Source organism: Lycium ferocissimum, chromosome 2 (assembly GCF_029784015.1).
Source record: "Lycium ferocissimum isolate CSIRO_LF1 chromosome 2, AGI_CSIRO_Lferr_CH_V1, whole genome shotgun sequence".
NCBI classification, from domain to species: domain Eukaryota; kingdom Viridiplantae; phylum Streptophyta; class Magnoliopsida; order Solanales; family Solanaceae; genus Lycium; species Lycium ferocissimum.
In genome coordinates, this window is record NC_081343.1 from 50,577,080 (window position 1) to 50,637,200 (window position 60,121).

General features: G+C 37.0%; 2 protein-coding genes and 1 pseudogene across 2 annotated transcripts; all 3 read right to left on the reverse strand.

Annotated features, from left to right (window-relative positions):
* LOC132047702 (oxoglutarate-dependent flavonoid 7-O-demethylase 1-like) overlaps nucleotides 1–9,295 on the reverse strand; it is a 13,943-nt pseudogene extending 4,648 nt beyond the window's left edge.
* A 2,869-nt stretch (nucleotides 9,296–12,164) lies between these two features.
* Nucleotides 12,165–45,159, reverse strand: LOC132043233 (protein SRG1-like). The gene is made up of 5 exons (XM_059433716.1): nucleotides 44,379–45,159; nucleotides 44,047–44,294; nucleotides 43,187–43,250; nucleotides 12,872–13,132; nucleotides 12,165–12,550 (listed from the first exon to the last, which is right to left on the reverse strand). The coding sequence occupies exons 1-5, from the start codon at nucleotides 44,616–44,618 to the stop codon at nucleotides 12,353–12,355; spliced, it is 1,011 nt and encodes a 336-aa protein (XP_059289699.1). The 5' UTR covers nucleotides 44,619–45,159; the 3' UTR covers nucleotides 12,165–12,352.
* On the reverse strand, nucleotides 27,946–30,242 carry LOC132043209 (protein SRG1-like). Its single transcript, XM_059433694.1, has 4 exons — nucleotides 29,922–30,242; nucleotides 29,514–29,758; nucleotides 28,673–28,997; nucleotides 27,946–28,496 (listed from the first exon to the last, which is right to left on the reverse strand). The coding sequence occupies exons 1-4, from the start codon at nucleotides 30,165–30,167 to the stop codon at nucleotides 28,236–28,238; spliced, it is 1,077 nt and encodes a 358-aa protein (XP_059289677.1). The 5' UTR covers nucleotides 30,168–30,242; the 3' UTR covers nucleotides 27,946–28,235.
* Nucleotides 45,160–60,121: the final 14,962 nt, after the last annotated feature.

Consider the following 60,121-nt stretch of genomic DNA (forward strand, 5'->3'; position numbering starts at 1 on the left):
AGCACAGCGGCAGAATGTGGGGCCAAGTGATCGTTCAGCTAGCACTAGAGCCCGCGATTTTATGAGCCTAAATCCTCCGGAATTCTTCGGGTCAAAGCCGGATGAAGACCCGCAAGGCTTTGTTGATGAAATGTTCAGAACGTTGCGGATTATTCATGCTTTCGAGGCTGAATCAGTGGAGTTGGCATCATATAGACTCCGAGATGTGGCGGTTCTATGGTACAATAATTGGATAGCGTCGAGGTAAGAAAATGCACCTCCTCCCGTGTGGCAGGAATTTGTTGATGCTTTTATTCGTCATTATTTGCCACCCGAGGTCCGCCGAGCTAGAGCGGATAGATTTCTGAATCTAAAACAAGGTAACATGAGCGCCTGGGAGTATAGCCTTCAATTTAATTCCTTGACTAGGTATGCACCGACAATGGTAGCCGATATGGGCGACAGGGTGCATAGATTTGTGAGTGTCTTAGGGCCACATTTGTTTAAAGATTGTTTGATCGCTTCATTGCAAGATGGGATGGATATTTCCCGCATTCAGGCCCACGCCCAAAATTTAGAGGGGCAACAACCTCCGCAAAGAGGTGACCGCGATGTTGATAGAGGGCAAAGCAAAAGGGCCAGATCTATGGGCACAGGTAGTGATTACAGAGGGGGATCAAGGCAGACATATCCTAGGCACTCAGTCCAGTCAGTGACAAGTGCACCTCCCCGGTTTACAGGCAGAAGATCTGATCGCTCTTTCCGTTCAGGACAGGGCCCCAGGTTCTCAGTTTGGGGGATATTACAGTCAGGGGAGACCACCCGTTCCCCGATGCAGTCAATGCAGAAAATTCCACTCAGGGCCATGTGTGGCAAAGATGCTTGTTATATTTGTGGACAGGCTGGACATTTGATGCGAGATTGTCCGGTGAGATATGGCAGAGGTGGGGTTCAGCCCACAGGATCGGCAGCAGGATCCTCTTCAACACGTCCTACAAAGGCGGACTCCCGGACCAAAGTGGCCGAGGTAGAGGCCGAGGGGGAGCATCTACTTCAGGTGCCACACAACACCGCTTATATGCTTTAGCCGGACGACAGGACCTTGAGTCGTCTCCAGATATGGTTACATGTACATTGACTGTGTTTTCTCATGATGTGTATGCATTGATAGATCCGGGTTTCACGTTATCATATATTACCCCCTATGTTGCTAATCGTATTGGGGTGAAACACGAGCCAATTAAACCCTTTGAGGTGTCTACTCCGGTTGGTGATCCCGTGATAGCTAAACAAGTGTATAAAGATTGTATTATTGTGATATGTGATCGCCAAACCAAAGCTGATCTAGTCGAGCTAGAAATGCTAGACTTTGATGTTATAATGGGTATGGATTGGTTGGCCTCATGTTATGCTAATGTTGATTGCCGAGTGAAATTAGTTCGATTTCAATTTCCGGGAGAGCCCCGTGCTTGAATGGAAAGGTAATACGGCAACTCCAAGGGGTAGGTTTATTTCCTACCTTAAGGCAAGAAAGATGATCACCAAGGGCTATATTTATCATTTAGTCCGAGTTCATGACACCGAGGCAACATCGCCAACTTTTCAATCCGTTCCGGTAGTGAATGAGTTTCCGGATGAACTTCCAGGCCTTCCTCCAGAAAGGGAGATTGACTTCGCCATTGATGTGTTGCCGGATACCGAGCCTATTTCTATCCCTCCTTATCGAATGGCTCCGGCAGAATTGAAAGAGTTAAAGGCACAATTGAAAGATTTGCTCGAAAAGGGATTCATTAGACCCAGTTCATCACCGTGGGGAGCGCCCGGCCTTATTTGTGCAAAAGAAAGATGGCTCCCTACGAATGTGTATTGACTATAGACAGCTGAATAAGGTGACGATAAAGAACAAGTATCCTCTTCCAAGAATTGATGATTTATTTGATCAACTACAAGGTGCCAAATGGTTTTTCAAAATGGATCTGAGGTCGGGTTATCATCAAGTGAGAGTCAGAGAAGAAGACATTCCTAAGACAGCTTTCAGGACAAGATATGGCCATTATGAATTCCGAGTGATGTCGTTTGGGCTGACTAATGCTCGACGTTGTTCATGAACTTAATGAATAATGTATTCGGCCTCTCTCTTGGACTTGTTCGTGATAGTATTCATTGATGATATTTTGGTGTATTCTCGCACAGAATCAGAACATGCAGACCATCTACGTATTGTTCTTGGAATTCTCCGTTCTCGGGAGTTGTATGCAAAATTTTCAAAGTGCAAGTTTTGGCTAAATTCTGTGACATTCTTGGGCCATGTGATTTCAGATGATGGCATTAAAGTTGATACTCAGAAGATAGAGGCGGTGAAGACTTGGCCAAGGCCTACGACGCCTACGTGTTCGTAGTTTTTCGGGTTTGGCGAGGTTATTATAGAAGATTCGTAGAGGGCTTTTCATCTCTTTCAGCCCCATTGTCGAAGTTAACCCGTAAATCAGCAAAATTTCGGTGGAATGACGCTTGTGAGCGTAGCTTTCAAGAGTTGAAGGACGATTAACCTCCGCTCCGGTTTAACATTTCCAGAAGGGCCGGATGGCTATGTTGTGTATTGTGATGCTTCCGGTGTTGGGCTAGGATGTGTATTAATGCAGCATGGAAAAGTCATTGCTTATGCTTCAAGGCAGTTGCGAAAACATGAAAAGAATTACCCAACTCACGATCTTGAATTGGCTGCAGTTATTCATGCGTTAAAAATGTGGAGACATTATTTGTATGGCGTACATGTTGATATCTATACAGATCACAAGAGTCTTCAATATATTTTCAAACAGAAGGAGTTAAACCTGCGGCAGCGGCGGTGGTTAGAACTACTGAAGGATTATGATGTGAATATCTTATACCACCCCGGAAAGGCAAATGTAGTAGCGGATGCGCTTAGTCGCCGATCGATGAGTAGCCTATGTGAAGTGCCTTGGGAAAAGAAAGAAATGATCCATGAACTCCATCAACTAGCTAACCTCTGAGTGCGCATAATTGATTCTGGCGATGCAGGAGTTAGTATTAACAATCCCACAGTTTCGTCCTTGGATGCAGAAATAAAAGAGCGCCAATACGAGGATCCCAAATTGAAGTATTATAAAGGTGTGAAGTTTTCAAAAGAAAAGTCACCATTCGAAGTCTGGGCAGATGGGGTTCTCAAGTATCAGAATAGGTTATGTGTTCCGGATGTGGCGGAACTACGCCGCCAAATCCTGGAAGAAGCTCATTACTCCCGGTATTCTATTCATCCAGGAGCGACAAAGATGTATCATGATCTCAAAATGATGTATTGGTGGGATGGTATGAAAAGAGACATAGCAGAATTTGTATCACAATGTCCAAATTGCCAACAGGTGAAGGTAGAACATCAGAAGCCAGGGGGATTATTGCAAGCAATAGAAATTCCTACGTGGAAATAAGAAGTGATCAACATGGATTTCATTGTAGGATTGCCCCGTTCCCGGGGAAAGTATGATTCTATATGGGTAATTGTGGATAGATTGACAAAAACAGCTCATTTTCTCCCAGTCAGAACCACCTATTCAGTAGAAGATTATGCAAGGTTATATCTTAGGGAAATTGTGAGACTTCATGGTATTCCAATATCTATCATTACAGACAGAGGAGCACAGTTTACAGCTAAGTTCTGGAAATCCTTTCAAGAAGGTCTAGGTACTCAAGTAAGGCTTAGTACGGCGTTTCATCCGCAAACTGACGGACAAGCCGAGCGTACTATACAAACCTTGGAGGATATGCTACGAGCATGTGTACTAGATTTCGGTGGTAGTTGGGATGACCACTTACCCCTAATCGAATTTGCCTACAACAACAGCTATCATTCCAGTATTCAAATGGCTCCATATGAAGCTTTGTATGGAAGAAAATGTAGATCTCCAATTGGATGGTTTGATGTCGGAGAAGTACAGCTAATAGGCCCCGAGTTGATCCAACAAGCGGTAGAAAAAGTCAAGGTGATCCGAGATCGATTATTGACAGCCCAAAGTCGCCAAAAATCTTATGCGGACAACGGCCGGCGAGATTTAGAATTTCAAGTTAATGATTGGGTGTTCTTAAAGGTATCACCAATGAAAGGGATGATGAGATTCGGTAAGAAAGGAAAGTTAAGTCCTCGATACATTGGACCTTATAAAATCATCCGCAAAGTGGGTCAAGTGGCGTATGAATTAGAATTGCCTTTAGAGCTTGAATTAGTTCATCCAGTATTCCATGTTTCAATGCTCCATAAATGTGTTGGAGACCCCACAAATATTGTGCCAATAGATGATGTTCAGATCACAGAAAAGCTAGCTTATGAAGAAGTGCCTATTGCTATACTAGACAGGCAAGTACGAAGACTTCGGAACAAGGAAATAGCTTCAGTGAAAGTCTTATGGCGAAATAACAATCGGGAAGAGATGACTTGGGAAGCAGAAGAGAAGATGAAATCCACATACCCGCATTTATTTCAGCCCTCAGAAGAAATCTATGATGAAACTTCGAAATGATAAGGTATGTATGCTTTATTTTTATGTATATGGGTCGTGTGTGTCCAATCTATATTGCTATTGTGTTGTGGCCCTATGAGGCAATGATATTATGGGTAGTTGTGACAGGATGGTAGTGCCATATTACAGGGGAAACTATGGCGAAATTTTTCTAGAATCCCCGATGACTTAACATTCGAGGACGAATGTTCCAAAAGGGGGGAAGAGTGTTACACCTCGAAAAAATTTTCCCCTTATCGTACAGTGAATAGAATATCGAGGGGAATGACGTTCACGAGGTTTGGACAAGTAGGAGATAGTAATTGATGATGCTAATTAAGATTTCCAAAGACATACGAGTTAAGGAAAGAAAGTTGTTAAGGAAAGCGAGTTATAAGTTGAATGTATCGGATGGGAATCACGAGTATTGAGTTAATGATGTCTTAATGACACCTTGAAGAAGAGTTATAACGTCCCTTAGAATGGTAATGAAGTGTTAAACAAGTGTTAAGAAGGTTTCATAAGGATCGGAGATCAAACGAGTCGACGAAACGATTCTCGGAAAAACTGGACAACCTACGGCCAGACATACTGGCCGTATAAAATATATGGACCGTATGTCCAACCGTAGATTCAGTCCAGTAGAGCATACTTCACTGGACCAGATCTACGACCAGACATACGGACCGTATAAAACATACGGACCGTATGTTGGTCCGTATAAGCTGGTCGGGACTGAACTCAAATTTTATATAAGGGACCCTTTTTCATTTCATTTCATTTCATTCCTCACCTCCACCATTCAAGAAACCTCTAGAGAGTTCCAAACATTTTATCCATGAGAAAACAATAGAAATCAAAGATCAATATCAAGAATTAGGGTGAATCAAGTGAAAGAAACTTCATCAAAGTCATGCAAATCAAGAAAATCCCAAGAGAGATAAAATAGGGTTTTGGTGCTAAGGGTGAATCACCATTCCAAGCTTATTCCTCAATCATCTAAGGTAAGTTTCATGACCTTTTCATGGTAATGGAAGTATTTATGAGTTGAAACACATGGATTGTAGAAGTGTATAGCAAATGGGTCATCAAATGTGTGAATAGTATTGTTAGTGAGTAGTAGTTGAATTGAATCATGGAAATGGATATGTTGATGTTATGAATGCGTTATAAATGACGTTTAGAACATAAGATAAGTATTGGATATGAAAGAATATGATGATGGATTTTAGTCATGAATATGGAGAATTGAAGTAGAATTGTGAAATGCGAATTATGTAAATGAATGACGATTGTTGTTAGTGATATTGTGATGATTGTTATGAATGTTGGAAGTTGAGATGGAATATGGCGGAAAGTAGTATAAACAAAGGAAATGCTGCCCAAATTTCTCTAGCTTTAGTAAGTACGTTTTCATGATTGTTTAGCTAATGGCGACACGAATTCCATTGAAGGTATAAACAAGAGCACTCGAGGAGAACGAGCAAACGATGGAATAGTAAACGACAAAGGTATGTGAGGCTAATCCCTTCCTTCTAAGGCATGAGTCCCATGGCATGAATTTCCTCTTTCACTGCGAATGTCCTATCTTCAAGAAGGCTATGAGCCATTGTTCATGAATAGCCATACGAGATAAGAGATATGCTACGATTATGATAATGATAATGATAAGCTTAAAGTCTAGAGATGCTATAGCCTATGATATGATGTTCCGACTAAGCTAATGAAGCTATACTAAGCCGTTGATGTTGATCATTGTATACACTCACCTTATGCTTAATTCTTCAAGATGAGGCAGAACGCTTACGAATGCTCCATAATGAAGTCGGAGGTCCACGACCTTACGTCACTCCGACATGACTATACTTGCTTCCAAGTTCTAATGTATGAATTGATGATATATGTATAATGATATTAATTTATGATGACACCATGGTATGAATATGAAATGAATGATAGTGATGACCTTATGATGATGTATAATGTACGGTGATAAATACATGCTATGTATGATGATATGATTCCACCGCGCCTAATTGGCCGGGCATGTCACCGCTAAGGCGGGCTGCGTACGATGCTACCGTGCCTAGATGGCCAGGCATGTCACCGCTAAGACGGGCTGCTATGATTTCACAGAGCCTAGAGGGCCGGGCATGACACCACTAGTGGGCGGCATATAATGGTTACCCGAATGCGGGTTAACGACATGATGATGTATGGTTGATGTGACGATGCATGTATGGCATGATGATGTATGCGTGATATGATAAGACATACGCTATGGTAATGCACATGATATACTTATGTATGATGTATGTCTATGAAATGTATCTACGCTTAAAAGAACACACAGGTTGTATCCTCACCTCATGACTTATGATATGCTTATTATGCTTATTTCATTCCTGCCTTACATACTCAGTACAATGTTCGTACTGACGTCCGTTTTCTTTGGACGCTGTGTTCATGCCCGGGTAGGCAAGGAGACGGTGCCGATCTATAGGAGCCGATGGCGACTTGTGAGCACTCCATTGTCCGGAGGTGCCACTGATTATTCTTTTGGTACATATATGTATTCTCATGATTGGGCACGACGGGGTCCTGTCCCGTCCATACGTCTAGTATTCCAGTAGAGGCTCGTAGATACGCATGTGTAGGTAGTATGGTCCCATGGTTTACATGTATATGTATGTGTATGTATGTATATTATTTTGATAGCCGAAGGGCTTGTGTATATAAAAGTAATTACGTTTCCTATGATGACATATTTTCATGAAATTGAGCAAGTACTATGAATGAGAGCATATAGGTAACGGAATGAGTGGTGTTCGGCGGTTAGCCCCGGATACCCGTCGCGGCCCGTGGTTCGGGGCGTGACAAAAAACCCCTTAAAGTAATCAGCAACTCCAATCCTCCTAAACTGTGCAGGGCTTTGAGAAGTGAGGAGGCTAGGCATTGGACCAAAATCTCCATCCAATTTGGGCCAAAAAATGTAGCAATCGAGATCCCCTCCTTGTCCTTATTGACTATTGCTCGATGTTCAGTGCTTCTATATATTCCATTTGTCACAATCTGCAAAACAACATTGAGAGAAAGAAAAAAGACCATAAGTATTTTTGTGTGTTACGTATAACGGAAGCAACTTTAATTTAGTGGCAAGTGTTTGGATATTAGCAAATCGGGAAGTATTTTGATGAACTTTTTTAATGAAATTCTTAAATACTGAAGATTAATAATAATGTCAAAGACTTGTTAGTTGGAGCACGTAATATGAAGTGAAAGTTAGATATAAATATTTCTCATGAAAATGACTTTCTCATGAAAAATATTTCCCACAAATTGACTTCCACCATACCAACAATACTTATTTCTTACCTCTAAACTCTCTCCAATGTTAACAACGAAGGCATCAGGAAGATATGGAACAGGAACCCAAGCTCCATTTTTTTTAATTTGAAGACCTTCAGTTTCATTAACTTGAAGGAGTATGGTTAGACCAACAGAATCAGAATGAGGGCATAAGCCCATAACAAGCTCTGGTTGAGGACAAGGAGGATAGCAATTTATTCTCATCATTTGCACCCATTCTTCAAATAGTACTTGCATATCCTCAGTTTGCATCCCTAATGCTTTAGCCATTTTGTAAATAGTTTTCATGGCAAGTTCCTTGAGTTGTGCAGAGTATTGTTCCAGCGCATCCCTGGATGGTCCAAGAATTTAAATAAGAACGATCATAGATTAGCTAGGAAACATTAAATTTTATGCACAATGAAAAAATTATACTAACAGGTTGTTATAGAGTTAATCAGTAAGTAACACTTTATATTATATGTGGATTAGTAACCCGAAAAAGAAAGTCCATGACGTATAAGTATATAACTTCAGAATAACAGTAATACGAAAGAATTAACAAAACCAAAAAAAAACAAAAATCTTAATAAACTTTCACACACACATGTGAGTTGAGTGAAAGAGATAGATAGGTACCTAAGTGAGAGAGGGACCATTGGAAATAAGTGAGGTTTTCTCAAAGTGACAGGGAGAGTGATCATGTAAAAAATGTCTGCCCAATCTAACTTTTGTTCTTCAGATACAACAAAGTACTTTATTTTAAAAGTACTTTTCAAAAAAACATTTTTGGCGAAAAGTAGTTTGTGTTTGGCCAATTAATTAAAAAAATACTTTTGAGTAGCAATTAGTGTTTGGCCAAGCTTTTAAAAAGTGCTTCTATTTATATTTTTCTCAAAAAAGTGCTTTTGGGCAAAAGCTATTTTTTTTTAACACGAAAAATTGTTTCGCTACTGCTAAAAGACTTATTTTCTCCCAAAAGGTAAAGGCTTGCCCACACCCTTCAACATCCCCTTCTTGTTGCTCAAACTTGTTCTTCTCTTCCATTGGCAGATCAAAAAATGCTCGGATTTCTGACTTCACTTTCTCCACCAAAGATGAACTCACCCCATGATTCACCAACTGCACATGAGGATTGGTAAATCAGTACTCACTCCATCCCAATACCTAAAATGAACAAGTATTTGATCATTGAAATATAACTTACCTGGAAAAATCCCCATTCTTTGCAAGCAAGATGAAGTCTCTCAAGCTCTGAATCATTATCTCTAATTGCTAGCAGCCTTTTCATGTCAATTACTGGAACTTGAGGCAATATGGATGTCAACACAGGCTTTTCGATATCATCACCAATATATCGCGGTGGAACGGCTGCTAGTTGTTGCTTTGCCAGCTCTTGGACGTTAGGAACTTTCAAAGAGCCACCTAGCTTTCTCGACCTTGCTTCTTCCAACAAAAGAATTTTTTTCAGCTTAATTCCTCTAAGAGAACTTGTTTTAGAGAAAAAACTTAGTGAAATGTGAAATGATAACTCGTTTTATACATAGAGTGACTAGGTTAAAACACTACTAACTTATTACTCCCTCCGTTTTAATTTATTTTAAAAAAGAATGTCACTTTCTATATTTAGTAACTCTTTGCACTCAATATCCTAAATACAGTGTTACGATCAAAGTTTCTGATTCAGCCGAACCCGTATCCGAAGCGCTAGCTGCGCACCTGAATTTATCCAATTAGTGAATTTGTGAGTGCTTCACAGATTTCATTTACGAAATAATCTGTTTTAATATTTAAATATTAGTGTGTGGTGTGACCACTATACTGGGATTAGTTCCCTTGGTCATCTGATCACCTAGATTCACCTTTTGTCAGTAAAAGCATTAAGGAGGCGAGGGTGACTAGAGATTTGACTGAAGAATATCAATAATTTCCTAAATATCTGATTGAGCTTATTGCAAGCATGTTATTTTTATCAGGAAAAGCATTAAGGAGGTGAGGGTGACTAGAGAGTTGACTGAAGAATATCAATAATTACCTAAATATCTGATTGAGCTTATCGCAAGCATGTTATTTGCACGACCTGTTATCTATCCTAATTTATATCAGTTTTTCGCTTACAGGATAGATCACGCTACTCTATTTGTTTCAAGCTAGCGTTTGCGGAATAGTAATAACAGGAAAGTAACAACACAACAATTTTTACGTGGAAACCACCCGGCTCACAGAGGGTGAAAAATACCACGACCTACACCTCTGTAGGATTTTACCCGAACTCCACTACAACGGTGAGCCTTTGCAAATTCAAATTACAAACTCTGTAGCCTAGGAACTAAACTCTAATTCATATATCACTAATCTCCCTAGACTAATGAGCCCACTTCAAGTTATCCCAACTTGAAGTTGAATTTGACTAATGTTTATACCTATGAATATTGCTTCTATGAAAGCTAATAAAGGTACAACTCAATAAACAATCCTAATACACGAATCTAGACTTAAGAACAGTAATACATAAACTCTATTAAACAGGTTCTTCAATCTTCTTCTTAGTATTAGGCTGCACTTCAATAATGAGAACTCTCAATTGCTTGCATTGACGGTGTTCGCTCAAGCTCTGATTTTCTCTCTATGTGAGTGCGTAAAACTTCTTCATGGCAGGACTTGGATATTTATAGCTTTAGGTTTGCATCAAGTCGGCTGAACTCAATCCCTACTTGGTTGGGCCCAGGGTTCTTGCATTCACGCGGCTTTAGTGTTCTCGTAGGAGTGTGGAGTATCTTGATAATTATGGCAAGAAATCCTACAACTTGTCCGCCAAGTTTTTACTATAAATCACAAATCCTACTCGCAATAGGACTCTGAGCTAGAACATGTTCTTGGACCTAGTTCAAGCACCTGGTTCATTTATCTTTGAATCGTCTCAGTGTCTGAGATGGAACATGTCTGTAGACCTGGTTTACTGACTTGTTCATTTTCTTTGTCAATCATTAAAACACACGCATGCTTATGCCAACACATCATAACATTACTAAAAACAGAGGATTATCCCACTAACATTGATCAGTGGAAAATTTGTGTACCTCATTCCTACTGAACCAGCTCACTGGGAAAACACATGGTGGGAAATAGATTCCCATTAAAACGCTGGGAAACTTCCTGATTTTTTCGTGTGAAAACACAAATTTTTAGGTTTTCCCACCGACATTCAGTGGGAATAGCCACTAAACATTTTTCAGTGGAAAATTTCAGTGAGAAAATAGTAATTTTTTAGTAGTGGAATTGGTGCTAGTTTGATACCATCTAATACAAGAATAGTTTTTTCAACCTCTTCTACTTGGAACCTAATCAGCAAGTGAGATGCAGGTCTGTTGTGATGAAGAGAATCTGGCACAAGTTTATTCCTTTCAAAACTCATTTTTGACTTGGAAAATTCTGAAGAACAAGTTGCCTTTTGATGATATATTGATTAGATTTGGACAACATTTGATGAAAGGGGACTTTTGTTGTGACTGGTAAACTGGTTGTGAATATATCTGGAAATATTATGGAACCCCCTTGGGCATCAGATGAGAGGATGTTCCAACACTTATTCAACAACAAAGTCAAGATCTCCTTATACTAGGAAGTTGCATTTTGTCTAGTTGAAATAGTCCCTTGATCTCTTTCGGAAGATGTGATTTCTTATTGATAGTCAATATGCTAAATGGGAGAACAAGGATACGGTAACAACTTCTTTATGTAATTGAAGAGGAAAATCAGATTGTGTATCAACTGGCCATAATTATACAACATTATTTTAGAGAATGGAATCAAACTGCAAATGCACCGAAAAAATGGAGCTACAAAGGAAACTAGAGGGTATTCCTTGATCATAGAGAACTACTCATGGAAGCTTTGTGTCCGTACAGACTCGATAAAGTACAAATGTCATGTGTCAGACACTAGACTTCAGAGAATTCCTTTATTTGACTTGAGGTTGTTTGTGTATGATATATATACTGCATGTGTAGATTTTTTTCATCCCTCCAGTCCTTCTATCTAGATGGTGTAATCTAGTATTGGATGGAGGGATTTAAATTAGTCTTTCAAGAAAATTTTAGGAGGTCAGGTATACGTCCTCCTCCTGAATACTTTTTTTTGGTATTACATATACGTTGGTAGGGGTCGGTGCCAAACCCCTTTACTCCACAGATTAATATAGCATAGGTGATGATTTAAAAAAAATTAACTTTTCGACCACCTTTTAGATTAAATATTTTTTTATTGCACCAATATAATACAACAGTATCAAATCAAACACCAAAACAAAGAGTGTATTTTTCTTCTTTATTACAGTCATCCAAAATTGAAACTTGAAATTACAATAGCAAGGGTAACCTGCATACTTATTTAATTTCACGGGATATATATAAGGTAATAACCAAGCAAAGTAGAGTATCAAATGCTACCTACAATTCGTCATCCTTCGTCTCTATCTTCATGTGATCAATGAACGATCTTCCATCAAGTTCTCACGCAAAAAAATCCTGCACATATTTTTCTATGCGAATTCTTCGGAAAATTGGAGGATTATTTGGTCCAATGAGGCTGTGTGCAGGTCCCAATTCAGAGTCGAGGTTAAAGACATAAAATGTTGCAATAGATAGACTCTCTGTGTTTGAGTTTATTGCTCTGTGCTCAATGCTTCTATAAACACCATTGCTCAATATCTGCGCGTCAAGTCAAATAACATATGCAAACAGTATTATAGATTTTAGAAAATGAGCTCTTTCTTACAAAAAGAAAAATAGCATATAACGTCTAGCTAACATGCAAGTAAAGGGATTAATAATAGTCAATCATCTATTTGATCCACTTGTCTTGAGTTAATTCTAATTTCAATAACCTCCAAATTGTTCTAAACGAGCAAGTTTAACCTAATTAGCCATATAATGTAACAAATCAAATTAATGAAAGTATTATGACTACCCTAGCTTCCACCTCCCTCAAAGCATTTCAGTTACTCAACGAGGAAATTCTTATATATTTACCTCCATCATATCGCCAATGTTCACAATAAAAGCATTTGGGAGGGGTTTTACAGGTACCCAGATACCGTCTTTTCGGACTTGGAGGCCTTCAGTTTCATTCAGTTGGAGAAGGATGGTGAGAGCAACAGCATCAGAATGAGGACTTATGCCAATTGTCCTGTCTGGCTCAGGGCAATGAGGATAATAATTCATCTTTATTGACTGCATAGCATCACTGAATAGATCTCTCATTTCCTTTTCATCTATCCTTAAAGCCTTTGCCAATTGACATAGGATGCTTATTGGTAGGCTCTTGAATTCTTTGCTGTGTTCTTCCATGGTGTCCCTGAATTTCAAAAGTATCATTCATATTATACTAAAAGTAGAAAGCTCCTAAATTTGATTACGATTTTGCCCCTGCAATAAATCAAAATGTAATAAAACATCTAATTAAATATTAAATAGTAATATTTTAATTACTCTAAAGTTAAAAACTAAATTACCTCTTATCTAAAAGTAATCCACTAAAAGTTACATTTAATATTTGCTTTAAATTGCGGTTATTGTAAGATTACAGCTCCCCATTAAAAGTGAATACCGTATGTAACATTCTTTAACAAATAACATCTGAGATTTGCTTTTAACACTTCATCTCCTACGTTGCAAAGCTTTTGGTTTCTTCGGTTATCAAAATTAAATAGTTGATAAATTCTCTTATTTGTCATGTTACATTCTGCTCAATAATTATCTCATTTTAATAAACTTATAAATCCAGAATATGCATTACCCTCACCATTATGGCTCTTCACCTCCTAGACTATAAAGCTTTACAAGTTTCAGATGAATTATAAACAATTAGCACATTAGTAGGGTGAATGGAATTTAATGAAATCCTATTATTAGGGAATGGGATTTAATGAAATCCTATTAAACTCTACATGGAGTAATTGCTATTAATTACTTTCTCCGTTGCTAAACCTTTTGGATTCCTACAGCTAACAAATTAAAACTAATGATGAATTATCTTACCTGATATGTTTAAATTCTGCTCATTAATTAATCATCCTATATAAATGGACATTAAGAATACGTCTAATCCTCACCATTTGAAAAAACAATAGAGCATAACTGCAAGTATGTAAAGTTTTCCTTCGGCCTTCTTCCATGGCGGCCTCTCCTTCGTAAGTCGTTTTTTTATCTCTTCATGTTATGTTCCCCTTCACGTATATCTCTAATCTCTCTTCCTGTTAGTAATTTAATTATTCACAATTTTTATCCTAATTTTCTTTTGTTTTTTCATTTTTCCCATTTTTAACTTGAATTTTCAGACGAAGTAATGCAGTAGGACATGTGAATTGAAGTTTATGTAAGCAGGTACAAACTTTTCCATGTTCACAACTCTTTACTTTTGGCCATTAATTGTACAAAATATTTATATTATATACGAAGAATAAACATGAACTTAATATATATTACTTGTTACTAATCAAATAAGAAAATCAATTATATTAAAAGATGTTGGAATCATATTTGTATCTGGAGCGCAAACATGGGCAAGATGTGTTCCTGAAAAAAGCAACCATCTTTTCCTTACAACCATAATGCAAAAAATTACAATAGACGTTTGGTTCCTATATTTCTTTGGTTTTGGAAATTTCAATGTCATGCCGCAAGGTTTTAGAACACAAAACGCTCTGGTTACTGCCTTTTGCTTTTAATAAAGTATGCTTTCCATTTTCTTTTGAATTAATATTGTACAAGTAGTGTTCCAACTTCTCATCACTATAAAAGTTGTTTAACATGGGACTTCAAGTTTTGATCATCATGTTATAACTTTAGTCATTCTTTTGACCACCGAGAGATGATAGTTGAATGGTTGAGATCCCTCCGCTCTTACTTAATCAAAGATTTTGGGTTCAATCTCGGAAATGGAGAACATTTTGGTTGAAACTACTTTACCCCTTTAGCGGGCTAAGAAATTTGAATATGCTCACGGGGCGGAAGGTTGAGCTTAGGAATAATGGTCATTTTGTGAACTAATTTTTTGTCATTGTGAGATCAAGAACTTCCCATGTTGTGAGCTAATTTGCTATTATTATTTTTTTGCCTTTTGAGTTTTGTAAAGCTCTCGAGTATTATTTCAGCTTTGTTGTTATTGTATTGTGAGTTGTAGACATCCAATTCAAGTGAGGATGGTTCAATTGTTACATAAGAATCTTCTTGATAAACTTAAATCATGATCGGAAGTTTATGTATGACAAAAAAAAATTACTATTGCTTCTTTTTACATTTAGATTTTTTTTATTTTTTTTTATTTTTTTTTAATCAATCCACTAGGCAGTGCCTAGGGGTAATTTTATTAATCACTAAAAGCAAACCTCAAAAACAAAAGTACAAGCAAGGGGGGCTAGGCCTTACCTTACTAATCCTAATGAGGTAATGAAACTCTGCTAATTAACAAGCATGAAGAAAATAAGAGCTAGAGACAACTAGATATTCTCTGATCATCACAGAGTTTATAATGCACTCTATGATGATATTGCGAATGAGGATGCTTAAGAAATGCAAAAACAAAAAAATTAAGAATAAAGTTGAGTTACCAACCTCAAACTTTATGTTATATATGTATGACCTAAAAAAGATAGCTCGCCCGTCTAAAGTAACTTGAAGTATTTTCTTTTTGTTTTCTTCTTCCAATCTTTCCAACAACACTTGACAGTTCATCACTTCTTCTGAGATTTATTGGGTCTTGTTAAAGTTGTTGACACTGTCATATGATTCTGCTTTGCCAGTCGCATTGGTAGGTGCCTTGGAACAAATTCCTCGTTCACCTTACCATCCCAACTATGTTGTCTTCCATGTGGCTTCTTTTTGCTTTTGTTGCTTTCACTTCTTTGTTGCCTAGGTGAGAGATCCCCATCCTTAGCCACCTTATTAAAACATATATCCAGCATATCCTCCTCATCATCCCCATCGAACATGTCATAGCCCAAGTCAATATCATAAGTTGTAGTTGAATTAACTCCTGAAACTACAGCTCTTAGCTCAGGGCTCTTTGCCAATACTCCCATATCCTTGGTATTAATGGACAAGCTCTTGGTAGAGTTATCAATTACCTTTAATGTATCTCTAGTTGTCATAGATGGATTTGCCTTACTTGAAGGCACAAATACGGGTGCTTGAGGACTTAACTTACTCCTAGGAGGAGAAGTAATATGCTCCTCTTCCTCAACTGAATCTGCCCACCTATGAGGGCTCGTTTCCCCTGGTTTTTCCTCCGAAACAATCAAGTTGTTTGTAGCTTGCATAAAAGTATTATTTTTCTCCACACACTGCTCCAGCTGAAATTTTTCAGTACTGTACAATGGTTCAAAAACATTTTGAGTTGGTAGAATTAAATTAGGATCGATGCACGACTGAACATTTCCTGTCGCACCCTTTCCCCGACTTGGAGAACTAGCTGAGGAACCAATACGACTTCCGCCTGAATTTTTGTGTGCAACCAATGTCCAATTTTCAGTTCCATTCTCGTTTTCAACTTGCAAAACATGCTTTAATTTTCAGCAATTTTAACATCCGTATCAATCGCTTTTGCCCCGAATCAACTCGCGACGCATTGACCACAACTCTTGGTGTTGCCCCTGCTTTTTCGATTGCATTGTTATTTAATTGCTGACCAGATTCTTCCATATCAGTAGCACCAATATTAAGAGCCATTAATGGCGATTTATCTACTGTAACACCAACTGGTTTTGACACTAAATCAGTATCCAAGTCCGCCTCCATTGTGGCTGCACGATTTTGCAATGGACTCTCTGATACACCTCCTTTTCCAGAAGCTATTTCATGGACAATATTACTTGTATCAACCTCCATTGTGACTGCACGATTTTGCTCAGAGTTGGCAGCACCCACTACCTCAGTTCGATCGACGTTTGCGACTTCAGATTGCGCTTTCGCTGCTTCCCTAACTGTCGTCAACTGCAGCCCAGAATTTTGCGAAAGCTCCGAGACACCTCTATTTCCATAATTTTCACCTGATGCACGATTTTGCTCATAAGTGGGAGCAACCAGTGCACTAGTTCCTCCGTTTCCAAGTTGTTGTTGCCCTGATTTGCTAATCGACACACCATTCAAATTCGCATCATTATTTTGAATTTCAAATAATGCATTACTAACAGTGGGACTCGAAAGATCTACTCCTTTTACTACCTGATTAGTCCCTTTTTTAAATTTTTTCACATCTAAAATTGTACGCAAATCGCCTTGAAATTTTTCAACACTTCCATCATCTTCCCCATTAGTTTGATTGTTATTCTTATGTGTTTTCAATAACAGACGACAACTACCTTCATCATGACCTTGGTGCTTACAATAGTTGCAATACAAAGGCAAATTATCATAGACAATCTCCTGGAAAATCTCGACAACTTTACCAGATTTTCCATCCACGAACTGCACGACTTATACGATTTGGAAGCTTATCTAATAGATCGAGTATGACCTTTACCCTAGGCGTGCTAGGTATTGATTTGATTTGAGTTGCTTTATCTATAGCTATTGGTTTCCCAACGACGGACGCTATAGACATTAAAGACTTCTTTGCAAACAAATCAGGAGATAAATCAGGTAAAGAAATCCATACCACAGCCTTAGTCGTTTCCTCCTTAGGATTAAATCCAATGGACCATGGAAATACCCTATATTGATGTTCTTGTCCATTGTAGAGCAGATAGTTAACTGAGCGAGATAGAGCTAGTACAAAATCTTCATATTGGTCAAACCTCAACAAGATTTGCCTTGGAGCAAGTAAACCAATTAAGCAATTGGCCTTGGTACCAAGATGTTTTGGCAGAAGTGACCTTAAATCCTTTAGATCCGGCGCTCCATGAGATAATTTAACCACCACTGCTTGATGCAATCCTTCTTCGATGGCAAATTCTTGTCTTTCCTCTATTGAAAACGTGATGGTAGGTTCTCCATGAACTGTTTTGATGGGTTTTAGTATGGTTTTTGTGGTAACTTGGGCAAATTGTTTAGGATTTAGGAGATTTGCATAAGAAGTGGGTGTATTAGAGGTTGGATTTGTCTCTCCCACAGCCAAAGGCTGGGGAGAGGGCGTTGCAGCCATGGCTGCTCTAGGGTTTTTCAAAAGTCATGGAGAAGAGAGGAGAGAGGAGACCATCCGGCATTTTTACATTTAGAATTACTTCTCTTTATACCAGTGTTACATTCTGTGAGAGTTTTGAAGTACCAAAATTTTGCATGCACCAAATATCCTTCGGGGTCAAATAAATTGTTATTTTCAAATCACTTCGACGATGATCTTTTTCTTTTTTAATTCTTCCCTTCTTTTTTTTTTTTTTTTTTTTTTTGGTTCTAAATTTGATGCATTTCTTAAAATAATTAACAAGCTCAGTTTCACTTGCACTGTACAGTGGACATATAAAAGAAGGCATCCACGTTTCTCAGGATTTAGACCCTACATATAATGGCACAAGAATGATATGTAAAGGCTTTCACAACGTCTTATATGCCGAAATAATGATCGGATATTGTGCAACCAAGACTATGTTTATTCTAAATACAATTATCATACCTTGAAAATGAAGGATATCCTTTCAAATACATTCGGAAGTAATTTATTGTACATCTTTGCTCTGCAATGATAATAGATAAAGCAGTGCGCCAAACAATTCCTAACATTGGCTTGTATTTTCCGCAACACGCCTTCTCCCATAAACAATTGTACGTTGCACTTTCAAGAGGGATATCTATATCCACAATCACATCGTTCAACAAAGGAGTCATTTGAATAGTTTGATTGTTCATCCTTTTCAACTAATTGTATTTTTTTCGCTAAAAAGACTGTGATACTCATTACAATGTAGTTTTAATATGACTTATACAATATATACAAGTTGCGTGGGACACACGTGCACACACGTGTCCAAAACTAGTTAACATTAAAAGAGGAAGAGATCTAGCGAAGATTGAGGCACAAGTTAGAATATAAGTTCTAACAAAAAGTATATAAAGCACATCTGGTTAATCTCAACTACGCAACTTTAAACTTCTCACTATTTTCTTTCGAAAAGGCACCTAGGCCTCATTTATGTTAAAATATGGTAAATATTGTAGAGATATTTAAATATGGTAGAATATGATTAGCCTTAATTGTAGAATATTCTAGAGGTCCTACATTAATTGTAGGTACTTTATTTCCTTTTGCTTCTTACTTTCTTGTTTATAATAGGCATGTAATCTCTTGTATGTATGCAATGAATAGAAACATTCATTCTCCAAAACTCCATCTTTTATCTCGTTCTATGTTTCTAACATGGTATCTGAGCCTGTCGTTTGAATTCATATTCAATCTTCTTTTCTACTCGTGTCGATAGCACTTAGCTCCATCACTTTGGGGTCTTTTTTTTTTTCTTCCTCTTTGTCGACGTCAATATATTGAGCGAATATCATGGACAAGAATGATATTTCTCAACCTCTTTCTGTTGTTCTCAACGGATCTAACTATCGTCATTGGTTTGAGGCAATGCGTAGTTTTCTGAAAGGGAGAAAGTTGTGGCGATATATCCTTTGGTGATTTAACATGTCCAAAGAAAGGTGATGGATATAAATTATTCATGATATTTTGTATATAAAAATAAGTTTTAAAATAAAACATGATTAAATATATCCTAATCTCGCATATTTTCTAACAAATTCTACAGGAAGAAGAGTACTGCAGAAGAATATAGAAGAAACAAATTGTCAAAGAAGTAAGCAAAGAATTCAATAGGTGCAACCACGAATTCATAAGTCATAACCATGGAGTTTTGAAATCCACGGGTGCCACCGCTTCATACTCACACCCGTCAACTGTGGGCATCAAGAAAAGAGTTGCAAAATCCACGGGTGTCACCGCTTCGTACTCACACCCGTCAAGTGTTGAAATTCACAGGTGTCGCCGCTTCATGCTCACACCCGTCAACTGTGGGCATCAAGAAAAGAGTTGCAAAATTCACGGGTGCGACTACAATTGTCATACCCACACCCGTCAAGAGTTGAAATCCATGGGTGTCACCGCCACTTTCATGCTCACACCCGTCAACTATGGGCATCAAGAAAGAAGTTGCAAGTCTTTCACCCGTCAACTATTGTTATACTCTCACCCGTCAAGTAAGATCATGGATGTGAGCACTACTTCAAGGAATGCACTCGTGGGGGGGAGACACTACATTTTCCTATAAATAGAAGCATCACTTTGCTTACAAATCATCCAATAAATTACAAGACAGTGTTAATCTTGTTCTATTCTCTTTTCTTTCCCTTGTAGTAAAAATATTTCTCCAAGTCTTTCAATATTTCTAGTTTCTTAAATTCATATTTTCTTTTTTCTAACTCCATAATCTTTTTGTTGGGATAGTTGAAGAAACTTGGTGTAATGTTATATTATCTTATTTTAGTTATTCCTCGTCTTGATATTATTTAAGTGTCATACTTTGAGTTGGAATGATATGTTCTACTAATCATTATCGTTACTTAGTATATTTTGTGTTATGATTATAGTTATATTAATTTGTACTTCTAACAAGGAGGGAAATTAATATACTATAATAATCACATAAAATATATATGTAATAATAATTTTTAGTCATCTATTATTCCAAATCTTTGAACTTGCTTCTTTTAATCCTAATTCTCACGGAGGGGTTTTTCAAGTTAAGTCTTAGGTTTAAATCTTTATCTTATTTATTTCCGTCCTAATTCTCACGGAGGGATAGTCTCAAATAAGATTATTGATTTGACGGATCTCTATCTTATTTCTTTCAATTCTAATTCTCACGGAGGGATTGTTTCAAATAAGTTTATTGATTTAAGGACTAATCGCAAGAGGCCTTTATTCCTCAGAACACAAATCAAGTCTAGGAACTATTTCTACTGTTTTGTGGAATTTACTAAAAAAAGGTTTTATTGTCATATATACACTAAGTGGATTCAACGACTCCCAACTCTCTCTTTTAAAATAATCTTTTGAAAGTTGTTTCTTTTGTTATACTAATTTACAAATTTAAGTCACTACTCTCCTTTCATCAATCTGATTCTCTCAAATAGCAGTAAAAATACTACAAGTCTATAGCATAGATTTTTCAATCTCTGTGGGACGCTATCTTAAACTATATTAGAATTTGACAGAGTACGAGTGAAATTTCCTATGCACTTTGGCCTCGTCACAAGGTGAAACTGAAACTAATGAAAAGTTTGTGGATCGTTTGGAGGATTGAGATAGCCAAATGGCTTCGGAACACTTCCGTTCCAAGTATTCATCTCCAATTTGGACAGTTTGATACTGCAAAAGAGGTATGGGATCATCTCTCTCAACGATATACTATTTTCGATCATTCTCATCGTTTTCAATTGATGAAGGAAATAGCCAATCTGAAACAAGAAAAAGGGGAACCTGTTTATGAACTCCTCTCTAAGATGGAATCCATCTGGAACTAATTGACCTTGTCCGAACCGACGTTGAAAAATTATGATGATCTTTGCCAAATTTTTAGCTTACCGCAATAATGATAGATTGATTCAATTCTTGATGGCTCATACTGATGATTATGAACCAACCCGGGCTGCATTTCTTAACCAGCAAACTTTGCCACTCTTGAAGATGCTTTTCCTCACCTTAAATCTGAAGAAACTCGTTTGGGCCTTTCGCGACCAATGGATGATTCAGTTTTTGCAGTCACTAAAAAGATTGGTGGCAAATTTTGTCGCAATTGCTGTCAAACTTGTCACTTTTTACACATTTACCCAACTTGTCACTTTTTACACATTTACCCAACTATTAAATGCAATAAATGTAAGAAAAAGGGTAATATCTCTAGGAATTGTCCTCCAATATCTTTGGTATTATAAAAAGAAAGATCACTTGATTGAGAATTGTCTTACTCGTCCCCAGAACAAAAATCAATCTCGTTTGAACCACCTTTCAAATCCTATACTTGCAGTAGCCAACAATCCTGGGACTTCACCAGTCGCCACATCAGTTGACCTTCAATCTCTCCTCAATCAACTTCTCCCTTCAACTGGTAATACCCCTGCAGCCCTAGTTACTCCCTCAGGTAATTCATCTTGGTACTATGATTCAACATGTTGTAATCACATGACATACTCTTCCAAGATTTTCTCTTGTTTGTTGCTCTTTCCGGACCCATCTTATATTAATACTGTTGATGGATCCAATATGAATGTTAGTCATAAAGGATCTATTTCTTCATCAGATCTTTCCTTGCCTGATACTTTTGTTATTCCTAAATTAAATTTTAATCTTATCGCTATTGGACAATTGTGTGATTCTGGATATGATGTAAATTTTTCTTCTTGTGGTTGTCAAGTGCAGGACCCCCAGACGGGACACATCATTAGGAGAGGCCGTAAAGTTGGGCATATGTTTGAACTCATCAGTTTGTACATTCCTAAATCATATCTTGTGTCTCAATTATGTGTTGCTGCTTCTAATTTTCCTCTGTCTTTGTGGCATCAACGTCTTTGTCATTGTTCTTTGAGTAAACTTCGCCCTTTAATTTCTAGTGGGTTGTTAGGTCATGTTGATGAGAAAAGTTTGGATTGTGTTGCATGTAAACAGGCCAAACAACCTGCTTTAGATTTTAATAATAATACTTTTATTTCAGAGTCTCTTTTTGATCTAATTCATTCTGATGCTTGGGGGCCTTGTCCAATACCGAGCATGATTGGATCACGATACTTTGTCATTTTTATTGATGATTTTTCCCGGTTCACATGGATATATCTTATGAAAAACCGTTCAGAATTATGCCAAATCTATACTAATTTTGCCACTATGATTAAAACACAATTTGTAAAATTATCAAAGTTTTTCGTCGTGACAATGCTATGGAATATCGTGATTCTAAGCTTTTGAATTTCTTGTCTGAACATGGTACACTTTCTGAATTTCCTTGCCCCGGTACCTCCCAACAAAATGGTCGAGCAAAACGTAAGCATCGTCATATCCTTGATTCTGTTCAGGCCATGATTATTTCTTCATCTTGTCCTGAGCGTTTTTGAGATGAAGCAGCTCTTACGGCAGTATTTACTATCAACAAACTCCCATCGTCTGTTCTTAAAAACGTCTCTCCTTATGATCGATTTTATAAGGTAGCTCCTGACTACACATTACTTAAAGTATTTGGTTGTGCTTGTTTTGTCCATCTTCAACCACATGAATACACAAAATTAGAACCTCATGCTCGAGTTTGTTTCTTTCTGGGATATGGGATAAAACATAAAGGTTATCGTTGTTGGGATCCTGTGTCAAATAGTATTCGTATTTCTCGTCATGTTGTCTTTTGGGAACATATTAAATTTTCTTCACTGTCAAAGTTTGAGTCAATTCCATCAAGCCGAGTGTCATTCTTTTCTAATCCTTCTGTTGAGCTTTTTCCCACCGATTTTGATGCAGGTTTATCTAGTGAGTTAAACATTGCACCCTAAGGTTCAACCATTTCCTTTGATGAAGTCCCATCTGATGGTCCAGTTCATGAAAATGGTACAACATCCACTTCTCATGTTGAGTCTCCAATTGATGGCCCCACACTTGATGCTAATACTAATCCCGAGGTACCGGCCTCATCTTCTCTTCTTCCTGATAACACCTGATCTTCTTCTAAACGTCCAGAAAGAGAGAAAGATTGTCCTAGTTATCTTCGTGATTATCAATATTATTGTACCATGCTTAATTTACATGAGCCTTGTACATACAAAGAGGCATCTACTGATTCTTGTTGGCAGCAAGCTATGAAAGAAGAATTGCAGGCCTTTGAAAAGACTCATACTTGAGACTTAGTTGACCTTCCTCCTGATATGACTCTTGTTGATTGCAAGTGGATCTACAAGATTAAGACACGATCTGATGGCTTGGTTGAAACATACAAGGATCGATTGGTTGCTAGAGGATTCACTCAAGAGTATGGAATTGATTATGAGGAGACCTTCGCGCCGGTAGCTCGCGTTACCTCTGTTCGGATCCTTCTTACTATTGTAGCAAATAAACAGTGGGGGCTTTCTCAAATAGATGTTAAAGATGCTTTTCTTAATGGTGATTTGGAAGGGGAGGTTTATATGAAACCACCGCCGGGATACAGCTGTCCTCCCAATAAAGTATGTTGTCTTCGCCGTGCATTGTATGGTTTGAAACAAGCTCCACGAGCCTGGTATGCCGGTTTAGTTCTGCATTGAGCAAACTCGGATTCTCTTCTAGCCAGCGTGATACTGTTCTTTTTGTCCGCTAGACAACACAAGGTATTGTTCTTTTGCTTCTATATATGGATGGTATGATCATCATCAACAACAATAACAACAACAACAACAACATACCCAGTGAAATCCCACAATGTGGGGTCTGGGGAGGGTAAAGTGTACACAGACCTTACCCCTATCTCCGAAGATAGGAAGGCTGTTTCCGGAAGACCCTCGGCTCAAGAGAAGACACGACTTCAGAGAAGGTCGGATAAGCCTGGCAGTTCAAAGCAAAATGAAAATGAAACTAAAGAAAGCGAACAAGTCATGATAGAGCAGTCTGAGAAAAGGAAAGTGGATGATATGATAATCACTGGTGATGATATTGCTGGCATTTCAAAGATTGAAGAATTTTTAAGTACCAATTTTGAGATGAAGGATTTAGGTTCTCTCAATTATTTCTTGGGCCTTGAAGTTCTCACTTCTGATGATGGAATTTCTCTATCTCAAGTTAAGTATGCTTCTGATTTGTTATCAAAAGCGGGTATTAGCGATAATAAAATAGAGAGCACACCTCTTGAGCCTGATGTGCGATTTTCGCCTACTGATGGTACTTCATTGTCTAATGCCACTCTTTATCGGACACTTGTTGATATTCTTATCTATCTGACTGTTACTCGTCCAGATATTGCCTATGTTGTTCACATAGTTAGTCAATTCATGGCCGCACCTCGTTCTACTCATTATGTTGTTGTTCTTCACATTGTTCGTTATGTCAAAGGCACTCTTTTCTATGGACTTCATTTTTCAGCTAATTCTTCTCTTGAATTACGAGCATATGCTGATGCTGATAGGGGGCATGATCCCATTGATAGACGTTCTACGACTGGTTATTGTATTTTTCTAGGAGATTCTCTTATATCATGGAGAAGTAAGAAACAAAGTCTAGCATCCCGATCAAGCACTGAATCAGAATATCAAGCACTTGCTGACACTACTGCTGAGATACTATGGCTTCGTTGGTTATTAGCCGACATGGGTATTCCTTAATCGTCTGCCACTATTCTTTATTGTGATAATCGCAGTACCATTCAGATTGCTCATAATGATGTATTTCATGAGCATGCAAAGCATATTGAGATTGATTGTCATTTTACTCGTCAACATATTGATCTTGGTGTCATTCGATTAGCTTCTATTGGATCTTCCGATCAACCAGCTGACATTTTCACCAAGCCTCATCTTCCTAGATGTTTCCATGTTCTGGTAGCCAAACTCAATCTGGTTTCTTCTAAACCATCTTGAGTTTGAGAGGGGATGTTAAAATATGGTAAATATTGTAGAGAGATTTAAATATGGTAGAATATGATTAGCCTTAATTGTAGAATATTCTAGAGGATCTATATTAATTGTAGGTATTTTATTTCCTTTTGCTTCTTATTTTCTTGTGTCTAATAGGGATGTAATCGCTTGTATGTATGCAATGAATAGAAACATTCATTCTCCAAAACTCTGTCTTCTCTCTCGTTCTCTGTTTCTAACAATTTGTACTTACTAAAGGTCAGAATCTCAATTATTCATATCCATCTCAATCATTAAGTGTGTTTTTTAGGCCTGAATCTTCATCATTAAGTATGTTTTTTAGACCTGAATCTTCATCATTAAGCACATTTTTTTTTCCTTACAACCACTTAAACAACCACTTAATGGGTCTAAATAGATCTGAATGATTAAAATTTATAACAAAGTTTAAAATCATTAAGATGTCTATTGAAAATATCTGCAAAGAAGGTATTACACCATTACTCCTCCACTTTTACCGAAGTGAGAGAGGGAGCTTTGGAACTAAGTGAGGTTTTCTCAAATTGGTAGGGAGAGTGTTCATGTAAAACATGCCACCCCAGTCTAACTTTTGTTCTTCAGATACAACAAAGGCCTGCCCGAATCCTTCAACGTCCCCTTCTTGTTGCTCAAACTTCTTCTTCTCTTCCATTGGTAGATCAAATAACGCTCAGATTTCTGACTTCACTTTCTCCACCAATGATGAACTCACCCCATGATTCACCACCTGCAAGAAACGCGAGCTCATCATGTCTGGAAGCATGGGAGAGCGTTCATCAGCTGATATTAATTACTAGTACTATTTGATACTGGGTCGTTCATAGCATTACTACACCAATTTAGACCATTTCTCCACAACTTAAAACCTAATATAATTTACCTGGAAAAATCCCCATTCTTTGCACGCAAGATGAAGCCTCTTAAGCTCTGAATTATCATCTCCAATTTCCAGCAGTTTTTCCATGTCAATGACTGGAACTTGAGGCAATAATATGGAAGAGGATGTCATTTCTATATCATCACGAATATATCGCGGCGGAACGGCTGCTAATTCTTGCTTTGCCAGCTCTCGAACGCTAGGAACTTTCAAAGTGCTACCTAGCTTTCTCGAGCTTGCTTCTTCCATCGATAAATGAGGTTTTTTCTGGCTATCTCTAAGAGGAATTGTCTTAGATAGCAAACGTATATACGTATAAAGATGTGTGAAATGATAACATGTAAATTATAGTACTTTTATTTGTTTATTCATTTTCCTAGTAGGCGTTTGGCCATGCGTTTTCAAACCATGGTTTGAAACCATGACCCCAAACCAGCGTTTGGACATACGTTTTCACTCACGGTTTCAAATCCCAAATCATCCAAAAAGACATGATTTGGGGTTTGAAACCATGGTTTCAACTTTTTTAAATATAAAATTTAACTCATAAGTTTATATTTCGTAAAAAAAGACCTATAAGTTGATAGATATTTTTAACAATTACCCCCATCAATCATTTACCAATCTCATTAACTTCCACCAACCTTTATTTATGTCTACCAACCTTTAATTTATGTGGGAGGATTATATTAAAGAGTAGTTACATTACTATTCATGTTAAATTTTTGTTTTTATTGAACTAAAATTTGATTAATTGATGTTGTATTTTTTAGAAAGGTTTTCTAGTAGTGTACTAATTTTGTTATGAATTATGACTTGCTCATTTTAATGAGGTTTTTTATGTACAAAATACTTAAACAAAGCATGGTTTTCAAACCATGTGTCCAAAGCAGAGACCTTAGTGTATCTCATCGTCAGCTTCCAGCTTTACATTGCGGCCGTCGCACCGCAACTCTAAAACAATGACAAATTGAGGTCATATACGTGATCCAAAGTAACAAAACAATTTTTGTAATTTTCAGAAATTCCAGGAATTATCCACTGCTAGCTCGTCACCGTCTTCACAACAAAGGAATTTGCCAAACACCCCCCCCCCCCCCCCAAGCACCACTAGAGGTGAAAGTCCGGGTGGATAGTTTAATTTAAAAAAAACAAAATAGGGCCTTTGAATATTTTACATGTACGGATGTACCTGCCAAACTTCAAAGTCTATTTGCAGCATGATACCACTGCAAACAATGAAGCGACACTAAAGCCTCTACCTCCATTTTCTAATCCGGCAATAAATCTACAGAGCAAGACTGGCATGTATTGTTTAAAACAAGGAAGCAATGAAGCAATGTCAGACATTTAACTAACTTGTCTAAAACAAACAAAAGATTATTCCAAATCTAAGTACTCTCCTCTGTTTTAATTTATATGACATTATTTCCATTTTGGGACACTGCAGTATATTTGACATTATACCGCTAATAGTATTGTATACAATTCTTACAATTTACAAGTATTCAGATTTATATAATATGCTTATCAATAAAACAAATTTAATAATAATCAAAATTTAATTTTTCTTTCGCTGGACATATATAATTCAACAATTGAAGTAACATTTTAAATCATATATATCAAGTCAAACACCATCATATATAATAAAACAGAGAACGTCCTATTTTTGTTACAGCGGAACTCCAAATTACAATAGCAAGAGTAACTCGTGAAATATTTCACTGGATGAAAATAAGATAATAACCATCATAATATAGTAGAACATAGAACAATACCCTGTTTTTCTTCTTTATTACAGTCATCAAATATTGAAACTAGAAATTACAATAGCAAGAGTAACTTATACAAAATTTAATTTCACGGGATATAAATCAGGTAATACCCAAGTGGAGTATCAAATGCTACCTAGGATTCGTCATCTTCTGTCTCTACCTTCATGCGATCAATGAACGATTTTCCATCAAGTTTTCGTGCAAGAAAATCCTGCAAATATTTTTGTACGGGAACTCTTCGGAAAATGGGAGGATTATTTGGTCCAATGAGGCTGCATGCAGGTCCCAATTCAGAGTCGAGGTTAAAGACATAGAATGTTGCAAGAGACAGCCTCTTTGTGTTTGAGTTTACTGCTCTGTGCTCAATGCTTCTATAAACACCATTACTCAATATCTGCCCGGTCAAATAACATATGCAAACATTATAAATATTAGAAAATGAGCTTTTTCTTTCAAAAATAAGATTATATAACGTTTAGCTATGGATTAGTATTCTATTTATTTATCTATTTGCTGCATTTTCGCTAAGTTACCACACTTTGAAACTCTTATATATATATATATATATACCTCCATCATATCACCAACGTTCACAATGAAAGCATTTGGGAGGGGTTTTACAGGCAACCAGATACCGTCTTTTCGAACTTGAAGACCTTCAGTTTCATTCAATTGGAGAAGGATGGTGAGGGCATCAGCATCAGAATGAGGACTTATGCCAATGGTTTTGTGTGGCTCAGGGCAAGGTGGATAATAATTCATCCTTATTATCTGCATACCATCACTGGATAAATCTCTCATTTCCTTTTCGTCCATCCTTAAAGCCTTTGCCAATTGACACAGGATGCTTATTGCTAGGTTCTTGGATTCTTCGCAGTGTGCTTCCATTATGTCCCTGCATTATATTTCCTAAGTATCCAATCATATCATACAATTGAGCATTAAAAGAGGAAGAGATCTAGTGAAGATCAAGGCACGAGTTAGATATACAACTTCTAACATAAAGTATACATAACAATTCTGGTTAATCTCAACTCCGCAACTTTAAATTAACTTCTAAATATTTTCTGACACGCTCATTTATTTGTATTTAATGAAGGTCTGAATCTTAATCATTCAAGAAGGCTAACCCGTTTTGGTTGCTATGACTGGCAAGATCTGGAATCGGTAGGTTCTTTGAGTGTGCTTTGGTCCTTCAAATCTCAGCCAATAAGTGTGTTTGTTTTTTAGATCTGAATTTTAATCATTCAAATCTCAAATGTTAAGTATGGCTTTTTTCCGTTACAACCACTTACTAGGTATTCATGGGTTTGAATAAATTTGAATGATATAACAAAGTCTTAATTATTATGATGTCCATTGAAGAATATCTGCAAAGAAGGCATTTCAGCAATACTGCATCCACTTTTACCTAAGTGAGACAGGGAGCTTAGGAAATAAGTGAGGTTTTCTCAAATTGGTAGGGAGAGTGATCATGTAAAACAAGTCACCCCAGTCTAACTTTTGCTCTTCAGAGAAAACAAAGGCTTGCCCGAATCCTTCAATATCTCCTTGTTGCTCAAACTTCTTCTTCTCTTCCATTGGTAGATCGAAAAATGCTCGGATTTCGGACTTCACTTTCTCCACCAATGATGAACTCACCCCATGATTCACCACCTGCAAGAAACACGAACTCAACATGTCTGGAAGCACAGGGGAAAGTTTTTTTGCTCATACTATTACCAGCAGTCGATACTGGGTCATTCATAGCACTACTATACCTATTTAGACCGGTTTAAATGGTACCATTTCTCCACAACTTAAACCTAACATAATTTACCTGGAAAAATCCCCATTCTTTGCAAGCAAGATGAAGCCTCTCAAGCTCTGAATCATCATCTCCAATTTCCAGCAGTTTTCCCATGTCAATAACTGGAACTTGAGGCAATAATATGGAAGAGGATGTCTTTTCGATATCATCACGAATATATCGCGGCGGAACGGCTGCTCGTTCTTGTTTTGCCAGCTCTCGGACGCTAGGAACTTTCAAAGAGCTACCTCGCTTTATCGAGCTTGCTTCTTCCATCTATAAGTGAGGTTTTTTTTCTGGCTTCCTCTAAGAGAACTTGTTTTAGATAGCAAATGTCTGTACAGAGATGTGTGAAATGATAAAATATACTCCCTTCGGATAAAAAAAAAAGTACACTTAGCTTTTTTCTTCTTGGATTAAAAAAAAGTTTACTTAGCAAATTAATAAAAAATTAATTTTATTTTTTCATATTTACCTCTATTAAGTGTTATATGATCAAATTTCAATACCTATTTAATTAGAAATAGTTTAATCAAATTATCTATTTTTCTCTAAAAGTTAATATTTTCTTAGAGAATCACTAAAATGATTAAGTGAACACTTTTTTTTTTTTCCGGACGGAGTAATACTTTTATTTGATTTGTCTGTGTAAGGTAAGTCTATCCGGTGCCAATCTCCTCCATTTCGTCCTGTTGTACCTTAATTTTTTGACACGTGTCTACTTAATAGTTCAATGAATCTGACTTATCTTACTAACTAGTATACTTTTAACCATAGTTTAAGGTAGTCTCTGCAATGTTCCCCCAAAGTGTGTTAGCCGAGTAGTACCATTTCCAGTTGCCGAACCTCAAAGTCTGTTGGAATACCGTCAATAAGCTCTCTTTTTGTTTATTAAGAATTGATTAGACCCAAAAACTTCTAAACGGAATTGTGCACAGAAAAAACCCAACACTAAAGAGGGGACAGATCAGAGTTCAGTATAAAGATTTTAAGACTAGTAGAATAGGATGCTGAATTTGACTGTAGCCAGCCGATTGGGAAGAAGAAGTTAAGGATCGCCAATGGAAACTAAAGCTTCACTTGAATTTTCTTCCAAATCCGAAGACTTAGAAATTGTCCTTCAACACGTTTTCTTTACTTCCAGATAATAATAGGATGAATCTTTTCCCTTTAAATGAGCCAGATGCATAGAGTTTTAACAAGTTGAACAACCCCTCTCTGGTTTCGAACATTTTTACCCATTGCAATTGGAGGGACTAACTTTTATTCACGGTATCAGTGAAGAAATCCAACACATTAGGACAGACCCTAAACACAATTTTGGTTGAGTTACATCAGTTCTCTATCACAGATTTGGAAGAAACGGGTGTAAATTTTCTGTCGTCTAAACAGTGAAACAGAGAGAGGAGTATGTGAGGAATGTTGACCATGGTTAAGATATCCTATCCATTGAATTGCGAGCTGGACACGTGTCAATGTTTTAAGATAGAATTGGACGAAATGGAGGAGATTGACACCGGAGGGGAGCCCAGTCCGTTATTACTTTACTACTCTTAGGTGCCGTGTGTCCATAGATATAAAAAAAAAAAAATTACTTTTTTTTTAAATTTTAGAGTTGGAGTTGTGTTTGGCCATAATTTTTTAAATTATAGTTTTGGTGAAATGTAGCTGTAAAAAAGTGGAAAAAAAATTAAAAACAAATTTTTTAAGTTTTTGTTATTTCGGAATACAACTTCAAGTTGTATTCGAAATTTTCATGGCCAAACGGCACCTTAATAAGAGGAATCGAGGAGCTTCCCATTAATGTGAATTGACGGAAAAGTCCTCTGATTTCCTACTTGAAAAATAATTCACGCGTCCTTCGGAAACATGCTGACACAATGTTATTTCTCTTCACCAAATGTGGGTCTCACTTGAATATCTTATACAAGCTGCTGATCATAGCCTTGGTAAGTTATTTTGGGACTGTCAGTTTTCTGAACAAGGGCCCCACTGAGTATTCCTTTCACCTTTATTTATTTTCAGCTTATAACTCATCAGCATAGTACGATGTTTTTTCTTGGAGATCAATTTGGGCCATTTAACTATAGGTGACTCTTAAGTCTTTTTATTGAGTGGAGGTAACTCAAGTTTTAATTATTAAGTGGACGTGATGTTTTTTTATTAGTGATTAAGAGGTTTTGACCTTGCCCAAAAGTTTTTATTTTGATACTTTGACCCTCAACTTTATTTTTAATACTTTACCCTCAAGTTTTATTTTTTAACACTTTGACCTTAATAATATAAGCCCTAAAATACCAAAATGGGTCCAAAAAAAAAAAAAGGGCGCCAATAGCCGCACTTTGCTTTTGCTCTTTCCCTCCGTTGTTCTTCTTCTTCTTCCTCGGTTCGTTCTTCCTCCTTCTTATATCTTCTTTTCAATCACTTGTTCATTCTTTTTTCTCTCTCCATTCTTCTTCCTCATCTTCCATTCTTCGCTTCCCGGCTTTCTTCATCCATTCTTTTGTGCCATTTTGAAGAATTTGCTCAACAAAAGAAAAACTCAGATTTGCAATTTTTTTGTTTGGATTTCGTTAGTGTCTACATGGGCATTACTTCATAAGTTCGCTTCCCCCGCTTCTTCTTCTTCGTTGGTGCGGCATTTTGAAGAATTTGTCAACAAAGAAAAAGAAACGAAGAGATTTTTTGCAATTTTTTTGGCCGGGCATTACTTGAAGTAATTTCCGCTCATTTGGTAAGTAAAATATTGTTGTTTTGTTTCAATTATTTATACGGGTTTTCTTCGATTTTCCAACAATTTACGAGTAGCAATTGTACTTGTTGCAACAAGTGCTAAAGCGCCGTATAAGAGCTTCTAAATTTTTCCAACAACCGTTGTAGTTTTAAGCTCGCCGTAGTTTATGCAACAACTATTGTAGTGGCCGCCACAATTACAACATTAAGTAGTTATTGCAAGCTTCTAGACTAATTGTTGTTAAATACGTAGTATGAATAAGTTGCTGTATTTGTGAGTTGTTCAAGTAGTGTACTACCGTTGCAACAAGTATCTTACTTGTTGCAACAACTCACCGATCCGTTGGATTCGCCTCACCAATGTAACCCAAAAACTCGGACCCAAAAAAGCGTAGCCGACTCCAATGATTATTTAGTTGTCGGAACAAGTGTATTACTCGTTGCAACAAGTAATATAATTGTTCGCAACGACAACTCGCTGTGGACATCTTCAACTGTCTTTGGATTAAAACAACTCAAAAAGCGAAAGCCGACTCCAACAGATTAGTTGGTCAAAAGTACAACAAGGATAGTACTTGTTGTGTAATCCACTTGTTGCAACACGATTCATCCGTTCCAAAAGTCATTACGTTATTGTATTTTGTTACTATCCGTCATGACCTTTTTTAAAAAACAAAATATATTCGAGTAGCATTAATGGGGGGACTCAATAACAATAGGTGTTGATTGCCATGGTGAAAGGATCGAGAAGAACAATCGATATATTTGGCGATGGAAGGTAGTCACATGTTAGAGACGATAGCCGAGTGTCCAAAGAGATGTCGTGTTTGATGATTTTGTGAACTTAATCATCACCTATTGTGAATTAACTTGTGAACCGAAAGATCCCCGCCATCACTTACATGCATAGCTCTTTTGAAAACCGAGAGGGTCTTGCTCTTTTAAGATAACCGATCGGATCGTTTGCGTACTTATTTGAATGATGTAGCTAGGCCCATTTTAAGGGTATACGTGGTTGGAAGCCCGTAGAGAACCATAATTTAGGTCAAGACCAACAAGATGTGTTAAATAATAAATTGGATGGGGTGGATATGGATATGGATATGGATATGGATATTCAGATAATGGAAGTGGGGTGAGCCGATTCCTACACCCGAAGTTGCGAGCAATACCGTGTTCTACACAATCTTCGGTGCGACCATGTTCAAGATGATGAAACAGCTTTTATAAAGGAATGTCATTCAAGAACAAGGAACAACTAGCAACTATGTTGAAACTTGCTTGCGTGAAGAAAGATTTCACACTCAAGAAGGTGATTAATTAGCGCTGTATGTGTATTGCTTTAGATGTGTACATCCTGAGTGCAAGTGGTGGTGAGGCTATGAAGCTTTTAAGTTCGACAGATTTTATATTACAACCACGTAAAGTATCACACATGTGGTTCTGAGCATATTACGAGCCATAATCCACACGCCACAAATAAAGTCATTGGTGAATTCAAAGATAGGTTTCCCGATGGTAAAGGCCCATCTACAAAAGATATGAGCCAATCATTCTTTAATTGGGTTGTAAGGTAAGTTATTGGAAGGTACGGAAGGGCATGGAGATTGCAAAATCTTTGACAAGGGGACACATGAGCACGGGTATGCGGTGCTTGATGCGTACGGTTATATGCTTCGTTCCGCAATCCGGGGAAGTAAGACGGCATTGAAGGTTGATGCTAATGGGAAGTTCAAGTACTTTTTTGTAGCCTACAAGGCTTGGATACTTGGTTTTGCGCAAATGAGAAAAGTCATAGCTGTCGATGGGACATTCTTGAAGAGCAAGTACGAAGGAGTGTTTGTTGTTTGCCGTGGCGCAAGATGCGGAGAATCATGTTTTTCTGTGGCATTTTGTGTAGTGGACAAGGAGTGTGATGCCTCGTACAAATAATTTTTGAACAAATGAGAAGCTTTGTAGATGATACCAAAGAGTTGTGCATAATTTCTAATAGGCATCCAAGTATCAAAAAGGCAGTTTCAATTGTCTTTCCTTTATCTCATTATGGTTGTTGCATGAAGCACTTTGGGGAAAATCTCCGAACCACCTTTCACAATACGAAGGTCGTATCTCGCCTTTATAAAGCAGCAAAATCGTACAATATAGATGAGTTCAATGACCATTTCAATCAAATAAGAGATACCGTGCACGGGGCGCCGAACATCTTGAAAGTGTTGGATTCCACAGATGGAGGCAGGTATTCTTCCCGGAAATAGGTATTCATACATTACTTTTTCCAACAAGTAACACATATGTTGGAACAACTACCTCACTTGTTGCGACGGTAATTTAGTTGTTCCAACAACTCACTTAGTTGTTGCATTTTGGTGTGACACGGAGACAATAGCAAGCTCTCTCCGGCCAAGTAACACATCTATTGGAACAACTAACTCACTTGTTGCAACGGAGTAAGTTAAGTTGTTCCAACAACTCACTTAGTTGTTGCATTTTGGTGTGACACGAGAGACAATTTGCGAAGCTCTCTCCAACAAGTAACACATCTCAGTTGAACAACTAACTCACTTGTTGTGTAATTTAGTTGTTCCAACAACTCACTTAGTTGTTGCATTTTGGTGTGACACAGAGACAATAACTGAAGCTCTCTCCAGCAAGTAACACATCTGTTGGAACAACTAACTCACTTGTTGCAACAGGTAATTTAGTTGTTCCAACAACTCACTTAGTTGTTGCATTTTGGTGTGACACAGAGACAATAGCGAAGCTCTCTCCAAGCCAAGTAACACATCTTGGAACAACTAACGCACTTGTCGCGTAAGTTAGTTGTTCCAACAACTCACTTAGTTGTTGCATTTTGGTGTAGACAATAGCAGAGCTCTCTCCAAACACTCCGTTGGAACAACTAACTCACTTGTTCTGACAGTGTAATTTAGTTGTTCCAACAACTCACTTAGTTGTTGCATTTTGGTATGACGAGAGACAATAAGCGAAGCTCTCTCCAAAGCAAGTAACACATCCGTTGAACAACTAACGCACTTGTTGCAAAGGTAAGTTAGTTGTTCCAACAACTCACTTAGTTGTTGCATTTTGGTGTGACACGAGACAATAATCAAGCTCTCTCCAACAAGTAACACATCTGTTGAACAACTAACTCACTTGTTGCCAGTAAGTTAGTTGTTCCAACAACTCACTTAGTTGTTGCATTTTGGTGTGACACAGAGACAATAACGAATGTAACACATCCGTTAGAACAACTAACGCACTTGTTAACGGTGTAAGTTAGTTATTAAACTCACTTAGTTGTTGCATTTTGGTCTATGTTTCAGTGAGAGACAATCGAAGCTCTCTCTCTCCAACAAGTAACACATTTTTGATAGTACTGCTTTGATATTTTTCAACTCATAATCGTTTGTACGTTAAGGATTACGTTGTTGTTTAATGTATAATCCTATGACGTCAAACATTTTCTTTAGTCGGTGAACTCAATGTTCAACGTTGAAAGAGAATTTCCCATTACCGCTTTATTTGATGCCATAAACGGGAGATTTCGGAAAAAAATTTCATGAGAGAGCGTATGGAGTTCATCGACTCACCAAACATCTTTGTGTGATTTTTTTTTTTTCAAAATTTGTCAACTCGGGGAACAAGTTATTAGCCCATCAAATAGCCAACAAGTTCCGTCATCGGCAGTAAATAATACAATCGATCTCTGCAAAGTAGATCTTGTACTTGTAGAAGTTTTTGACCTCGGACAAAATACCTTGTCCCACGCAGTACGCGGCGCCCTTCGTGTCCAATATGGTGACGACTTTGAAGGCGGATTTATGACTACTCATCTCCATATTATAAGGTGGAGAATTACATAATTGCATATTGTGAGGAAATTTATCCCGTGCCTTCAAGAATTGGGAAGTTCCTTTGGAGATTTTAGAGAGAAATACCTCCTCCATATGTTGATCCAAGCAAACCCTAAGAAAGGCGGACAAAGAGGAGGCGTGGAATCGGGGAATCATTTCTAACGAGGAAAAACAAATGCTCCTATGCAAAAATGCCACAAAAATAACATGTCCAAGCCTAAATGCTCCATAGTTGTAAATAGCATTATGCTTTAATAATAGTTATGTTGGAACTTTATGACATTTTAATGTTATTGTTTCTTAGCATGGTAATTTATGTTTAACTTGTTCAAATCACAAATGTGTGTATTTGTTAATAAATTATTGAATAGTTTCCAAAGAAGTAATAAACCTCACAGCAACAACTAAGTTACATGTTGGGGTTTTTTCAACTAAGTTATGTGTTACAACTTGTGTTTTATCCAACAAGAGTAAGGATTTGTTCAACAACTTAATCACTTGCGTATGATACTACAATTGTTGCAATGATTCTACATCTTTGCAACGAGATAGTGTACTTTTTGCAATGGATACTACAAATTACGTAACGTATACTACGGTTGTTGCAACGTATTCTTCATGTCTTGCAACGAATACTACACTTTCACGTAACAGATACTATAGCCGCTGCAACAGATACTACAGTTGTTGCAACAGATACTACTTGGTTCATCCATATTTAATGATCAACTACTCGATTCACCCATATTTAGTGATAAACAAAGGAAATCAACCATATTTAGTGATAAACAATGGAATACTTAATCAATTTGATGTATTTTGAGTCAAGAAAGAGATCTCCTAAGTCAAGATGCACTAAATCGAGTGATCATTAGAGTGAATTGATGTCAACTACTCGATTCACCCATATTTAGTGATAAACAAAGAAAATCAACCATATTTAGTGATAAACAATGGAATACTTAATCAATTTGATGTATGTTGAGTCAAGAAAGAGATCTCCTAAGTAAGTATACGCACTAAATCGAGTGATCATTAGAGTGAATTGATGCCAACTACTCGATTCACCCATATTTAGTGATAAACAAAGGAAATCAACCATATTTAGTGATAAACAATGGAATACTTAATCAATTTGATGTGTTTTGAGTCAAGCAAAGAGGATCTCCTAAGTCAGATGCCTAAATCGAGTGATCATTAGAGGTAATTGATGTCAACTACTCGATTCACCCATATTTAGTGATAAACAAAGGAAATCAACCATATTTAGTGATAAACAATGGAATACTTAATCAATTTGATGTGTTTTGAGTCAAGAAAGAGGATCTCTAAGTCGGTATGCACTAAATCGAGTGATCATTAAGTGAATTGATGTCAACTACTCGATTCACCCATATTTAGTGATAAATAAAGGAAATCAACCATATTTAGTGATAAACAATGGAATACTTAATCAATTTGATGTGTTTTGAGTCGAAAGAGGATCTCCTAAGTCAGTATGAACTAAATCGAGTGATCATTAGAGTGAATTGATGTCAACTACTCGATTCACCCATATTTAGTGATAAACAAAGGAAATCAACCATATTTAGTGATAAACAATGGAATACTTAATCAATTTGATGTGTTTTGAGTCGGCCAAGAAAGAGGATCTCCTAAGTCAGTATGCATTAAATCGAGTGATCATTAGAGTGAATTGATGTCAACTACTCGATTCACCCATATTTAGTGATAAACAATGGAATACTTAATCAATTTGATGTGTTTTGAGTCAGCAAAAAGGATCTCCTAAGTCAGTATGCACTAAATCGAGTGATCATTAGAGTGAATTGATGTCAACTACTCGATTCACAATGCAAGTACATTATTTGCAACAACTAAGTAAATTGTTGCAAATGTAAGATCCATATGTTCCAACAGATTCCTTACTTGTTGCAACATCTTCAGCAGCTGCTGGATTATTTGCAACAGAAGATCCATATGTTCTAACAGATTCCTTACTTGTTGCGAACAAAGTAAGTTGTTGCAAATGTACATCCATATGCTCCAACAGATTCCTTACTTGTTGCAACAACTAAGTAAATTGTTGCAACGAAGATCCATCCGTTCCACAGATTCCTTACTTGTTGCAACATCTTCAGCTATTCTTTGGATTATTTGCAAATGTACAGATCCATATGTTCCCAGATTCCTTAATTGTTAAAGAACTAAGTAAGTTGTTAAATGTAGATCCATATGCTCCAACCGATTCTTACTTGTTGCAAAATCTTCACATCCGTTGCGATATTTGCACTAGTTGTTTTATTTTTACCAACAATTTAGGTATTTGTTCCAACATATTCACTTGCGTAAAACTACCGAAATAACTTAAACAATATATATAAAGTGCGAGCATAGAATATATATTTAACAAATTTACATAATGTGTTCATCCACCATAATTCAAATGCAATCAAAATATGAGAGAAATTGTTTAATGCAAACATAGTTTAAGAGAAATTGTTTGTCCCCACATTAGGGCTCCAACACCTTATCAATAATTCCACAAGCCCACCTCCATTGCATCCTCTCCACAAGTATTGTCACTCAATAAGGTATCGGGCTTGGTCATATTCGTCGCGGTAAGCAAAGCTTCAACAAAAGCAAGTGACCAGGAAGCACATGCCTTATTGGTCTCATTTTGGGATATCCTTCTTCCGATCATACTTCCATGATTCATCACAACTTTTCGGTGTAAGTGTGAGAACATGCCACTCGCTTTAGCAACTCGGGGGAAAAGATCCAATAACGGTACGTGCATGTGGCGTAAGAAATCATCGTCGCATTACATGGGATGTTGCAATCATAAACATTTATGATACCCTCCTCAATGATGATCTCAATAGTGACAAAAATGGTTGTCATTAATATTCATGATGACTATGATCCTTTTGGCACCAATCCACTCGCGGCACTTTGGGTAGGCACAACACCTCGGGAAAAGCGAGACCATCATCGTCCCACCTAAAGAGAGCAAGTCTTTGATCATAGGGCACGACACCCACATTTGTAGACTCATTGGACAACCCTAAGTGCCCGTTGCGACAAGAGTGATGGTAGAAGTTGAGGTCATGATTCTATCGGATGAATCATAGTGCTCGAGGAAATTAAGTCGCCTCATACGCATCAGCATAAGATTTCATCTACATACCGGTAAAAATATCAAAACGATTAACCAATTGCCAAGCAACAGCAGTAGTTAGAGTTGTTGGAACAACTAGTGAGCTTCGCAACAAATGTTATTCACTTGTTGGAACAACTAGTTAACAAGTTGCAACAAGTTAGTATCTTGTTGTAACAACTAGTTAACTTGTTGCAACAAGTTCATCGAATTACATGACTTGTTCAAACAAGATATCTTGAATCATATACATATATATATAAGTGTTGAAACTTACCCAATCCTCCCACCATTCGTGCATGTTTGTCATAACCTTGAAGTCTTCTGCCCAAATTCATGCATTGAGTATAGTGCTCTCCCACCCTTTTTGAATTTGATCAAGAAGGTTTCAACCTTCTTTCTTTTTGGGGTTTACACGCTTGAAAATATCAACTTTTTTTTTTTCAGCACTTGTGGCACAACTTCAAGCAGAGGAGTAGCAATAGACTCAAAGGAGTACTTGTTTTCCTTGCTCTACAATGCAAGTGCCTTGGAAATTGTTTTTGCCCTCTTGCGAATCCCAATAGGAGTGTAAAGTAGCTTAGCTTTTTGGATGGGCTGGACACCCTTCTGGACATCAAACTCTTTATAGCCGAATTCGTATCTTTTTGTGCAAGCAACTCTTCAACCTTGTTTATCAAACCCTCCATTTTCAGCACGCAAGTACTGCATTCACAAGCACAAGAATACACATTGGAGGAACCGGCACCAACTGAAGAATATCTACCCAACCTATAAGGGATATCTGTGGTCTGCCCACCACCACCACTTTGGGGAGTATATCCACCAACTCCACCACCAACTCCATCACCACCACCATCATCATCTCTTTTTTATCAGCACCTTCCACCGCTTGTCTTGCAACATCAACAACAATATTCATATCAACAAGATCACCAAAGACAAAGACCATCACCAACAAAAGATTAACATCACCATCACCATCACCATCACCACCACCACCACCATCAACAACACCAAATTTATGATGGTTGTGGCTCCGCCCAATTCTTCTTTATCTCTGATCAATCAATTCATCATGCACAGATTCCCTATGCCCTAAACTAACAAGACATGACATCTGCACCTCTCGTATTGTCGAGATAAGCCTTGGGTGCACAACCTACAACAAACAAACAGATATATTCAACCAATAAGTGTGAATAACGTTGAACAACCCCAACATATGTTTCAACAACCTCTAGGTTGTTGAAGATATTCTTTAGTTGTTGGAAAAACTAAAAGCAATTTCTTTGCAGCCTTCCTCGCAACTATTGTGATATTTTCAATGATTGTGAACTCGTTGCAACAATCGGTAAGTTGTTCCAACATCTTAGAGTTGTTGCAACATATTCACTATCCGAAAATTCGGAAAATATCTTTGCCGCAACTTCTCAAAGAACGTTTTGATTTTTCCAATATATTTTAAGGTTGTCGCAAAGGATAAATGTATCCGTTGCAACAAGTAGTTACTTGTTATAAAACTATTCAGGGATATTTTCCAACGAGACTCGACTTACGCTTCCTTGGGGGGGTTAAAAGGATCAAGATTCATTTTTTTGTTAAGCCGTTTTTGGTAGTCAACTTATCCGAGGATCCTTGGAAAATAAACTTCTTTCGAATAGTCCCTGACTTGACTTCGTAGGTGAGGAATGGCTTCAAATGCCCAAGCCTAGAAAAAATTATGCCACCAAAAATTATGGCTTCAGCTGCTCCTCTTGGCCGTGGTTTTTTCCCTTATTCAGAAGGGTTTCCACGTAAAATCTTGGTGTCATTATTATTCTTGCTGATTTAACCATAACTTAGTGTTCCGCGTTTATCACTAATACTGTGAATATTATTTTTGCGGGGCTATTTTATTCCCAACAAGTGGTATCGCAGCCAAGGTTCGTCCGAGTATGCTCGTGGTTGCAAGACACGATCACCGAACTTCCACATCGAAAAGAATTACTTTGGTCTTCGAATAAAATAGTATTTGTATTTGTGATAAACGATGGAAGCCAACACTAGTAGAATGATTACTTTGAGTGGCGTAAATTATGCCATTTGGAAGGGCAAAATGGAAGATTTGCTCTATGTCAAGAATTTTCATAAACTGTCTTTTGCAAATAAAAAGCCCGATAATAAATCGATGAAGAGTGGAATTTGTTGCATCGCGCAGGTTTGCGCTTTATTAGGCGGTGGGTTGACGATAATGTGTTGAACCATATTTCTGGGGAGACACATGCTCGGACCCTATGGGAGCATCTTGAAAGTTTGTATGCTCGGAAAACTGGTAACAACAAGATGCAGCTGATATGATGACAAAGGCAGTCTCAAGGCAAAAGCTTGAAGTTTGTTCCAAGCTAGCTGGTATGAGCTCTCGGTAATTCACAAGAACATTCTTCCCCATGTCGTCGGGAGGGGGAGAATTGTTGAGTAGGTCCCTCAGACATGTGGGGCCCACCAGAGTTGAATAGTAAATACGCGTGGTACTGTTCACGCGTATAAAACGCGGTTTACTGTTTGCAACTGTTCACGCGGTGATACTGTTCACGCGGTGTACTGTTCACGCGTTTTCTGAAGCTTATAAATAGAGTTCTAAGCTTCATTTGGAATGGACACCAAGAAAATCTCAGACAATACATCTGAGTGAGAGCAAAGTGAGGTATTCCATAGGATCGTAAGAAAATAGTCTCGGCGAAGAAAAATAGAGTGTGAGTAATATTATAGTAAGGTGGGAAAAATCAAAAGAGTGTTTTTCTTTTGTGGGTGTAGTGGTCTTAGGAGTATTTATACTCGTTACTACACAATGTAAAATTCCTTGCTATAGTGATATCAGCTGCTCCTCTTGGCCGTGGTTTTTTCCCTTATTCAGAAGGGTTTTCACGTAAAATCTTGGTGTCATTATTATTCTTGCTGATTTAACCATAACTTAGTGTTCCGCGTTTATCACTAATACCGTGAATATTATTTTTGCGGGTCTATTTTATTCCCAACAAACAGTATTATAAATATTAGAAACGATCGAACTCTTTCTTACTTAAATAAGATTAGATAACGTTTGGCTGACTTGCAAGTAAATGGATTAGTAATATTTACTTATCTATTTGATCAACTTATCTTGAGTTAATTCTAATTTCAGTAACTCCAATTTGTTCTAAACGAGCAAGTTTAACCTAATTAGCCATATAATGTAACATTTAAATTAATGAAAATATAATGACTACCCTACTTCCACCTCCCTCAAAGCATTTCAGTTGCTCAACAAAGAAATTCTTATATAGTTACCTCCATCATATCGCCAACGTTCACAATGAAAGCATTTGGGAGGGGTTTTACAGGCATCCAGATATCGTCTTTTCGAACTTGGAGACCTTCAGTTTCATTAAGCTGGAGAAGGATGGTGAGGGCATCAGCATCAGAATGAGGACTTATGCCAATTGTCCTGTCTGGCTCAGGGCAAGGAGGATAATAATTCATCCTTATTAACTGCATACCTTCATTAGATAGCTCTCTCATTTCGTTTTCAATTTACTTAGGATGCGTATTGCTAGGCTCTTGAATTCTTTGCAGTGTTCTTCCATGATGTCCCTGCATTATATTTCCAATGAATCCAATCATATCATCCAAATTAACTTTAATTATAAGAGGAAGAGATCTAGTGAAGATCAAGGCACAAGTTAGAATACATCTGAATAACGAATTTTTTTACACAACATTCTAATACTCAAAATGTGTATTTTGATTCAAACGTCTTAGCGCCCGTTTGGCCATAAGAATTATTCACTTTATTCCGGAAATTTTTTTCACTTTTTTCCGGAATCAGCGTTTGGCCATGAAAATTCCTAATACAACTTGAAGTTGTATTCCGGAATACCAAAAACTCAAAAAACTTGTTTTTAAAAAAAAAATCACTTTTTTACAATTTTTTCACCAAAAACTACAATTTCAAAAACTATGGCCAACTCCAACTCCAACTCCAACTCCAAAATTCCAAAAAAAATTTGGTATCTATGGACAAACGGGGCCTTAATCTTAATGCACAATTTTAATATTCAGATCCATGTGTTAGAATCTTAAGAAAAACAAATGGAGCCTTACTAGAGAGCTGCTAGCTGTTTATAAAATTTTATTTTCAGAAGAATTAAATGATCATTGCACAAGCAAAATGCGACTAGCAAATAGTATGTATATCTTGTGTATTTTTTTCATGTTTCCGTTTTCTTTTCATTTAGCATTCTCTTGTAACGCTTTTTTGTGTTGTAAATCCTTTAAGATATCCAAGCTCTCTATTCAAATGGGCTAAAAATGATCTCTCCAGCGTAAACTTTGACAAACTGCAAACTCGAAAATTTTCGTTTGAAGAGAGAGAGAGAGGGAGATGTACCTAAGTGAGACAGGGAGTTTGGGAAATAAGTGAGGTTTTCTCAAATTGGTCGGGAGAGTGGTCATGTAAAACAAGTCACCCCAGTCTAACTTTTGCTCTTCAGAAAAAACAAAGGCTTGCCCAAATCCTTCAACATCCCCTTCTTGTTGCTCAAACTTCTTCTTCTCTTCCATTGGTAGATCGAAAAACGCTCGGATTTCTGACTTCACTTTCTCCACCAATGATGAACTCACTCCATGATTCACCACCTGCAAGAAACGAGAGTATTTAGACCATTTTGCTATTACTTAAAACTGAAAAAGAGCACAGCATTTGATCATTGAAATATAAACCTGGAAAAATCCCCATTCTTTGCAAGCAGAATGAAGCCTCTCAAGCTCTGAATTATCATCTCCAATTTCCAGCAGTTTTTCCATGTCAATGACTGGAACTTGAGGCAATAATATGGAAGAGGATGTCTTTTCTATATCATCACGCATATATCGGGACGGAACAGCTGCTAGTTTTTGCTTTGCCAGCTCTCGGACGTTAGGAACTTTCAAAGTGTCACCGAGTATTCCTTCTTCTTCCATCGATAAATGAGATATTTTTTTCTGGTTTCCTTTAAGAGAATTTGTTGTAGATGTCAACCTTATAAAGATCTGAAATTATAGCGTGCAAAATATAGTACTTTTATTTGTTTTATTTGTTTAATGTACTCTAGATTATAAACATAATAATGTTTCAATCAAATCAAACAGCCAAAACCAGACTTACAGAATTCTTTAAGCGGTAGATTAATCCATTTAGCTTTCTTTATCAATTTCCTAGTGCCTGGGCCATTTATTTATTCATTTTTTAAATTTGACATTTTTTTTGTCTTAGTTATCTCATCGTCAGCTTCCAGCTTTACATTGCAACTGCCAGAACGCAACTCTAAAACAATGACAAATTGAGGTGATGATGTACGTGATCGGAAGTAAGAAAACAATTTTTGTAGTTTTCAAGAATCTCGGATGGATTTGCCCACTGCATACCTCGTTGACATCTTCACAACTAGGCATTTGAATATTTCACATGTACCTGCCAACTTCCAAAATCCATTTGCAGCAAATAAATCCTCTGCCTCCATTTTTTTTAGGAATTTTTACTGGTTGTAGCTTCTTTTAGGACCTAATTATTACTAATAACTACCCTTTAATTTAATATAATTAGTAACTAAATTACTTTTCTAATTTACCATACATAGCTACAGTTACTGGTACAAATACACACATAATATACACCCCATATCCCCATATCCCACCTTTAACGGTTACTTAATTAATCAACTCAAATTCTCTCTCCTTATTCATTAATCCTTACCCTTTTTTTCTCCATTACATTCCTTCACCATTCCACATCTGCAAATCATTGTGGCGAAAATTTGGGGAAATTGTATTTGGGTAAGTTTTCCCTTCTATTAGTGTATTTTGTTCATAATAACTTCATCTTTTCAACTATTTTCAAGCGGATTCAACTTTCAATTGTTAGGTTTTTGAAGAATAATCTAAAAAACATCAATGGCAGACGAAACAACACCAAATAGGGTTACTCGAGGTATACCCTTTACTGTTCAAAATATAGATTTTCCTTCTTTTGATTTGGGGATTTCTCAACAACAACATGATGTTGTTGCAGTTTCTGCCGAAAAAATGGCTGCTGAAAGGCGTTCGAAGAATATTCATGACCCTCAAAGACTTCAAAATCCGGAAATTGCAAAATCTTCAAAGAAAATAGATGCTGCTACAGTCTTGAAGAGGAGAAAAACTACTGATGTTGCTTCGGTTAGCAAGGGGAAACAAGTTGTAGAGGCAGAAGCGGAAGAAGAGCAATTACCAACGATGAAGCAGGTATTTTGAATATATGTATTTAAATGTATGTGTAGTTAAAATGTTGTTCAATCTCTGTTAAATATATGGTAGTTTGTACTATTGATGGATCATGTATTTGAACACATGTATAATTATATTTGAATGTATTTGTTAATTTGAACAGTTCATTAACTGAAAATCATGTATGTATGTGTATGTGTATTTTTAATCTCATGTATTTGTTTGAGTTATATATATTGTTATTGTTGATGTTTAATTTCTGGGAGTTTGATCTTCAATGAATCATGTATTTGAACACATGTATAAATGTATATTTGAACAAGTGAGGAACTAATAATCATGTATTTGAACATCTGAGTTATATGTATTTTAATTTTTTGATCCATTCCTGAATCATGTATTTGAACACATACACACAACTGATGAACTGAGAAGCAACTGATGAACTGAGAAGAAAATACACGGTATATTGACCAACTGATGAACTGAGAAGCTGTAATGACCCGTTTGGTCGTTATAGTATTTTTGGCATTTTTGCCCGTTCCCGAGCATTGATTAGCTCACTTGTGACTCGAAGGGACCGTTGACACGCTTCCCGAGGTGTCTAGACCGGATTCGGGCAACTTTTGTGAAAATATAGGGTTAAAGTGAAAAATATTTGACCCGAAGTTGACTTTTGGGCAAACGAACCTATTTTCGAAATTTCGTCGATTCTGAGAGGTTTGGATGGTCGTTTAGAACTTGTGTGTGTATTTAGTTCGATTTCCAATGCACTCGGATGCATTTCGAACTTGGGATGGGAAATTGGAATTAAGGCATCGGGGGTTGACTCGGTCAACGAGACCTCCGTTGGGAATTCCGAGGCCACGGGCGCGTTCGTAGCACATTTTTATGTGTGTCTACGTATATGGTATGTGAGCAGATGGCCTCGGGAACTAGTCGAAAAATCGGATCGAATTGTGAGACTTTGGGAGTTTTCTGGTGTCTAGTGCCCGCTTTGGCGGCCGGCACCGGAAGCCGTGCCGGCAAGTAGCCTGCCGGCCGGAGCGGTCAATGACTTTGGTCATTCGGCGGTCAAGCGCGGCCGAAGCGATCGTTGGGGCGGTCCCATTGTCGCTGAAGCGGGTGACGGGCAGTTAATAATATTAATGAAGTGTTAAAAAGCCTTGGACCCTCATTTTGTCCCATTTCGATATTTGAGCTTGAAGAAACTGCTCTTAAAGATATTTGGAGGAAAATCTTGGAGGTAATTCCTACTCATTTCTTCATTCTTCCTTTAACCCATTATCATGTTAATTAGATTCCCCTATTCCCTTAATAAATCCTTGGTGATAAGAGTTGAAAGAGGGTTTGGAAGAACATTGTTCCTAAGATTATTAATGATAAAATTGGTGATGTTTATGTTAGATATTGACCAATCTAAGCTTATTAATCATATATCTTTCACTTTTAACATTGAATTTCGGAATTGAACACTTAGGGTTTATACCCAAATTGGGAGTTTTTGCTTGAAATCAGAAATTAGGCTAATCCTTGGGCTAAATCAACAATTAATGGTTGGATTCTGATTGCCTAGTACTTAATTTGGTATTTTGCTCTCAAATTTCCCGTTTTGCCCTTGTGGGCCCGTTTCCCCAATTTATAGGGTTAAAAGGGACCGAATTGAAATAGTAGCAATATTAGTATCATTCTTCATGATTTCTAATATAGAATTCCATTATGCTTAGACTACTTTGGTTCCGAGGTTCAGCGGAAGGGCAAAGCAAATGAGTGAGTTGTTGATGTTGCGATTCGGCAGTCCAGGTAGGTTATGGCTTACCTTTGGTGAGACTTCGTATATCGAAGCACATATTTACACTATGATGTCGAAGACAGCATGTGAACCTTCGGGTATGAAGTCGGGTTGGATATTGCCTTAGGTTGGGCCCTATTGTGTGTTGGGACTAGCCACCCCGTTATGTGTGTTTGATTGTTCCATTGTGATGGGTTGATGCCTTGAGTAGTTGATAGATATCAGAATATGTGGTATTGTCTTGACTAAGATAGGATCGTTATACCGTTGTTGGTATTCGAACTATGATACATTGTTGGCGTACACGTTGTTGGTACTTGTGATGTTGATATACTGTTGGCATACCTCTGCTGGTATTGTGATATGATATATTGTTGGCGTATCCATTGTTGATATTTGTGATATTTATATACTGTTGGCATACCTCTGCTGGTATTGTGATATGATACATTGTTGACGTGCCCCATTGTTGGTACTTGTGATTTGAACTTGATTGTTGATGATTGATATACGCATTGCACGCATTCTCACACATTCATGATGCATGGCCGATACCCGGTGATGATCCAATATCGTTCATTGAGCAAACTAATATTTCAATAAACTCTTTACTTGGGTGATTGTGAAAAGGCCGATGTCCGAAGATCAATTCTGGAATGTGTTGATTGTATGAAATCGATATTTGATAACTCTTTTACTCGAGTGATTGTGAGAAGGCCGATGTCGGAGGTTCAATTCGGAAATCGTTGATTGTGTGAGACCGATATTTGATAGACTCTTTTACTTGAGTGATTGTGAGATGGCCGATGAGCGATGATTTATTCCGACATCGTTGTTGCATGGCCGATTCCGATGATATCCCGAAATCGTTGTTAATGCATGGACTCTGCGGGTCCCCCAAGGTGGTGCCGGTGAGACTCCCCCTATGAGCAATTAGTCAGGGTCCCGTCTGTCTGTGGGCAAAGATTCGGGACAGGTGGCACTTAGACTTCGCGGGTTACGCTGGGTTGTGCTACCGAGATGTCGATATTTCCATCCGAAGTACATGTGTACACCTCATCTGCATGGCATTACATTGCATTCGTTCCATCATTGCACTGCATTGCATTATGACTTGATTGATATTCTTAGTGATTGGATAGTCATGATTGGATTAGATCGGATATATTCGGACTTAATGTATTTGGGTTTAGCTTCTTTGCATAGGAGATGACGGATACTTGGTTGTGATCATATTGTCTTATACCTGTTAGATTCCTTGCTTATCTGCTTTATTTTTTGAATTGTGTTAACTATGCTTAGTCGGCCGATGATGCCTACCAGTACTATTGTTTGTACTGACCTACACTTGCTGCATTCTTTTATGAATGCAGAGTACCAGGTCGGATCTACTTCTTTGACCCGTGGCTGATCGACTCTTCAGCTTCCTCTCGAGTTTCCAGGGTGAGCATGGTGTCCACTGACCTTGATGACTTTCCTATCATATGTCATACTTTTATTTCAGAGACATAGACATTTATGTATTAGTATTCCAGACTGTACTATTCTCCTTAGATGCTCTTGTATTATTCAAACTAGACCCTGGGGGTATTCTTGTCTTCCGCACTTTTTACTACTATCTATCTATAAATATCGTGAGACTTACGTATCCGTTATTTTTGCTACTTAATTTTCTTCAATTTATGTATTGGTTCGTTGTTGGGATGAGGGTTCACTTATCGAGGTAGGAAGGTAAGTGCCCGCACGGCCTAGGCTAAATGGGTCGTGACAGAAGCAAATACACACACATTCAAATACATATACATTACATATATATTTTGAATTATTATATATTTGATTCTCATTTTTTGCATTATATTCCTTTCTTCAGGCCTCCAAATTCCTTGTTAAATTTCCTCCCACTCATCCAATACGCTATGCGTCATACATGAACCACAAAATTAAAGAAGATTTGGAGGACAAGCTTACCGATAGACAGCAGCAACTATTTTCTAAAACTATATTTGCAAAATACCTCCAGATGCAACATTATGAAGTTCAAGGACATATATTTAGGTGTTTCATGGTCAGAGAGTTGAAGAAAAGTACTACCGATGCTTTTGTTATTGACATTAATGGAACTGAATTGACATTCACTCTTTTTGATTTTGCATTAATGTCTGGGTTAAAGTGTTACGGTGAATAAATCGTTTTTAATGAGGGTAAAAACAGAGTGTTGGAAAAATATTTTGGTGGTTCCAATAAAAGTGTGAAAAAGATGGCTTTAAATGAGTGCTTCATTGATAAGAATTGGGGTGTCGATGAAGATGCTTTAAAGATTGTGTTCTTTGTATTTCATTCATAACTACATCCTTTCCAGTGAAAAGAGAAACGTCGTCATTCCAAGACTTCATTTTGACTTGGTAGAGAGTGGACGGTACAAAGACTATACATGGGGCAAGGAAGCCTTTGATGATTTGATTAAAAGTATTCACCATAAGATGGACAAGCTGAAATAGTATTGCTGTTTTCGGGGTTTTCCTTTCACTATGCAAGCATGGCTACGAGTGCTGCTCCAATGTGGATTCACATTTAGCTGTAAAAAATGGAGACCGAATTCCCAGAATTTTCAACTGGAAGACAGTAGACCCAACACCACCATTTAACTACCTGATGGATGGCATGTTCAAGGATGACGTCTCTCAGGTAATTTTCTATCATGACATAAATACATAAATATAGGTATTACACATATATTTTTATGTAATATATGACATATGCATACATGTATTTGAATGGTATTAACATAGATGCTCATTTTTCTCATAAATACATGTGTTTGAACCATTGATTAATCATGTATTTGTATATATGCTTTAAATATACTTGTATGTATATATGTATGTATGTATTTGAGCCTATTATAGAACTGTCTTCAACTACACATTCATTCAAATACATGTTTCCATATATTTTTGAACTTAAAAATGTATTTTACACAAATATATGTAATAGTCAAGTCACATATGTTCCTTTTGTAGGACCGTCTTATTTATAAAAATATTGTGCCGACCATCACCGAGGTTGAGACTCTGGATTGCATCCATATCTCATCAGCAGAACTGCATCAACACCTCGCATACAATAGGTTGAAGATGAATATGCTGATTTTAGTTCCACACCACCCCATTTGGCTGCTGCTAAACAACCTCAAAAAAAGGATGCATCAAAATCTCCACCGCACAAGAAGCCGAGACAGATGCCAACGACACCATCGCCCGTTGAGAATACAGCAACTCCAATTCCAAGTTCTGTTACTCATCCTAGGGGTGGACGATCGACCAGACGTCCTGCTTTGGTATCAAATAAGTCTGTTCCAACAAAGGAAAAGGAAAAATCATGTCCAAGAACCCCCCCCCCCCTACCCCGTGTTCCTGCTGACGTTCCATCTACCAGCAAATCAGATGACATCAAAACTTTGAGGGAGGAACTTAATGAGTTTAAGAACAATGTAAGTCTGATTTTGTTACTTATGTTATTTATTTAAGTTTTAATAAGGAATGCATTTTATGGATTTCTTGTTTGTAAATTTAGGTTTTTGCTGAATTCAAGGATCTTCGCAAAGTCATTGATGACAAATTCGAAAATGTTTTTGACCTTATCAAAGGGAATCAAACTTCAGAAAAGGTAAAAAAAAAAAAAAAAAAATCAATACATATACAAATGTTTTTCAGTGTATGCACACAATGCATACACGTATTTAACAAATACACTTTTGTTCTTAGGGTGATGACAGCGAGGCCCCTATTCATCTTTGCGACGGTGACATACAGCAGACAACGGATGACTACATGGACGATGGTGCTGGCACTCAAATGGAGATTGATACAAGTCATATAGATTCAGCAGAGGTACATTTCTTATACTTACTGATTTTACACTTTAACTCATATAAATTTATTATATTTAACATTTTGTAAGTATCACGTATGCTAGGTGTCTATCTGAGTCACAATTAATATGTATTTCTTTATTTTTAAATCTCTGAGTCATGTATTTATATGTATTTTTGGATGAATTGGGTTCATGTATTTTGGGTATATAACTGGGTTTATTATATTTGATGTATTTGAGTAGATTTCAATTATAATGTTACTGATTCATGTATTTTACTATATATTTTTTTAATTTAAATATTTTTAAGGGAGTGGAGTTGGAACAGGGTGATGGGCCAGATATTGGAGTCTTTAATGGCAACGAGAGTGGGGATATAGTAAAAGCTTTTACTGAAGAGATTAATGAAGGAGGTGATCTTTCAGGAGAACCCAAGACCTCAGTTCAGTTTCCTCGTGACGTATCAGGGAAAGATAAAGATGAAGAAAAAAAAGGATTCTGATGCCATTCAACAAGATGATTCATCCAACAATACTGAGGTACGTTACTTGTATTTTCTCAAATATTTAGCTTATGAAAAATACAAATATCTGACAAAAATGTACTTTTTGTTAAATAAGGGCATGATAGCACAAGTACTAGCTGATATAGGCGCTCAGAACAAAGAACAGAACCAATTCAAGAAAAAAGTGCTAGGGAACACATTGATCATTCTGTCTTAGAGATGCCCCGCATAGCAGTTTCGGACGCGCAACCTCTATCTCAGTGGTCAAGCCACGCGTCCTAGTAAATATAAGATTTGACCATACATGACAGATTTTGGTTCAGCTTCAGGTATGTATTTTAATTGGCATTTTTATGTAATTGATTGTATTTGTGTATTCATCTAATAATTTTTCACTATGAATTATACACGAAGTAGTTCATGTAAGATTCAAGTGCCTATTTTTGACAAAAAATTTCCATTCGAGCAAGATCCCATCACCGGTCCACTCGATGTAGAGCTTCTTGATCAATATCGTGTTTGGCTTCGTAAGGGACTGCTTGTCAGGCTTGATAACAAGTATGTTTTTCAACACTAGTACATTTTAAAATATTACATGTATACTATAAGGAATAACTATATGTATTTGTGTATTTTTATTTTATAGAAAGAACAGGGAAGACAGTTACAAAAAGAAGATGACAGTTTTTTAGCATGGGGGCAAGTACAATTTTGGCATCACAACTGTCGATGATAAAAACTCGTTCTACCTTTTATCAATGCCTTGCCAACTTTGGAATGATGAAGTGCAATATACCTGACTTATATAGCCAGTTATTGAAATACTTTATGTATTTTTTGTGTTCTAACTATTGTATTTAATCATTTCAGCACATTGACGTCATTTTCTACTACTTTCGAAAGAAAGGCAAGTATGACAAAAGGACCAATTACAAATTCACCACTATGGACTGTCTCTTCAAGCAGAAAATTGATGTTGTCTACAGCGCCTTTCACAACCTTGATACTCAAACCAATGTGGCCAATGAAGAGCAAGTCTTGTGGGAGTACATGAAGGGGCACAGGCTTCTTGCAAATGTCCCGTGGCATATGGTTGACAATGTGCTTATACCAGTCAACATAAAAGAAGAAAATCATTGGATATTGGTTGTGCTTTCATTCAAGGACAGGTATTTTTGTATCTATATTTTTTTAAGATAAGTGTTGGATGCATTTTGACTTAATATACTTATTTCTTTTTGCATGTATATATTTTGTGTGTTTTTGTATCCTTCTATTATGGACAGGCGTCTTTACGTCTACAACTCATATTAAGAAGCAGGGCATAATGCAGTTGTTAGGGATGAAATACACAAACTTGCTACACTTCTGCCATATTTCCTACATATTGGTGGATTCTACGTAGACCAAAAAGGCATAGATTTGGTCAAAGACCCAGCTTATGCGGATAAGGCACAAATTGATATTCTTGAAGTAGTCTATGTTGAAAATCTGCCTCAGCAAGTTGCTGGTAGCATGTAAGTTGTTCATGGATTTTTAATGTATTTGTGTATTTCAACAATTGATAAACTGAACATCAAGTACACATACTTTCAATACACTAGTTCTGGACACGTGCGTTGCACGTGTGTCCCATGCACATATAGTATAAGTCATTTAAAACTGCATTATAATGAGTACTCCAATCTTTTAAGCAGAAAAATATAAATTGAAAATGATGAATAATCAACCTATTTAAATGACTTCTATTTTGAATGACAAATGATTAGATATTCTCCAAACTGTAAAATTTGAACAACCAAAATTAGTTTGGTAGTTAAAATGTATAATAAGTCACATTTTTATGTTATTAGGTGTTAACATGTAATTAATGTATTCATATGTTACCTAACACTTCATTCTAGACGTTGTTCTTGGTGTATGTTCCATTCGACTTTTTGGTTGGTCTGTCATGACAAGAACTCTTGTTGGAGACATTGATATCCCTCTTGAAATCGCAGTACATACAATTGTCCGCTGGAGAAAGTAGTTTATTTCACCCCGAAAGATTTTGGTGCTTGCAAAATTTTGGTACTACAATCTCTCACATAATGCTACACCGGGATAAGAAAAGTATTCTAAATGCAAAAAGAAGTAATGGTAATTTTTCATATATAATCTTCCAATCATGAAAAATGGTTATCAAGAAGATCCATCCGTAACAATTGAACAAAGATTGAACCATTCTCACTTGAATAGGATGTCTAAAACTTACAATAACAATAACAAAAAAACTGAAATGCTACTCGAGAACTTTACAAAACTCAGAAGGCAAGAAAATAACAAATTATTTGACAACATGGAAAATTCTTGATCTCACAGAGACAAAATTGGTTCACAAAATGATAGTTATTCCTGATCTCACATTTCCGCCCCGTGAGGACATCCAAAGTACCCATATTGGCCATTGTATCTACAAATTTCTTATCCCTCAAAAGGGTAAAGCTGTTTCACCCGAAATATTCTTTATTCTCGAGGTCAAACCTGAAATATTTGGTTAATTAATAGCGGAGGGATCTCAACCATCCCACCTCTCAGTGGGCAAAAGAATGACTAAAGCTATAACATGATGGACCAAAGCTTGAAGGCCACCATTAAACAATGTCTGTCGTGATGAGAAATAGAAACACCTTGTACAATATTACTGCAAAAGAATATGGAAAGTGTAATTTATTTTAGAAAATGAAAGTAATCAAAGCATTATGTATTCTAAAAAGTGTAATAGAACTGGTGCCATGGCAAAAGTTTCCAAAACCAAAAGAACTTTTTTTTCCGTACGTGGTGCAAATGTTGTTTCTTTGCCGACAATTTTTTCCCTTTATTATGAATTCATCTACATAAGCATAATATTCTAGCAAAAAGGGGAAGAAGGCAGAAAGAAATTTGTTAAAAGAGAACATGCTTCTAATATGAAAGACAAAAAGGTCAGAAGGCAGAAAGAATTTCTTTACATACCTGGTAAGTTTGCAGCTATGTTCTATTGTTTAATTAATTTCATCAGATGGTGAAGGTTAGGCATATCCTTGATGCCCATTTATATAAGATGATTAATTAAGAAGAAGAATTTAACAAATCAGGTAAGATAATCCACCATTAGTTTGTCAACTAAAGAAAACCAAAACGTCAAGTAAAAGCCTCCGGCTGCTATAATTCTTCTTTCCTAGTAACTGTTTATTATTATCATTTAGTATTTAATAGGATTTCATTAAATCCCTTCACACTATTAATGTTTTAATTATGAATAATTCATCCGTAAGCTGCTATAATTCTATTTCCGTAGTAACTGTTTACAATTCAATATAGCAATTATTTAGAATTTAAAAGGATTTCATTAAATTCCCATTAATAGTGATTAATGTTTTAATCTTCATAAATACTATCCCCCAAAGAGGCTGCTGGACTTCTCTAGAGGCTGTGAATAACGTTTTTGGAGGAATTAAGTGTAAATAATTAAAGTGTTGTTGGATGATCTAATTCATCCTTTAGGTGATTAAAATATTATTATTTGATTAAATATTTAATTAGATTTTGATTTAGTAAAGGGGTAAAATGGTAAAATGACTTTGAAGGTAGGAGTTTTCCACTTTTAATATAATATGATGTATACATATGTATTTGATCTTATTTTTTAATGTATTTTGAAGGTATCTATGTATTTTTTATTCTCAGATTTGGCATGTATGTGCTGCTTACTGTTTTGCATACATTTCAAATACATGTATACATATGTATTCTCATACTTTTTTCCTTTTTTTTCATACCTTTTGAAGTTCTCATACATTTCTTCCATTTTTTTCCAGGGATTGTGGTGTTTACATGGCAGCATTTGCTGAGTATTTGAGCTCGGGTGAAGGGGTTCCAGCCACAATTGATGCAACGATGATGCGTATGAGATATGGTGCACTCCTATGGGAATATGAGGAACGGAAGGTAGCTGACAATGCCTAGAGCGATAACGAGGTGCCACCAAGACCAGTTAGGCCAGCCATAGATTATGACACAGTTGATGCAATTCATGTTTGATCCGTACTGATTGTAACTTTGGATTAAAGACCATATTGTGACTGTTTTTTAGATACTGATACGCTCAAATTACACCTAAATTATGGCGTAAGGCGGTCGGTGTCAAATATAGTAACCCAACTAGGTTGGGGTCGAATCCCATAGGGAATACAATGTGAAATAAGTACTAATTATATATATTACTAATCTCTAAAGACTTTAGTTCTATTCCGACTAGTATAGAAAAAGGGTTTTGGTTCGTATTCGCTATTTTGAGGTATTTGGAATTTGTTTGGACTAAAAGAACCAAAGTTGTGTCCCCATTTTGTGATTAGATGTTATGCTATGGGTATCAATATGATATATTTCTAATGGGTCGAGGTTTCGTATGCACTTAATCTCTAATGCACTTCCTAATATTTTTCAATAGTTAGAAAGTATTTCTTTTCATGATTTTCCCAAATATAGAAAAGTTGCAAGTAAAACCGATTAAATATGCCAAGTAGAACTCATCTTATCCCTAAGTGAGTTCATTAAACGAGGGTTAGCGCCCCGAGTCCTTGTTATATTATTTTAACTCAAACCCTAGTTCATCTTTCCAAACAAAACTAGGGTTTGTGCATAAGTAAGTGTTTGCAACCACTAACTAACAATGAACATGAAAAATAATAAAACACGTCACAACAATATATATATATATACACACACACACACACAATGTTAGACACCCATTACATAACACCCATCATTTGGGTCCACAACTTCGATTAAAGAAACTACTCACACATATTGGTCACAAAAGTAGTAAGCAATGATAGAGACATAAAGCTTACAAAGTGTAATAAAGATGGTGGGAATGGAATCTTTTGTCTTCACTAAGCTCCAAAATTGGAGTATTCAATGCTCATCCACCAATGGAAAAAGTGTTAAATGTTGGAGAAAAATCTGATGTGTACAAAAACCTAAAATGTTCTTTAAATAGGCTCCAAAAACACACATCAGCAATTGGCAAAACTGCCCCCGGTGGCAGAATTGACGGACCGTCGATCAGTTCGACGGGCTATCGATTCCTTCATCTGTTAGTTCTTCGATTTGATGATCCATTAGACGGTGCCGTCGACTAGTTCGACGCTCCGTCAATTCTTCCGTCTTTCTCTCTTCTGGTGGACAAGTCTGTTTGACGAGTCAAACGACGAAACGCCGATCCAGTCGATGCTTCGTCGATGGCTCCGTCCTTTGTCCTCTTCAACTTAGGCCATCGCTGGAAAATTAAACTTATCGACGCTCCAAAGGACAGTCCGTCGATCAATCGATGGACCGTCAAATCTTTATTTCTGGCAATTTTTCCTTTTTCTTTGTTTTTGCTTTTGGGTCATCGCCTTCCTAAAACACAACAAAAACACATTAAAATGAACCAGACTTACTTGAGAACACCCAAAATCCGTAGTAAAAAGGCGTCGAATGTGCCACAAATCCGCGGCACATCAAGTACCTATTTTGCCACAGATTTGAAGTTTTAGATGTATTTTACCTATGTTGGATTATCATATTATCAATTGTATCTGCCTACATTTAGCTATTTTTGCCGGATTCATACATATTCAAATACACCAAATACACTATTCTTTTTCCTTGTTGGATTATCAACTTAACAAGTATATGTCACTCAATTTTCAATTTACCACAGTCAGATAATTTCAAATTACATCATTCACACTTTGTATTTGATGTATGTTGTATTTTGACATGGGACACTATCAAATACATGTAAATACTATCAAATATACCAAGTACATCAGGTTACGAAAACCAGATGTATGTTGTATTACCTACTAAGCAGTGTTTTGAAGTTATTAAATACACCAATTTTGTTAGAATAAGATTCCTTTTTTTTAAAGTATAGATCATCGTTTGTACTCATGTGCAAACATATTCGGAAATAAGTGCATAATTCCAAAAGAAGTAATCACACTACTATTGCAATGTATTCAAAGTGACTACCTTTATTCAAATATTGCAAACAAACAACGTATTTTTCTAATAAATGTAAATGGCTATAAAGAAAAATAAAAAACAATCACTTCTTTCGAGGCTCAAAACTACAAGAACGTCTATTGTATCCAAGTTGTCCACAAGCACTGCAAGCATGTCTTTTTTTTCCCAATAAGCAATTCCCTTAACGGCTTATCATGCTTCTTCTTCGGCCAACCAGGAGGTCTCTTGTATCTTGGTGGCAAAACTACATCCTCCGAGATGTATGTGGGAATCTTCCATTCACGCTCGTCGGGGAGAGGATCCACAGGTATATCAATGTATTTACCACGGTTTGCAGATTGAACAATTTTGAGCAATAATCATCAACCTTTAGATTTTTCTTCTTTAGGACAGCCCATGCATCTGAGCATGGAATTTCATCTATTTGAAACATCCGACAACTGCAAGTTTTGTTTTTCAAGCAAACAATGAAACGCCTTCCTCCATCATGGACTGTGTACACGTATTCGGTTGATGGTTCTATGTACAAAAAAATCATTAGTTGTATTTATTAAGCATGCAGTCAAATACATATAAATACATAAAGGTACTTATAGTCAAATACATATAAGTAAATGTCCAAAAGATAAAACCATTATGTTCATGAACATGCTTCAAATTCAAAAAAAAAATCAAATACATGACACACATGTACAAACTGCATCTAGCAAATACAACAAAATACATCAAATACATGTCCAAACTGCATCTGACAAATACAACCAAATACAGCAAATACATGAACAAACTGCAGCTAACAAATACAGTCAAATACGTCATATACAGCTAACTATAATTGCAGGTCAGTCAAGTATATAAGGAATTGAAATGAAACATACCATCATACGTAAACATAGATACTCATTTATTGACAGCATCTCCTGGAACTTTTTAGAGAGTGTTGTGAACGTGTATGTACCGTTCCTCCGGTTATTGTAATTCCATCTCCCAAACATCTTCCTCATTTCTTCAAGAAAATCACATATAGGCAGTTCTCTTGCTGCTACAAGGTGACGATTAATACACTCTGCTATGTTCGAAGTCATGGTCCATCCTCGGTTAACAGATGCATACACTCTAGCCTACTTTTCTATTCCAGCTAGTTTGAAATACTCTGCCACCCGAATATCTGTCTTTTCAACCTTCCCCATCAACTCATCAAATTCATCCTGCGTGTATGCCTTTGCCATTGCATAAAACACTGGACTCAAAACATCTTTACTCTTCTTGTAATTCTAACATATGTTACCCTACAGATGCCATATGCACGCGTAATGTGGAACATTTGGATAAATTCTAGATACAGCTTTGTTTATGCTTTCATGCCTATCGGATACAATACACATGTTCTCTCTAACTCCATAGGCTTCCCTGAACCGCTCAAAGAACCACGTCCAAGACCTGTCATTCTCATAATCGATCACACCATATGTTAAGGGAAGTATATTACCTGTACATACAGTTGCATTAAAACAAATAATTCAATATGTATATGTTCATTTGAGTATAACCATAGTTATTGTATATCAAATGTATATGTGTATTTGACTTACCTGCACCGTCTAGTGTGCTTGCTAAAACGAATGTGTCATTGTATGTTGTTTTTAGGTGGCTCCCGTGTACTACCACAATGGGTCTACAACACTCAAAGCCCTTGATAAATGCATATAGTGCTATAAACACATACAGGAACTCGTTGTCGTGGGATTTGCGCATTCTTATATGTGAACCCGGGTATGTTTTATCCATGATGTATAGGTATCCGGATAATTTGTTGTAAGATTTTGATGGTTCACCCATTAAGTCCTTCATAGCCTTCTCTTTAGCCCGCCAAGCGACCATGTAAGACACATTCATGCCAAGATCATTTAAGACATCATTCGCTATGTCATCAGGTGTGTATTTCCTCTTATGGTTGGCTACTTTTGGTTTAAAAATTCCACCTATTAACCAACTTGTGGCATGCCGTTACGAATA

Bases quoted from the DNA above. Each gene is read 5' to 3' on its own strand.
- LOC132043209 (XM_059433694.1), bottom strand. From the start codon at position 30,167: ATGGAAGAAGCAAGCTCGATAAAGCGAGGTAGCTCTTTGAAAGTTCCT. The intron at 29,759-29,921 runs GTAAATTATGTT...TGTTTCTTGCAG, and splicing joins AAGAATGGGGATTTTTCCAG to GTGGTGAATCATGGGGTGAG. The intron at 28,998-29,513 runs GTAAAAGTGGAT...AATATAATGCAG, and splicing joins AAGCTCCCTGTCTCACTTAG to GGACATAATGGAAGCACACT.
- LOC132043233 (XM_059433716.1), bottom strand. From the start codon at position 44,618: ATGGAAGAAGAAGGAATACTCGGTGACACTTTGAAAGTTCCTAACGTC. The intron at 44,295-44,378 runs GTTTATATTTCA...CGTTTCTTGCAG, and splicing joins AAGAATGGGGATTTTTCCAG to GTGGTGAATCATGGAGTGAG. The intron at 43,251-44,046 runs GTACATCTCCCT...AATATAATGCAG, and splicing joins AAACTCCCTGTCTCACTTAG to GGACATCATGGAAGAACACT.